The 72,089-nt window shown below is 36.7% G+C and overlaps 1 protein-coding gene across 1 annotated transcript; it reads left to right on the top strand.

The window, feature by feature from the left end:
* The first annotated feature begins 47,270 nt into the window (after positions 1-47,270).
* NPFFR2 (neuropeptide FF receptor 2) lies at positions 47,271-65,560 on the top strand. The gene is made up of 3 exons (XM_055297375.2): positions 47,271-47,598; positions 55,611-55,710; positions 64,810-65,560. The coding sequence occupies exons 1-3, from the start codon at positions 47,271-47,273 to the stop codon at positions 65,558-65,560; spliced, it is 1,179 nt and encodes a 392-aa protein (XP_055153350.1).
* The last annotated feature ends 6,529 nt before the right edge of the window (positions 65,561-72,089 follow it).

The following is a 72,089-nucleotide window of genomic DNA, read 5'->3' as shown; positions in this document are numbered from 1 at the left end:
CCTCCAAATGAGAACATGTGCTACTCTCCTTATCAGTTAATGATTTGCTGAGGTACGTAGGATAAAATAGTCTTTAAGAAATCTTTTGTTTATGTTCATTGGTTTCCATTTTCTACCTCTATATTCATCCTCATATTCAGCCTACTTTAAAATGCTTCTTTCCTGAGTTCCATTCTTTCAGGTTTCTCTAATGTGACCGTGTACATTACACTGGATATATTGGGGTTTTTTGTTGGCTGGCATAAACTTACTACAAGAAAATTTTGTTTCTACATAATATTATATGAAAGTCCTAAAAGCTACCACTATCATCTCTTCCAGGGGCTGTGGTGGGCCAGGAAAATGACAAATTCACTGCCAAATCTAATGAAAGCTTGATTAAATATAAAGAGAAGAAAAATTCAACCATCCTCATACACTGACAACTGAGATTTCTTGCTTTTTTCTTTCCAAATGCCCTTCCAATGAGGGGAAGACAAAATTAATATCTCATCCACGGTTTCCGTCTGGCAGAAAATGAACCTCCTTTACAAACAGGTTGATTATTAGTTCGCATTCCTAAAAGGTCGTTCATTTTGCTAATCTTGAAATTGCTGCAGATCTTGACAGGCACGCACTGAAAGTCCTCCCTCCTTAAATAAGAGCTTCATCAGAAACTATCAAATCTTTTAGCACAGATTTGTCCCGATTTTTAAGGCATACTTTTCTTGGGGCTTTAATTTTCACTTGATTCTATTTTACTATTTTTTTGTATTAGTTCCCTCACACATTTTAGCTATTAGAAAGCCAGCATGAAGCGATGTGTTTTTGTAAAAAATAGATTTGCCTCAACAAATTTTTACTCAGATAAAGAAAGTGCAAATTAGATTTAGTTTGCAATTTTAAAGTAGAGATTTTAAAGGTCATTTATGTTGTGTGCATGTGTGTAGCGGTTGTGTGGTGGTGTCATTTCCTTTTTTTGTTTGCCAGAACCATTCTTAAATAAAAAATTAGTGCAATATATTAGAAATAAAAGGTATCTGCTCTCTCATAATCTATAATTGGTGTGCTATTTCTTAATGTTTGCTCCATAGTAGATGCCATGGGTTATCAGCCATAATTATGGATTAAGATTCATCTTTTGCATACAGGTACCCTATTGTCCCAGCAGTATTTGTTGAAAAGATTGGATTAGAAGTTTTAATGTAGCAACAAAATTGCTGCTGTGACATGATAAAGTAAATGAACTGAATGTATAAGAATGTCTTCTAAAATCAAGCTTTCAAAGATGGTGTCTTTGAAAGAAATCAAGAGAAAGGGTTGAGGAAAGAGAGTGACATATGTACTAAAGCTATCAATGAATGAGTGAGAGCAGATAGCAACAAAAAAAGATTAGCATGAAGCTTTGTCTTGTGGCATGAGTTTCAAAGATCTGGTGCTTTTTGAAAGAGGACAGAAGACTCCCCAAATTGATCTGTAGAATATTGTAATTTCTATCAAAATGCATACAAGGATTTTTGTGGACATAGGCAAGTTCCTCCTAAACTTTATGTAGAAAAGCAGAGGACTAGAATAGCTAAAACAACCTTGAAAAATAAGAATAAAGTAGAAGGAGTTACTCTACCTGCTATTAACACTTACTATATGGCTACACTGATAAAAAAGCAATGTGGTATTGGTGAAGAAATTGACACATAGATCAATGAAAGAGCATAGAAAAAGCAGAACTTGACCCCTAAAAACATACCCAAATTTTTGACAAAAATGTAAAAGCAATTCAGTGGAATTATGCTGAGTGGAAAAGGCCAATCCCAAATTTTCCATAATATATTATTCCATTTATATAACATTTTAAAATAACAAAATTATAGGATAAAGAATAGATTAGTGGTTGCCAGGTTTATGGAAGTTGGAGGGTGGGAGTTGGCTGTTGCTATAGAAGGGTAGCACAAGGAATACTTATGATAAAACTGTTATTTTGACCGTAGTCATAGTCAAAGAGTCTACATGTGTTATAAAATGCATAAAACTAAACACACACACACACACACACACACACACATATATCTGTTGAAATCTGAATAAGGTCAGCGGATTGTATCAATGTCAAACTCCTGCTTGTGGTATTGTACTGTAGTTATGCAGGATGTTACCTTTGAGTGAATGGCACAAAGGCTTTTCATTGTATGATTTCTTACAACTATGTGTGAGTCTACAGTTACTTCAAAATAAAATGTTAAAAAATCAGGAGATAAAATATAAATGTTTTGATCTTAGTCTTCTATTTTTTTTAGTTCCTGTTGAAAAAAACATTGTAAGGTTTCAAATACTACATTTGGATGACAGCCTTATGAAAGTTTTTGTGGTTTGATGCATGCAAATTATTGCTTTAAAAACATATGACCAGTTAGTCAACATAATCAACTTATGTTACCAATCAGCACTGTAATTAAGAAATAAGAACATGATACCAAAATAAACTCAAAATGGATCAGATACCTAAATGTAAAACTTTAAGCAATAAAATACCTAGAATAAAATAGGAGGAAATCTTTGTGACCTTGTTTAGGAAAAGATAAAATTCATAGATTAGACCTCATAAAAATTAAGAAATTCAAAAACCAGTTCTGAGAGAATGAAAAGACAAACCATAGATAGGGGGACAGTATTTTCAAACTACACATCTGATAAACAACTTATATTCAGAATGTACCAAAACATCTCAGAACTCAGTGTACAAACAACCCAGAAAAGTACTTACAGCCAGATTAGCTTTGCAGCATATGTCCCCTGGGCCCTGCAACCCTGTAGATTGATGCAGTGAGAGCCAAATGGAGAAATCTCTTACGTGATTGTCAGATTTTACTTGTTGAATGAGGAAAACAGAAAAAAAATAAAATTTTGTGCTTTTAAAGGGAAAAGAAACCAATTTCCCCTCTTCCCTTCTGAGAGAGGCTCCTTGGATATGTAATGGAAGGAATGCGCACTCTAGCTCTTTGATATATAAATAATTCTCTCTAGGAACCAAATAAGTTCAGTGTCTCCAGGTTTCACAACATAGAGATGTCTCTAAGGTTCTGGGACTAATTTCTTTTGAAATATAAATACCTGTTTTTTGTTTGCTGGTTTTGTTTTTGTTGTTGTTGTTGTTTTGTTTTGTTTTGTTTGAGACGGAGTCTTGCTCTGTCACCCAGGCTGGAGTGCAGTGGCACAATCTCGGCTCACTGCAACCTCCACATCCCGGGTTCAGGAAATTCTCCTGCCTCAGTCTCCTGAGTACCTGGGATTAGAGGTGCTCACCACTGCTCCTGGCTAATTTTTGTATTTTCAGTAGAGACAGGGTTTCACCATGTTGGCCAGGCTGGTCTCTAACTCCTGACCTCGTGATCTGCCTGCCTCGGCCTCCCAAAGTGCTGGATTACAGGTGTGAGCCACCGCGCCTGGCCTAATGTAAATATTTCTAAGAGAAGTAAAACAAACATTCTCTATCTTTATATTATACATATTTCCATGTTTCATGGACCTACGGCTTTGAAACATGGGAATAAATCCAGGTTTATTTTCTCACAGTTACATTATGCTAAAATGAGAATATTTGTTCCTCAATTTCAGCTGAGATCCAAAGATAGAACACACCAATTTGTTCTAGTGTCAACTGTATTGAACTAGGAGCTATGTTCCCCATAATCTCCTTAATCTGTATACTTCCATCTTAGAGTTGGATAAAAGAGGAAATCCCATATTAGGAGGTTAAAGGGAATCAGTGGCCTTTACTTTCAGAAAGATCTAAGTTTGAGAGGCAATGACAGCTACAGAGGCGCTCAGCTTTTCCTCACTTTCCTATATTCCACCAGCTCTTCTTCCCAACTGTTGACCTTAGGGACCAACAGTGCTTCCAAACCTGCCCCCAGATGCGGATAACAGAGGCCACACTGAAACATCTTCCCCATAGATCCCTCCACAACCTCCCTTATACAGTCCCTCAAAGGAAGCTCAACTTGCTTGTCTACTCAGACGTCACTGCCAACTCCTAGTGGTCCTCTGCACCAATGCTTCAAGATGACTGTTTAGTGACTTTATCTGCAATACTCCAAAACGTCCTTCTGAAAATTCACCTCCCCAGCAATTCCTACTCCTGTCTAAAACAGAGACGGGCAAAGTATCTACAGTCCCATTGCTTACTTTTTAAATAAAATTTTATTAAAACAGTTATTCCCATTTGTTTCTGTATCATCTGTGGCTGCTTTCTGCTATATAGCAGAGTTGAGTAGTTGTGACAGAAGCCTTTGGACCTGCAAACCCAAAATATTTACTGCTGGCTCTTTACAGAAAAGGTGTTGATGTCTGCTGTAATGTATAATTCCTAGAAAAATTCCATATTCCATTATGTTTCTCCCTTCCTGACTGAACCTTCACTGATGTTCTCACTTAAATAGGACATGTAAAGGAGATGGCTAATAATTGATTTAAGAATTCTTTTTTTTTTTTTTTTTTTTGAGACTGAGGTCTTGCTCTGTCACCCAGGTTGGAATGCAGTGGCATGGTCAAGCTCACTTGCAGCCTCAATTGCCTAGGCTTAAGCAATTCTCCCACCTCAGCCTCCTAAGTAGCTAGGACTACAGGTGCATGCCACCACGCCTGGCCAATTTTTTCTATTTTTTGTAGAGATGGGGGTCTTGCTATGTTGCCGAAGCTTGTCTTGAGCCTCTGGGCTCAAGCAATCCTCCTGCCTTGGCCTCCAACAGTGCTAGGATTACAAGCATGAGCCACCACACTCAGCCTGATTTAATAATTGTTAGTTCATCTCCAAAAAGGCACCCCTAAAATGTTTTACAGAGGTTTAGAGTCCAGTGAACAATTGGAGAGGGAATTTCCTTTAAAAACATTTTATTGAACAGCTGTGGCATTCTCCCTTGCCCACTGTTTTTCCATCCCACTACCATATTCTCACACGTTTTATAGGTAGGACACAGGGATATTCTCCTAAGATCAAGCCTTGTCAGGGAGTGAGATGAGGGTTGGAGTAGCTTTAAGTAGTCCACATAAGTTTGATACTAGAGACTTGTAACTGCAGACTTAATTGGAAAGAGACTGGCTATGGTGCCTATGGCAGCAAAGTACATAATTGTGTTTGGAAAGTAACTGTATTCCCATCACAGCTTCAAAAAGGATGCATGTTTCCCAGATAATACATATGGAACCTGATGTAGAGACATCAGCATAAGACTAATTTAGAAAGAACCACTTTCAAGACAACTTCCTTCAAGGAAAAGGAGGAGCTCAGCAAAAAGACTGGAATTGTTCCATTGAATGAAGAAGCCAAGGGACTAGGTATCTCCTCTCTGAGTCTCTCTTTAATTCATTCCAATCAGGCTCTCTGCCTACCCGCTCTAGAAAAGATAATCTTTTCTAGTTTATCTGGAATATCTATTTTGCCAAATTCAATGACTACTCTTTGGTCCTCATTTTACTCAACTTGTTTTTCTTAAACTGACATTTTGTTTTATTTATACACGACCTAATTTGTTATAGATTTTTATTGTATATATTTATGGTGTACATTGATGGTTTGATATGTATGTATTGCAGAATAATTACATCAGGCTGATTAATATATCTATCACCTCACATAAATATGCATCTTTTTTTGTGATGAGAACATTTAGAATCTACTATCTTAGCAATTCTTAAGTATATGCTACATTATTAATTGTAGTTACCTCGATGTACAATAGATATCCAGGCTTAATCTCCTAACTAACTGAAATCTTGTATCCTTTGATCAACATCTCCCCATTCCACCTGCCCAACCCAGCCCCCACTCCCTGGTGGCCCCTATTTTCCCATCTACCTCTCTAAGTTTGGCTTCTTTATATTCCACATATAATTGCTATCATGCAGCACATTTATTTCTGTACCCAGCTTATTTAACTTAACATAATGTCCTTTAGGTTCATCTGTGTTGTTGCAAATAACAGGATTTTCTTTAAAAAAAAAAACCTGAATAGTATTCCACTGTTTGTATGTGTATACATTCGTATGTATACGTGTGTGTGTATAAACAACAGATAAATTTATAAAGAAAAGTGGCATATATATCACACTTGAATAATGGCTACTGTGAATAATGCTCCAATGAACATGGAAGTCTAGTTATCTCTTCGAGATCCTGATTTCATTTCCTTTGACTCTATACCCATAAGTGGAATTGCTGAATCATATGGTAGTTCTATTTCTCACTTTTTGAGAACTCTCCATACAGTTTTCTATAATGGTTGTATTGATTTATAGCTCTAACAACAGCATACAAGGGTTCTCTTTTGTCCACATCCTTGTCAACACTTGTTATCTTTTGTCTTTTTGATAATAGCTCTTCTGTTAGATGTGAGGTAGTATTTCATTGTGGTTTTAATTTGAATTTCCCTCATGGTTATCAGTGTTGGGCAGTTTTCAGTACCTTAGCAGCATTGGAGTATTTGCCATCAGTGACAACTCTCTCCTTTTTGAAATACTTCATTGGCTTCAGGAACACCACGTTCTCCTGGTTTTGTTGTACCTCACTTTCTGTTCTCAATTTCTTTTGCTGGACTCACTTCCTCTGCCTAAACTCTAAACACTGCAGGACTCTGAGCTTGACTCTGGGCCCCTCTCTTCTCATCTACTTTCTTTTCAGACGTGATGTTTTCTGATTCCACAGTTTAAAATACCATCAATATGCTAATAATTCCCAAATTGATCTCATTATCTTCTATCCCTCCTCTAAGCTTCGGCTCATAAAACCAAGCACTTTAAGTCTCCACAAGGCTGTCTAAAAGGCATCTTATATTTAGTACGGCCAAAACATAACAGGCTTTCCAACATATGTAAATGTTACTGCATTCTATTCAGTTCTCAAGTCAAAGCTAGAGCGTGTTTGCTTGCTCTCTTCCTTTCTACTCAAGTCAAATCCAATACATTGTCAAAGTCAACACTACCACCACCAAAGATCACCCATCCATCCTTTTCTCTATATTTGTACTGCTATCGCCTAACCTAAGACACCAGCATCTTCCACGTAAACTACTAGAATCACTTCTTAATGACTTTCCTGCTTCTATTCTTGCTCCTCTCCTCTGCCCAAACCATTCTATATAACAATCAGAAACATCTTTTTAAAATGTAAAGCAGGTAATTTTCTCCCCAGTTTGAAACACTTCATATTAGGAAAAAAAATTCATTTCCTTTACCATGGCTTGTAAAAATTTACTTACAACCGATTTGATATTTGCAATCTCTTATCTCAACTCCACAAAAGAATAGAAAACAGCATGTTGTAGCTGGGAAACTGCAAAACATTAATATGGCCGAGGATAAAGGTAGATATGTGAAACTTTGGAAGGTGATGAGACTGAAAATATAGAAAGGATGAAATTGAAAAAGACTTAGGAACTTAGAAGTTGAGACATTCCTCAAGGAATTTGAGCAATAAAATGACTACATCAAAAATTACACATTTTTAAGACCAACTGGCAATAAACTAACTTTGGTTTATCAATGAGAACAGTGCCTTAGATTAATCATTTTAGCAGATGTTTTAGGTGACCCACTCATTCTTTCAGCCCAAGTCTGATTTCAGCAACAGCGGTGGTGAACAGTTTCCACAAACAATGTCAACTTTTCATCTCAAAAGTGGCCCACTCTCAGCGTTTGTGCTTCAGTGCTTTCCTGGAAGCAGCAGGTCTCTCAACCTGGAATGAGGGACACTGAATGCCTTGAGGGTGTCTGGAGTCAGTAGATAAATGCCCTGGCCACAGGTCATGATTTCCACACATTTACTCAGAGAGCTCTTTTTGCCCACAGCACTGAGCAGCTGGAAAACTGGCCTTTATTGAGTTTTCTTTCACTTTCGCATTCATCCTGTTCACTCACTCTTGCTTCCTGTAATTGCCTCCCAAATACGGCATCCAAGTCCTTGTTTTAGACTCTGCGTTAGGTGGAATCCAAAAATTACAAACAATCGTGCTGTTCTTTATTCAAGAACTATTAGTTGAGAATAATGAGCTTAAAAAAATAGTTATTAAGACATTTCATAAAATAGTGGTAAATCTTCTAAGAGTAAAACTAGAAATGTATGGGATGAAAAACAAGACAGATACCAACAAATGTTAATACTAGTTAGTACTATTTTCCACATTCTTCAGCCCATATTAGTTTTTTTGGTAGCTATTTCAACTGGCATGAGGTGGCTTTCAGCTGAACATGGAGTTACTGTTTGCTCTCAGTTTCGTATCTTATATAATAGCAGTGTCAAAATCCTATGAAATCTAAGCAATCTTCAGCAATGAAGGACAAGAGAAGAAAGTCTATTGAGACAAAGGGCTCATAACTTGGATTCTTGTTTTTTATATGTATATTTTGCATTTCAAGCTTCAGCCACAAACTTTTTTTCCCTGGTATATATTTTACGTTTTTTTCTCTTTCTCTTACATGCCTTAATCTACTTTTTCTTCTGTTCAACTAAATGTATGCCATGTCGATATCCTCATAGCTTAAAACCTTTCATTTCAGAGTTGTTTTTGCATAATTGCCTAGGCAAATGGTATTCTACCATTAAATTGTTTCACTTTTTTTTTTTTTATACTTTAGGTTTTTTGGGTACATGTGCACAATGTGCAGGTTTGTTACATATGTATCCATGTGCCATGTTGTTTTGCTGTACCCATTAATTCGTCATTTAGCATTAGGTATAACTCCTAATGCTGTCCCTCCCCCCTCCCCCCACCCCACAACAGTCCCCCGAGTGTGATGTTCCCCTTCCTGTGTCCATGAGTTCTCATTGTTCAATTCCCACCTATGAGTGAGAACATGCAGTGTTTGGTTTTTTGTCCTTGTGATAGTTTACTGAGAATGATGCTTTCCAGTTTCATCCATGTCCCTACAAAAGACATGAACTCATCATTTTTTATGGCTGCATAGTATTCCATGGTGTATATGTGCCACATTTTCTTAATCCAGTGTATCGTTGTTGGACATTTGGGTTGGTTCCAAGTCTTTGCTATTGTGAATAGTGCCACAATAAACATACGTGTGCATGTGTCTTTATAGTAGCATGATTTATAGTCCTTTGGGTATATACCCAGTAATGGGATGGCTGGGTCAAATGGTATCTCTAGTTCTAGATCCCTGAGGAATCGCCACACTGACTTCAACAATGGTTGAACTAGTTTACAGTCCCACCAACAGTGTAAAAGTGTTCCTATTTCTCCACATCCTCTCCGGCACCTGTTGTTTCCTGACTTTTTAATGATGGCCATTCTAACTGGTGTGAGATGGTATCTCACTGTGGTTTTGATTTGCATTTCTCTGATGGCCAGTGATGATGAGCATTTTTCCATGTGTTTTTTGGCTGCATAAATGTCTTCTTTTGAGAAATGTCTATTCATGTCCTTCGCCCAATTTTGATGGGGTTGTTTGTTTTTTTCTTGTAAATTTGTTGGAGTTCATTGTAGATTCTGGATATTAGCCCTTTGTCAGATGAGTAGGTTGAGAAAATTTTCTCCCATTTTGTAGGTTGCCTGTTCACTCTGATGGTAGTTTCTTTTGCTGTGCAGAAGCTCTTTAGTTCAATTAGATCCCATTTGTCAATTTTGGCTTTTGTTGACATTGCTTTTGGTGTTTTAGACATGAAGTCCTTGCCCACGCCTGTGTCCTGAATGGTATTGCCTAGGTTTTCTTGTAGGATTTTAATGGTTTTAGGTCTAACGTTTAAGTCTTTAATCCATCTTGAATTAATTTTTGTATAAGGTGTAAGGAAGGGATCCAGTTTCAGCTTTCTACATATGGCTAGCCAGTTTTCCCAGCACCATTTATTAAATAGGGAATCCTTTCCCCATTTCTTATTTTTGACAGGTTTGTCAAAGATCAGATAGTTGTAGATATGCGGCATCATTTCTGAGGACTCTATTCTGTTCCATTGATCTATGTCTCTGTTGTGGTACCAGTACCATGCTGTTTTGGTTACTGTAGCCTTGTAGTATAGTTTGAAGTCAGGTATCGTGATGCCTCCAGCTTTGTTCTTTTGGCTTAGGATTGACTTGGCGATGCGGGCTCTTTTTTGGTTCCATATGAATTTTAAAGTAGTTTTTTCCAATTCTGTGAAGAAAGTCATTGGTAGCTTGATGGGGATGGCATTGAATCTATAAATTACCTTGGGCAGTATGGCCATTTTCACGATATTGATTCTTCCAACCCATGAGCATGGAATGTTCTTCCATTTGTTTGTATCCTCTTTTATTTCATTGAGCAGTGGTTTGTAGTTCTCCTTGAAGAGGTCCTTCACATCCCTTGTAAGTTGGATTCCTAGGTATTTTATTCCCTTTGAAGCAATTGCGAATGGGAGTTCACTCATGATTTGGCTGTTTGTCTGTGATTGGTGTACAGGAATGCTTGTGATTTTTGTACATTGATTTTGTATCCTGAGACTTTGCTGAAGTTGCTAATCAGCTTAAGGAGATTTTGGGCTTTACCATTCCTTCTGAAACTATTCCAATCGATAGAAAAAGAGAGAATCCTCCCTAACACATTTTATGAGGCCAGCATCGTCCTGATACCAAAACCTGGCAGAGACATAACCAAAAAAAAGAATTTCAGACCAATATCCTTGATGAACATTGATGCAAAAATCCTCAATAAAATACTGGCAAACCGAATCCAGCAGCACATCAAAAAGCTTATACACCATGATCAAGTGGGCTTCATCCCTGGGATGCAAGGCTGGTTCAACATACGCAAATCAATAAATGTAATCCAGCATATAAACAGAACCAAAGACAAAAACCACATGATTATATCTCAATAGATGCAGAAAAGGCCTTTGACAAAATTCAACAACCCTTCATGGTAAAAACTCTCAATAAATTAGGTATTGATGGGATGTATCTCAAAATAATAAGAGCTATCTATGACAAACCCACAGCCAATATCATACTGAATGGGCAAAACTGGAAGCATTCACTTTGAAAACTGGCACAAGACAGGGATGCCCTCTCTTACCACTCCTATTCAACATAGTGCTGGAAGTTCTGGCCAGAGCAATCAGGCAGGAGAAGGAAATAAAGGGTATTCAATTAGGAAAAGAGAAAGTCAAATTGTCCCTGTTTGCAGATGACATGATTGTATATCTAGAAAACCCCATCATCTCAGCCTAAATTGTTTCACTTTTTATTGACATCATTACTGATTAAGGAAGACAACTAAATTATGTTAGGTTCAATTAAGTAGGCTGATGGGACAATCCAGATGTAAAGAAGTGCTACTTATCTAATTTTTTAAAAACTCTGAACCCTCCTACACTGACTACATTTCCATCCCACTCTTCAGCACATGATTTTTTTAGAGCAAACTAAAGTTTTTTTGTTGTTGTTGTTTTTAAATGAAACTAATGGTTAAAAATTAAATTATCTTTTTGGTAAGTCCTAAAAGTAGAAGTTTAGATGTATATCCATATTGTCACAGCAAGCCAAAATTTAAGAAGAAACAATGGAGGGAAAACATGGATTTCTTTGTCTTATAAACTGGAAGAGAGCAGGTGCTTTGTCTGATTTGCTTGATACATACCAAGAAGATGCTCAATAATGATCACTCGTTATCATTGTGCCATTGGTTATCACATTGCAAAGTTATTATGAGCATTCTTTATATTAAATAATGGATAGGAGATTACTAAATACCAAGCACATTGTAAGTGTAAAATAAATGTATTTTTCTTGGTATGCCCTATTCTCATTTGTTGATTAATGCAACAATCATTGCTTTATATCGAAGGTTGAAAATAAATCTAAATAAATAGTCCGTGAACTAACAAAGTCCATTAAAAAAGGTTTAGATCCCTGTTGTTTTGCAGCGTGGTAATGGCTTCAGCTTTCTTAAGCTCTCCTAAGTAGGTAGCAGTCATCTTACTTAGATAGCAGCCTGATGGACCAGAACATGGATATCACTAATAACTCTGTATTTCTGTCTCACTGTAAGTAGGCTACATTATTTTCAGCTATTTTTGCCGCCTATAGTGCTCTATTTAGAACCTCTTAGAATGTAAGCTAACAAACTGACAATTAAAAATTAGGTCTTAATTAAGTAAGGGTCTTGTGAAAATTTAGATATTAAAACATAATTTATATGTTTCTTCTGATTTTCTTGATGATTATAAGGAAATAGCTATATGTCTATTCACTTCAATATTTTAAACTAGTTAACAGAAAAAAAGTTGAAATTGATGGTTTACATTAGTTAGTTCTGTTTAGTATCCAGAATACTTTAAAATCTCATTGACCATATTGTATGCTATTCTTCAATAATGGATCCCCTTAAATAAAAAATATTTTGGAACAGTTTATTGATAATGCAGAATAAATAGTAAAACAATTGTTGGTAGAGATTGAGCTGCATATAAACAATATAAGATGACACCATGTTTAATAAAGAGTTATGCATCTCATGGGAACACAAAAATATATTTCCTGGATTACTGAACTGTTGATAAACTATGATATGCACATTTAATAATAATAAAATTAGTAAATATTTTGTCAAGTCTGTAATTTCTGCATAAACATTCTGACAGAGAAATTGGGAGAGAAAAAGAAAATAAAGCATTTATTTTCACATTTAGCATTAGAAGGTTGGTAGACCCCACCAGAAATACCTACTTGGGTTGAAAGAGAGACCAGTTTGCGCTAAGCTTACATTGATGATGTACGTATTTTGGTGTGAGGATTTTGCTTTGAAGGTACATGCCAGCTTGTAGGAGTTCGATTTAACATTCACCTCTAACCACTGAAAAATCTGGGTTATGGTCAACACAGCAGCTTGCTAGAAATAAAATTAAGACTCACCTGAGATTCTATGAATTGCTTTACTAAAAGCCTGGTTGTTTAACACTGTTGCTAACATGCTGGGAAGAAAATCCAAACACAACATATAAAAAGAAATTTCCATGGCTCCTACTGTTTCCTTTGGAAAGGCAGATAATATAATTCTTTATTATTATTATTATTATTATTATACTTCAAGTTCTAGGGTACATGTGCACAACGTGCAGGTTAGTTACATGTGTATACATGTGCCATGTTGGTGTGCTGCACCCAGTAACTCGTCATTTAACATTAGGTATATCTCCAAATGCTATCCCTCCCCCTCCCCCCACCCCACAACAGGCCCTGGTGTGAGATGTTCCCGTTCCTGTGTCCATGTGTTCTCATTGTTCAATTCCCACCTACGAGTGAGAACATGCGATGTTTGGTTTTTTATCCTTGCAATAGTTCGCTGAGAATGATGGTTTCCAGCTTCATCCATGTCCCTACAAAGGACATGAACTCATCATTTTTATGGCTGCATAGTATTCCATGGTGTATATGTAATAATCCAGTCTATCAATGTTGGACATTTGGGTTGGTTCCAAGTCTTTGCTATTGTGAATAGTGCCACAATAAACATATGTGTGCATGTGTCTTTATAGCAGCATGATTTATAATCCTTTGGGTATATACCCAGTAATGGGATGGCTGGGTCAAATGGTATTTCTAGTTCTAGATCCCTGAGGAATCGCCACACTGACTTCCACAATGGTTGAACTAGTTTACAGTCCCACCAACAGTGTACAAGTGTTCCTATTTCTCCACATCCTCTCCAGCACCTGTTGTTTCCTGACTTTTGAATGATCGCCATTCTAACTGGTGTGAGATGGTATCTCATTGTGGCTTTGATTTGCATGGCCAGTGATTATGAGCATTTTTTCATGTGTTTTTTGGCTGCATAAATGTCTTCTTTTGAGAAGTGTCTGTTCATATCCTTCACCCACTTTTTTATGGGGTTGTTTGTTTTTTTCTTGTAAATTTGTTTGTGTTCATTATAGATTCTGGATATTAGCCCTTTGTCAGATAAGTAGGTTGCAAAAAATTTCTCCTATTCTGTAGGTTGCCTGTTCACTCTGATGATAGTTTCTTTTGCTGTGCAGAAGCTCTTTAGTTTAATTAGATCCCATTTGTCAATTTTGGCTTTTGTTGCCACTGCTTTTGGTGTTTTAGTCATTTAGTCCTTGCCCATGCCTATGTCCTGAATGGTATTGCCTAGGTTTTCTTCTAGGGTTTTGATGGTTTTATGTCTAACATTTAAGTCTTTAATCCATCTTGAATTAATTTTTGTATAAGGTGTAAGGAAGGGATGCAGTTTCAGCTTTCTACATATGGCTAGCCAGTTTTCCCAGCACCATTTGTTAAATAGAGAATCCTTTCCCCATTGCTTGTTTTTGTCAGGTTTGTTGAAGATCAGATAGTTGTAGATATGCCACATTATTTCTGAGGGCTCTGTTCTGTTCCATTGGTCCATATCTCTGTTTTGGTACCAGTACCATGCTGTTTTGGTTACTGTAGCCTTGTAGTATAGTTTGAAGTCAGGTATCGTGATGCCTCCGGCTTTGTTCTTTTGGCTTAGGATTGACTTGGCAATGTGGGCTCTTTTTTGATTCCATATGAACTTTAAAGTAGTTTTTTCCAATTCTGTGAAGAAAGTCATTGGTAGCTTGATGGGGATGGAATTGAATCTATAAATTACTTTCTCAGTATGGCCATTTTCACGATATTGATTCTTCCTACCCATGAGCATGGAATGTTCTTCCATTTGTTTGTATCCTCTTTTATTTCATTGAACAGTGGTTTGTAGTTCTCTGTGAAGAGATCCTTCACATCCCTTGTAAGTTGGATTCCTAGGTATTTCATTCTCTTTGAAGCAATTGTGAATGGAAATAAACACTGTTAACGCTTGATGAACATAGTTACAGATACGTCTACTGGTGTGCTGGAACTGGCTTGTACTGGCTTCTCAGAACTAATTGTATGCATCTTGTCCCAGCTCTGTACCCGGGGACATTATGTTGATAGACTGAAATCAGTCATGATGGGAGTATTAACACCATGGAAATAGACTACACTGAAGGGCTTTTTTTGTGTTGCTGTTTTTTGTTGTTGTTTTGAAAGCCAGTTATTAAACATTTGCGAGCCCACACACCACTGAATATATCACTATGAGCAGATATAGAAATACAGCTAAACATTTTCTATAAGGAGACAGACAAAAATTACCTCATGGTCTACATTATAATATTTAATTAAATGTATTCAATTTAAAAATATTTTTAAATTTTAGAAGACACAGAAATTGAAGTGAAATTAAAGGAATTGCTAAAGTCTGACTGGTGGGGTGAGGCAATATTATGGGCCCTATATAAGCCCCAGCACTGCTCCCTCTTATCATTTAAGGAGGGAGAGGACAGTTCACTTTCTGTGCAGCTCTCACCTTTCCAGGAGTCTGTCTTGAAGATTCTAGTTGCCTTGGGGTTCTTGGACTTTCAACTGTCTCTTTAACTCAGAAAGTTCACAGGGCTTAGCTCATTCTCTGCTCTGTAGCCTCAAAACTCTCTCAAGGCAGTAAGCTAGGCAGGCAGTGATAGAGCTCTCCTTATTTGTTTTCCAACTCTCAGTGATAATTGTCCTTTCTACCTGATGTCTAGTGTTTTTGAAATAATTGTTTCAATATATTTTGTTCATGATTTGTTTGTTTCAGATGAGTGAGTGAATCCAGTTTCAGATATCCCATTTGGATATAAGTTCTAAGGATATTTATGCAAATATAAGGTCTTTTTCAAATTGTGTTGATACTGTGGATAGTTTAACATTCCTTCCAATAGTTCTCTACCTTTACAAAGGTCTGATAAATGCCAGAAAATTATTAGATGGTGAAACCTTGATAAAATGAAAGGTACCAGGTAAATATTGGTAATTTTTAAAAAGATGAATAGGCCATGACATCTGTTTTGAACCTAAAGCTGAGTATCAGAATGAATCTTCTGCTTTTGTATTAGCATCCATGGACTGTCAAGCCTTTACATTTTATTAGGGTAACAATAATCCAAGCTCTATTTATAATATGCAATGATCAAACATCATATTTAATAAATACTGTTGAATTAATGTGCAGTTTTGTTTAGAAATGCAGCCTGAATAAAGTATTACAAGACAAACATAAAATTACATTCTTTAATGTGCAGTTTTGATAACTGTATATCGTTAAATATATATATATAATTTTGAGGAGAACACCTATCTCAACTAAAATTCTTCTTGAGCATCTACTTTTAATATTGTATGAAGAGAGCTACATCAATATCAAACAAGCCTCTTTTCTTTATAAATATATGATTTTAATGAAATTTACCAACCTGGGGATTGTGACAACTAATTAACATCTTACTCATATACACTAGATATTTCTGTTCACTCAGTTGTATATTCATGTGTTCAACAAATTGTTTTATACAGATGCTCCTTGACTTACAATGGCATTACATCCCAGTGAAATCATCAAAAGTCTAAAATATCATAAGTCAAAAATGCATTTAATACCCTGATAAGCCCATTGTAAAATAAAAAAATTTAAGTAAAACTATCATAAATGGGGACTTTCTGTGTAATACAAATATTTTGCCATAAATAAAATATTGTTAAAGGTTTAAGTTGTTCTATAGAAAATTTATAAAGTAAAATAAGGCTTATAATAATAATAAATGTTCTATCAGGTATTATAGAATATTAGATGTTCCTACATTTTTTTCTAGATAATTGAAGTTTTCCCTAAATAGAATCAATAATTTCCAAAAGGATTACTTATTTACCACATATTTTTCTAAAGTACATTCCATGTATTTTGTTCCTCCTACATAGGGCAAACATAAAATTTATAGTTTCACTAATAATTCAGTGTCAACACTTGCATTATCAAATACTGTTTTTGTGGCTGTAATATATTATTGTCTTTAGAAAATGTGTGAAATTGATGTTCCCTACATGAAATTTTCCAAGACTTTGTGCCTTTTTAAATATGTCAGTGTTTTATAGTTTTCCTCTCCCTTCCTTTACTCAGGCTTTTATATGGCCCTTTTCTAGTTCTGCAGTGATTCTGTCTACATCAGGTTTTCCTCTCTCAATTCTAATCTATTGTGACCAGCTCATAAGGTAACCAAGCTAATTAGAATAATGAGTTTAATAAAATTGGTCTGTGAGTAATGCCTTAAAATATGGACTTTATAGTAAAAGCTTCACTGTAGTCTTTTAACTACTGGAGACTTTTCCTTGTTTTCCTCCTGCTTCTGGATTCTCGAATTGAAATTGTTCTTTGAAGTTTTACATTTAAACTGCACTTTCACATCTAGAAGAAAAATCACATCTGTAAACTACACCCAAGTCCAGGGTGATAAAGCCTTAATCTGAAAGAGACCACCATACTTCTGAGATGTATCTAATAAATGTTTAGCCTTTCAGAAGATTGTGCAGAATATACAACCCCCAAAATATACAAGTGGGAAATGTGTTTTCAAATTACCTCACTTGTTGGTTGTTGATGTCATTTAATGAACTACACTATACACTTCAGGTTAGGTTCAAATAACTTACATTCTTGGAAGCAATTTCTGACCTTTCAGATAGAGCTGACAGATTCTTCCTTTATATTCTTCCTACATCACGAATTTTTCTGTATCTTAATCCCATTATATACATATTTGTTTACATACATATCTTGCTTTTTAGATTGAAAGTTTCCAGATGGCAAGCAGAGTAACTTAAAGAATCTCTAAGCCAAGCACAGCGCCAACATAAAGTAAGAGCTCAATGAATGTGCACTGAATAGATGGATATTCCCTTTAGCAATTACGGAAACAACATGATATTTTATGAAATCTATGGGATTAAACAAATAGCATATAATGTACTGTGTTATGTGATCAAAGTCACAAAAGTGAGTAAGATATAAGCCCTTATTGTCAAAAACTAGACATATGTAAAAAGAGATAAAATGGTACACAAATAACTGTGGAGCTGTATTAGTTGGGATAGGCCAAGATATGGTCTAGTTCAAATTGGTCCAACTTGTGGCCCATGGGCTGCATGTGGCCCAGGATAGCTTTGAATATGACCCAACACAAATTTGTAAACTTTCCCAAAATATTATGAGATTTTTTTGTGATTATTGTTCCTTTTTAGCTCATTAGCTATCATTAGCGTTAGTGTAGTTTATGTGTGGCCTAAGACAATTATTCTTCTTCCAGTGTGGCCCAGGGAAGCCAAAGATTGGACACCTCTGCTCTAGTGAGTAATGAGTAAACCCTCAAATCTTAGTGGCTTACAACAATAGAATTTTCTTTCTGCTTCATCCAAGTTGGAGGTGGGCTAGAAACTTATACTCACTCCTCTCCGAACCATGACACAGGGATCTGGGCTTCTTCTGTCATGTATCTGGGCCAACTCTGAGTCTTCGCCCCCAAGAAATGGATGGGAGAGACAGACAGAGGGAAATGGGCAATTACACAATGCCTTTCCATGAGGATCCAGTTTGAAATAGACATGTGTCACTTCTTGTCACATTTGTTTGGCCAGAACTTGCCCTATTACTCTGTATTGTTTCAAGGGGCTCAGAAATATATTCTTCCTGTCTGCCTAGGAGGAGAAAAACAGATGTTCTGATTAGCACTGTGGTATGTAGCATAGAGTATTGCCTCTAGCTCAGTTGCCAAATATAAGTATGAAGTCAATATGTACAGGCAACTTATAAAGGAACAATTTACTTATCTAGTACTTCAACTTATTTCTTATCACTATACCCCAAGATGTTTTCCTGATGTGTCATTAAATTACAAGTATAAAAACCTCTCTTCAGACAAGAAAGCATAACAATCACATGCATCTTAGCACAGCTGAGCTTTTATTTCATTCACCTCCTGATAAATTGCTGTTTGTAAATATTGTGTTAATGTCTGTTGAGACCAGCACAATGGATTGGGTAAAAATTGATTCAACTAAGAGATAAAGAATGGAGTTTACAATTTCATTATTTTACCTTTTTGGTGACACCAATAGAACCATGTATTAGGTCATTCTTGCATTGCTATAAAGGAATACTTGACACTGGGTAAGTTATAAAGAAAAGAAGTTTAATTGGCTCAGGGTTTTGCAGGCTGTACAAGCATTGCACTGGCATCTGCTTGGCTTCCAGGGAGGCCTTGGGGAGCTTTTACTCATGGTGGAAGGCAAAGCTAGAGCAGGCATATCACATGGTGAGACCAGGAGCAAGAGAGAGGGGGAGGAGGTGCCACAAGCTTTTAAACAGCTCGATCTCATGTGAACTCACTATTGTGAGGAAAGCACCAAGCCATGAAGAATCTACCCTGATGACCCCAACACCACCCATCAGTCTCCACCTCCAACACCGGGAATTACATTTCAACATGATATTTCGAAGGAACATCCAAAGTATATCAAACCATTTCTTAAAGATTACTTGGCATTTTATTAATTTACTGTGGTTTAGTGGTATAATTCTTTATGCTACTATCTCTAGAGAACAGACATATGTGCTGTGTATGCATAACACACACACAGAAACATAGAAACACACAAGGGGCCCATGCCCACACATATACATAGATATCAGTGGTCTTAGCATTGACCTAATGTCTGAATTTGTACCTTCAGGCATATGGGAATATTTTCATCTCTAAAAATCAATTTGCACATTATTGTTTAAATTATAGCTTCATATTGATAAAAAATTCTGACATCTAACTTAATATGTGGTTATTATACTGCTGCTCAGTGAATGTATTTTCAACATTCAAACATTTTGTCCTTCAAATTATTAATCATTTTTCATTCTAAAGATAACTATAAGAAGTACAAGGAAAACATTATAGAATAAAAGTACATATGATTCAGTCTCCATATTTTACAAATGAAGAAATGGCTTACTACTGGCTAAGACAAGAACTCAAGAATTGTAAAGAAAACTGTATAGGTTTTGAATTCAGACACACCTGGATTCAAATTTTGGCTCTGTTGCTTAATTTCTATGTGAATATGCATAAGCTACTTAATCTTCCTAACTTTCAGTCTTTTTATTTATAAAATAGGTATTATAGTACATGAATTTCAGAGCTGCTGTGATAATTAGATGAAATTAGATAATTAGATGAAAGAAATTAGATAATTAGATGAAAGAAGAAGAAGGAATGTAGCTGTATAAAATTCTTGTTATCAGCAACAAATTTCTGACTCTCTGAAAATAATAATTGGATATTCTTATACTATTACTACTAGTACTATTATCAGTTTCATTCTAAATTCCTTAAGGACTTATCAGAGCATCTTCAAACTAAAATAGAATTTAAAAGTGTACTTCTTTTCTTCTTCATTTGAATACTATTATTAACAGGTTGAGTTTTGGCAAATAGTTTCCCTGTTAATATAATTTCTTGAATTTGACAAGTATAACAAAATATGTTATCTGAACACAGTGGTAATAACATAATAATTGAACACATCACAGAGCAGAGAATTAAAATGATGTAGACTTCAGAAATTTCTTGTGTTGTTAGAAAAACGAATAAATTGCAAGAAAAAGATGATTTATTGTATGGCTGTTATCTTTTTAAATCATCTTGGTAGAAGGTATAGGAAGTATCTTTCTATGCATTTTCCATCCTCATGGGTTCATATTGAGAGAAATCATTCTATTTTTTTTGTCAATGATAGTGTCTCATTGCTAAAACAACTGCTTGAAAACAGTTTTCAAAAACTAGATTTCACTTTAAAGAAAAAATAAAAATCTACACTATTTCCACTTATTTACATTTTAAATAATAAAATTATCTTAAGAAACAAACAAAATAAACACATTTGCCAAAATCTATCTGTCTTTGTTCTTCACATCACTTCATTTTATTTTAACAGATTTACTGAGGTAATTCACAGGCCATACAATTCTCCTATTTATGCACATTACTTCTTGAATAAGATATACCTATGCCTATTCAATCTAAGAATCCAAAGAAAAATCAAAATAAACATATTGATATTGAATATCAACTCTGTAAAAATGATCAGAATAGACTAGAACAGGTGCTGGGGTGAGATAATTATTTATATGTTTTTTCCCTCAAGATATTAACTTTCAAATTAGAATTGAACACAGGTACATTAATAAAATATTTAAATAAAATATTAAAATATGTTATATATAACAGAAGAGATACTATAACATACTCAACGACCAATAATAAAATAGACGTCATAAAATAAAAGTGATTTAGGAATTTCAAGGAAGAATACATATTTTACACGATATTAGTTGATAAAAATTTCTTAGATGAGATAAAATTTAAGTTAGGAGTTCAGAGAAGGCCAGAAGAGAAGGGGAATTTTCCTGGGTAAAGGGGAAGGAAGGGGTCAAAACATCAACAAAAGCAAAGGAGTAGAAAACCATAAGACTCCCTCAAGGAACAATTTGTGAAAAATAATCAGCTGGAGCAGAGTGTTGCCCTTGAGAAGAATTACAATGTATTCTCCAGCTGGGACTCATAGGCAAGGTTGTTAGCCAGAAGATATACCTAAGCCCATCCAATCTAAGAATCCAAAGAAAAATGAAAATAAACATATCAATATCGAATATCAACTCTGTAAAAAAGGTTAGAGTAGACTAGAATATGTGCTCCAAAAAGCCACAGGATATGCAGCATAGCTTATCATATGGAAATATCATATTTCTGTGGGACTAATTAATTGAAGATGTGATTTTTGTTTTTGAAAACTCATGTAAATTGGAATTTTATGTCTTTTTCAAGTGTTTCAGCTGCTCTCTTTAAAAATCATGTGTATGGATTTATTCCCCTTAATCATTTCAGTTTTTTAGTGGAAAAAACTGACTATCAAGAATTGAAAAAGACAAGAATCATGAGATCAATTGGGTTCTGTTGGTGGAAGAACTTAAATGTCAGATTAAAGAGCTTGGACTTTGTGTTAGAAGTAAGGAGCCTTAGAATAATGCTAAACTGTGGGAAAATATATAAAAAAATCTTTCAAGAAATTAATATGGCAACAATATACAGGATGTATGAATGAGGAAATATTATAGGCTGAAACCAGCTTAGAATGTGCAAACACAAATGATTTATTAAGGCAGTTGCATCATTTTAAGAGCCAATTCTATTATTTCATTTATAAAAATTGTTTAAAGTCTGCTGCAGTTTGAATGTATCCCACAGAATTTATATGTTGGAAACTTAACCCCCAGTGTGACAGCGTTGGCAGGAGGAGCCAAATGGGAAGTGTTTAGGTCTTGAGGACAGGATATAAAGGGCTCTCAAAAGAGGATTTGCCATGTGCCAGTTTGACCTCCTGCCGTGTGATGATGCAGGAAGAAGGCCCTTACCAATTGCCAATGCCTTCATCTTGGACTTTCAGCCTCCAGAACTCTGAGGGAATAAATTTCTATTTTTTTATAAATTACTTGGTTTCAGGCAGTTTGTTATAGCAGCACGAACGAATTAAGCCAAGGCCCGTTGTCCTTGACTAATTCTTGCAGATTAGAGGGCTCACTTCATTGGAGCCCACGATTGCTAATTTAAAATCTAATAATTGTATACCATCAAAGAAAAATCTGTGAAGGCAATAACCTTTTCTTTATGGAAATAAAAAAGACACTAAGTTAGTTATTATGGCATATCATTTCAAAGCTGAACTAATAGAAAATATTACCCGTTAATGATTTGTGTTGTCTTTATCAGAAAAAAAATGCCTTCCAAATACATTTTATCAAAAATCATTTAAGAAATACATCTCATTTTATATAAGAAATCAAAGTGGGTCTAATTCCAAGCTATTATAAATAGCAAGTATTGATCTCCTCCTCTGTCCTCCAAGAAACAGAAATGGCAAATTTCTGAAATTGTTCTAAAAAAATCAGTGATTATTTCAAAAGGTGGTAACAGTGTTTGAATATTAGCATTCTTGGTGGAATATTTAATGAGCAGTTTAGCTGTAGTTCCCTAGCAGAATGAAGAAGTCCAGAAATTGTGAAAAACATATGGAGGCAAATGGCAAATTTCACATCCCCTGCCCAGTTGGATCTCAGCTACATCCATGTGATCCCTCAGCCATATTTAGGTCTTTCGATTTCTGCAGACGAAAGACCATTCTTTCACAAGAAATAGAGAAGCTACCATGATAATAAAAGCTCTTTGGGTGCCCCATCAGATGTAAGCTGTCCTTGATGATGATGTCAATTATCATCCTGTTATTTTTGGCATTTATTCATTTTTCTCTCAGGCATGGGACTTTGCCCCATAATAAGTAGGAGGGCCTCAATTTCTTGAAGCTGCCAGAACAACCATATTCCAACTATCAATTTTTTCACAAATGCTTACAAGATAATGTGTGGTGAACTTCCTGGTTGGGAACGTGAAATGTTTTTGTACATTTCTGAAGAATGGCAAACTATCTAGCTTAAATACCCTGTGCCTAATTTCCACTAACATTGTTCAAGAGTCAAACCTCATAAATCCCAAAGCATATATAGCTAAGGGCAGAATAAAGGTGGGCTCAGAAAGCTTAGAGCCAGTTATGTCCCATGTTATAAAGGACGCAGAACTAACTTCTCCCCCTGGTACTTTCCTTTTGCTTCTCTTAATGAGGTCTTTCCAGAAGATATAGGTGTCATTAACTCCTGGAAATCAATTCTTCCTGCAAAATGTTTGCAGGCATTAAACCAGAAGTGACTATTAATGTCAAAGGAATATTTAAGTTACAGAAGAATTAATATGAAATATACATTAATATACATTAACAAGAAGTATATACTCATAGGATATTGTTAGGTGCCATAGGAAATTGAGAAACCTGTTATCTTTCCACAGTCCAAATATTTAAGAATTAGCTATAGAAACATATGTACATAAAGAATTGTAAACAACTGTATGACAAATTTTCTATCAGATTTTAAAAATGTAGGAAGTAACGACAATCTAAGTGGTGTAATGTATATTTAATATTTTCTAGGGATGTATGTATGCTTGATATATTTACAAACTTCGATTTGATTTTCAGTGTAATATATACACTTTGAGACGTAAATTTAGGTGTTCATAAAGTAAGGAAAAAGTAGCCAATAAAAATGAAGTGTCAGTTTCATTTGAATAGGGATTTTTAAACGAATAATTTACAATATATAGAGAGAGTTATAAAACATGAAAAATATTTCAAATAGTATAAAATATATGTGAATATTTATATGGTGCCAGAAAGAATATCTTAGAAGAAATACAAAGGAAAGAACATATTTTACTACAAAAATATGAACATTTTAAAATCCAAAACATGGTACAAATTAATGGCATATTGCTAGCTGGAAATTTCTATGCACTCTGGAATAACTATGAAGCAAGACCAACACTCTAGGAGAAAATTATCAATATTTGTTAAGAGCAGAAAGATGGTCATTTTTAAAATCTATTAATTCTCAATCTAAGAGTATTCTAGAGACTACTAATGAATGTAAGGAAAGATAAAACATCAAAATATTACCTTAATACAAAAAGGAGTGGAAATTTTATAATTGCTAACACCAGGTTATAGGTTAAATTAATTGTGCTACATCTTATAACAGATCGAGTCACCATTGAAAAATCATTCTTGAAAAGAGCATATCTTGCTGTGAACTTTGAAGAGACTATTTATTTATATGAACAAATACAATATAACCTTAAATTACATCAAGAAAAAAAACTATTTTTCAGTACAATTCCAATTTCAAAACCTTAAATATAATGAGTGTCACATGCTAGACTATTCCTAGATACTCTTACCTTTGAGGTTTATCCTCCTAATAATTATGTGACAGGATGTTATAACACTATGGAACTATTCTGGTTTTAGTTTCAGCTAAAGCCCCAATACTATTATTGAGACCACCATGCAGAAATTGTAAAGGGGAGTTATTAACCCTTATTAGGAACACTTATCCTCAGCCTGGGAAGATAAAAAGACCCAGGATGAGAGAGAATAGTTTGTTGATGTGTAGTGAGTCCTACACAAGTAGTGAGTCCTACTTGTAAGATGGAGCGGTCAGTGTGCTTGCCCTTCAAATCATGCTTTAGGAAAGGGGATTAAAGGAGATGTGCAAAGAGTTTAATATACAAGCTGAATACTTTGGAGAACACAGTGGACTTGGGTCTGCCTCACAGACACACCTGAGACATCTAAAGTGGAAGGACCTGGTTGGCTGGTTTCTGACACCAGAGGGAAGGAGAGTTGGCGTCACTCACCAGCTGACACTCCTAGAGTCATTCTGGACATGGCACATGGATACATATGTAACAAACCTGCACATTGTGCACATGTACCCTAAAACCCTAAAGTATAATTAAAAAAAAAAAAAATACATCTTAAAAAAAAAAAAAAAAGATACATTACTGTTAATGGCGAAGCTAGGGGTGAGTGACACATGTGAGTGAGAGTTAACTTTGGTAGTCTACAGTGAGGTGAATTGTCAGATTTCTCACAGCCAAGGAAAGAGCCAGCAGCAGCCAGAGATGAATTGCCCCGCATGAAGAGAACGCTTGTTAAGAAATTCACAGCAATAAGTTGATATCTCCAAAGAGCCCATAATAACACTCAGAAAAGTAAGAGTCAGCTTAAAACTCTGTCCATTCCAAGGAACACCTCATGACAACCCGAAAAAGAGAAGTAGGACTTTCCCTGCCTCTTTCTGCCACTCTAAACTTGCTCACCCACAATCCTGGTGAGGATGGCAGCTGAGAATGACAAGCTGGAGATGAAGATACTGCAGAGTGAGTCAGGAAAGAGAAAAGAAGCCAACGAGGCATCCTTGTTGGAAATTTTGCATTTTATTTATTATTAGGCTGAACAAATTAATTACTATACCATTTTTATTATTAGAAATCAATTAGAAAAGTAGTACAGTGTATTCCGTCCAAATTTCACCCAAAGGAAAGGGAGAAATTTAGCTTCAAATATTAGACTTAAAAGGATAGCGGCATTACAAGTATAGTTGCTTTCACATTTAATATCACAAATCATGCTTGATCAATGCAGCTGCTATACACAGATAAAGTTGTCCCCATTTCTTGTATTTTAGAGAATCCAGTATCCACCTATCTCCCCCACCACAGTGTGCCCAGGATTTTCCTGGATATAGATGATTGTTTTCCTGTTTCTGCCTCATCACTTACAGATGCTTATTTCTCTCTGCCCAGCACTAATTCAGACATTGCAATACAAGTCCTCTACCTTGATATTTGAAAAATATCTCTCACAAAGGGAGTTATATTTAATAGACTCCTGCTCACAATTTGGGGTTATAGGCAGGGTGGGGGAGTACTTTTTTGTACAGTATAAAAGTTAGCATAAAATTAAGTATAAGGCACACTAGATTTTAGAAATTCCTTGGCCATATTCACCTCACTGAACTTCATTCTGGTTAGTTTTCAACCCTCAAGTTGCCCATTTCCCAGCTATGTTGCTGACCTTCACAATCCTGGGAGATCATCCTATGTGTTTTCCCAGCTTTTCCAGTATTAGTCGTGGGGCCTGGGTCAGGTTACTTAGCATCTTCCTATCTTTCTTTCATTTTCCCTTAAATTGGGATACTATGAGTAGCTACCTCACAGGATTACTGGGAAAATTAAATGGACTGAAATGTATAAAGCAATTAGCCTAGTGCCTGGTACAGAGTTTATGTTTCATAAGGTACTCAGCTTGCATTTTGTTTCTTCTACTCATCATAAGTATGTCCTAGAGGATAAGGTAGAATGGGAGTGGTTTCCTTCTTACACGAAAAGAACTCCTCAAAATGTTTTCCTAAGTGAAACAGTTCTCACTCCCAATACAATGAGTTACCTCCTTGAAAATAATATTATTTTCCTCTCTGGGACTTGAATGTCAAAAAATAAAGTCAAAAGAATTATATGAAATAGACTAAAATATTATATATGTGTATTTCTGGATATAAAGTTATGAAAGTTATTTTTATGCATATTGTATTTTATAGATCAAATCTGAATTTCTTTTGTAAAAACAGAGATCTTACTTATTATCACCATGCTTTACTAACAATTTCATGAATATAGGCGATCAATGAACTTAATCAAAGAAGGTCTGAGACATTGACAGTGGTGCCTTAGGACCCTCCTTCCTACGTTGGATGCTCACTTCTGGCCCAGAGCAAGTGATGAGGCCTCCAAGGAGGGTTTTGCAGTGTTATATACCACAGCAGAGTGACGGTTCATTTTATAAAATATCTCCATTTCATACAGTTTGTATGACAGTTTCCAGGGAGTCATGCCTCATAAATTCATATATTCTGTATTTATTTATAAGCAATACTTACTCAGGGATACCCTATTAAAGAATTACATAAAGAAGGCTTATCCTAGTAAATATCATTAGTCTACATTGTGGTTCAATTATTATGTTCATGAGAACATTCATTTCAATTATCAGTCTTCTTTTTATTTCCCCTGGGGGCAATCTCCTGGTATTGGGGGAGAAATAGATTTCTGGCCAGTTGCTTTAACAGCTTCTACCAATTCACTGTCTGAACTCAGTTAATATCTTCTTGCCACACATTTCTCTAGTTATTATTATTTGTTTTACTATATTTTAACAAAGAATTAAGGCATCTAATACCTTAAAAAATCTCAAAAGAATTGTAGGAAATAGACTAAAATATTATACATATGTATTTCTGGATATAAGGTTATGAAAGTTTAGTTTTATGCATATTATATTTTATAGATTCTTGTTCAAAACAACAAGATTTGAACTACCTAATAGGGACTATGAATAAAATATATTCATAGTGAAAATATTTATTTAAAATAATTTTGATACATTTATTTCACTTAATTAGTGTTTATCTTCAATTGCTCATTTTATATGATTTGATGGAGACATTTAATTGAACAATGCAATATTTATAAGGTCAAATTGACTTTCTTCTCTGGACAATCCATTTTAACATGTTTTTAATCAGTGGGAGGATTCAATCCAACCTCTCAAAGCATTTCCTTATCCTGGGAAGTATCATTTGCATAAGTCTAGTTTTCACTTACTTCTATTAATAAATTACAAACCCTCTAATACACCTTGTAGCTATGATAGAGAGATTGATGTAGTGTTTGACACACTATATATTAGTAAAACTTACAGTATCAATCAGGGCAATGTGTCTCTTCTTTTCTTTAGATTACAGATTACTAAGAACCCAATATTCCTTTTTCAGAGAAAAGAAGTCCAAGGATTTTCTTTCAATATTGGCCATTAGTCAGCACCCAGATCTGAGAGAGATGTCCAACAGTGTTATTCTTGAGTTTATTTATTTTGCATAACTGAAACTTTATTCCAATTGAAGAACTCCCATTTTTCCCTCCTTTTAACTTTTGGTAACCACCATTCTATTTTCTGCTTCTAAGAGTTTCTCATACCTCATATGAGTGGTATCATGTAGTATTTGTTCTTCTGTTACTGGTTTATTTCACTTAACGGTAATGTCTTGCACATTGATCCATGTCGTCAGAAATAGTAGGATTTCCACAGACATTTTTAAATGATTTTCTCTGTTGACTGACTGTGGGGTGCAGTTTCTTATCTCATTAGCCCTTCAGTGCATGGCCTGAGAACCCAGTGCCTTCTCACTTCAAGAAGCAGATAATAATCCTGGAAATCTGACTAAAGCATCTGCCTTATTCCAAATCTCTTCTGAGTCAACAAATAGTTATTTCTGGTAGTTATGTACATGGCACACTTGAATTCTTCCCTAAATTCCCACAGAAATTTTTTGTTGTTGTTGTTTTGTTTTGTTTTGTTTTGTGTTTTTAATGAATGCCCATTCCCTTGACAACAACAACAAGGCCATTGGCTATAAGTGAAGAGTCTTTGAACTGCTTTCATCTCTGTCCAATGTGCAGGTGCGCCCTTGTCTTCTTCCATTAAGCTTTCCCCATCTGCAGGGTGTATTGTTGTTGTTTTCCAAACAAGTGACATAATCCAGAAACTCTCATCAGTGAACCAAAGAACTTACTTTGCTTCAATGGGGAGCAATTCGCGAGACTCAGAACATGCAGCAATTAAGCTGGAAAAGTCTGCTGAGGGCTTTATTTGATTGGCTCTATAGTCAATGAGGCAACCAGCTTGATATGGTTTGACTGTGTCCTCACCCAAATCTCATCTTGAGTTGTAGTTTCTATAGTCCCCACGAGTCATGGGAGGTGCCCAGTGGGAGATACTTGAATCATAGGGGTGGTTAACCCCATGCTGCTGCTCTCATGATAGGGAGTTCTCATGAGACCTGATGGTTTTATAAGGGGCTTTTCCCTTTTTGCTCAGCACTTCTCTTGCTGCTGCCATGTGAAGAAAGACATGTTTGCTTCCCCTTTTGCCATGATTTTAAGTTTCCTGAGGCCTTCTCAGCCATTCTGAACTGTCAGTCAATTAAATCTCTTTCCTTTATAAATTACCCAGTCTCAAATATGTCTTTATTAGCAGTGTGAGAACAGACTAATACACTGCTCCTGTATGCAGTGATTCCCTTCTGTGAACTTGCCCACTTCCCAAAGTATGCCTTTTAACATCCCATTTCTAATTTCTGAGTGAACTTTGGCTGTGCTGTTTGATCCCTATATGAATGTTTCTGACATCATCCAAGACAAAGTTGGTTTCCCTAGCTTTGGAGTTATCTGATGCCCTTCTGTGGTGGGCACAGTTTTGATGACCACCACTCAGTAACAAGCAATCAATTGTCTTTTAAGTGGTTTGTTAGGAATAGCTATTTTGCCTAACATTTGTTCTCAAAAAAATAAGAGGTCTTAACCGATCTCTTTCATTTCTGCAGATAGCTCTAGTCTGTGTACGTTCTAGTTTCAGGTGCATCTAATATTATCTGTGCAGTCAAATCACACAATCCTAATAGACCTTCCTGCATCACCACCCTCCAAAAATCATTTAGTAATTTCTTCTGCTGAGAGCCTCCACTCAAATTCATTTATCTTTCCGGTGACTTCATGAACAGAGGTCAATAGCATTCTTAGATTGAAGAAAACAAAAACAAAGAATTTCTGCAAAAGCCAAAGTAAGTTCTATTTATCTCTAGGTCTCTTATTCATTTGCAGATTCTGTAAGTGATAATTTTTTATGGTTTCAAAAAATGTCTCTAGTTGTTCCAGTCAATGTAATTCCAAGGTCTATGAATTTTATCTGGGCTCATCAGCCTGGCTCTATTTGTCCTGTGAGTCACCACAGTCCTTCACTCCTCTTTAATTCTTACTAGAGGAGAAGCTTTTATAATATAATCAATTTAATAACTTGCTTTGAATATTTGTTAAGTCCAAGTCCCACTTCGTGAAATTATACAGTTGTGCAGGCAAATTCAAACATACTTCTGGCACTTTATGGTAAATGTGTACTGAGTCCTATTCTGTGAGAATGCATATCGTACCTGGCTGTTCCTGGAAATTGAGATGGAGAAGAAGGCACTAGGCAAGTTTCTAATGACATAGCCATCCTCCTTGGCTTGTTGTGCATCTTATACAGTGTTTACCACATCAGGTACAGTTGAAGCAATTAGGAGAACTACTTATTGAATGCTTGATAATCTATAGTTAACCTTCAGGGACTGGCCAGACAGCTCTGTTAACGGGAAAGCCAATGGGAACCAATAATCATACCTCAAGTATTCCCTTAATCAGGGCAATAATCTCTTGTACATTCCTGGAATTCTATATTGTTTACAATTTTTTGTAGGACAACACAGGAAATTCCAAAAGTCACCATTCAGCATGGCCAGTTAAAACTCCAGGAAGTGTGATTAGGCAATATACCTCCCCACCAAAAATGGAAAAAGGGAACATTGTCTATTAGCACATAATATCTATTCCAATTATGCATTCAGCTAAAGGCCATTAACCAGTGAAAAGTCTCCCCAGTCATATTCTTCACTCCTAATCTTATTTTGATGCTAGTCCCCACAATATGGCATCTCCAAATCCTGCTAGTTTCAGCTTTGCGTCTTTCATAGCACTGCCTTGATTTATCATAAGTACTACTGAACATTGAAAACCTCTATCTAGTCATTTTAGAGGCTTTGCCTACCAGTTCCTGGCTTTTTTACCCAAATATTTGCAAAAGGCCTGTGATTGCTTGTTTGGGGTAGGATAAGAATATCTCAGCCTCTCAGCCAACCTTTTTCAGACTCAATGACTTTATCTATGGAAATACATTCAGGCTGCTGTTTAAGTACTTTCCATTTTGAATCTTGATTCTCATCAGTTGATTTGATTTTTTCTGGACTACAATAATTTGGGTGAGCTTGCAGTGACACTTTAAGAAGTGGCAGGGAGGATCAGAGCAGCTCCCCACCTTCCAAATGTGGATACTGTTGTTCTAACTTCTTAGTAGAAACTGTAAGATTCTTTCTCTCTCTTCTTACACTGCTTTTTATAAACCATCTAAAGAGCTCCACTAAGTTGAGGGGATTCTAATTTCCTTTTTCTTTTTTCATCATCCTTTCTTTTGTGTGCATAGATCTTTTTATCATCATGCAGCCCCCTCTGCATTAACTGAACTGGCAGGTTCATCATCATCTCCTAAATATTCCCTTGGTTTCCCATTATATAAGGAGAACAGGAGACAGAAGCTCTCCAAAGTAGCACTTCTTTCATTATCTGTGCCAGAAATGTTAAATTGATTGTGTCTTTCTGATCATCAAATAGACAACTTTGGATTGGTCACTCACACCATGACTGAAGCATGAAGAGACATATGTAAGTCATATGTCTCATATGTCTCACAATGAGTCACATTGTGAGATAGGAAATTACCTATCTCACAGGGGCGGGGATAGGGAATTTACCCCTCTCAGGAGAGGGTTGCTATGTTTCTACTTTTACCGGTTATATAGATTAATTATTATACAACATGAAAATACCTGCTTACAGAAGTTTTCAGCCACCGGGGATTGGGCTTCAACTTACATAGCTCTAAAATTAGTGAGATTTCCTAGACAGGTTAAGAAACCCTGCAAGTAATGATTTACCTGGCTTCTGCTGGTATTTTTATGTAAAACATTTGAAAATTTGCACAGAATATCCTTGGGATTTAGTAGTCACCTGATCTTATCCTCCAGTTATTTGTGTATTTTTTGAGTAATCAATGGCCTTGTTTATGCTACTTCGTGAAGAAGTGGGACATCATTCCAAGTAGTCCATAGAAGTACAAGTATGTCTTCCATGACAGGAAAGTCTCACAGCAAAGAATGGTAGGATTTGGAAATTTTTTTCTTAGGATTTGGTAATTATAAGCAATACATAGATTTTATTGTTCTTTGCTTGAAGGGAACTTATAGGTCTTACTTTATCAGCACCACTAGCACTAGCCAAGGGATAGAAATTGTTCTATCTTCCCCTCTTCCAGCCACCCTTCATCAATCCATTTAGCCGTTTCCCTCATATCTAAGTGTACTTGTCCACATTCCATTGCATCAAAGATTTGCTGTGTCCTATCATCAATGGGTAGGACTCAACTTGTAATTATATCTTCACTATATTTTTTATATACTTTTTATTGCTAAAAATGACCCAACCCATTAAGATTTATGAGATTAAAACGTAGTTCTGCTTGCACTGCCAATCTGTGCTAACACAAAGTCTCAGACTGGCAAAGAAACATGGTTCAAAAGCTTTACTGGTTCTGAAATGTATTAATAATTTCAAGAATACAGGCAACCAAGAGGCTCAGGCAACCCTTGGGGTTGTCCACAAGTAGACCAGTTCCCTGGCACTTTCTATGTTTGAGATGTAGTCTCCGGTTAGAACAGAAGATGAGGTCTCTTGGTGGAGTTTTGCTTGGTTGCCTCACACAGCAGAGGAATATTTAGTCAATAAAATATTGCCACCTTATACCTCAGTTTAAGGGACATTTTCTAGGGAGCCCAGTATTGTAAATCCTTAGGTTCTTAATTTATTAATGTTTTCTACAGGCGATCCTTTACCAAGGACATTCTGTTAAGAACTTTTCATAGATAAGGACTTTTCTAGAAATATGAATAGACTATTTGCCCAGAGGTTCAGTTATCTTGTTGACAAGGAGATTATACTGGGTCCCTTGCCCTCTTATTTTCTCCCAGGGTCAGAAATGAATAGCCAGTCAGCAGCTTTAACTCCTTCCTGTTCAAAAAAGCATGCATAAATATAAAATTCATTGAATTTTTAAAAACTGAATATATTCTTGTAACCAGCACACAGATCAAGAAATATCCCTATTCCAGCTGCCCAGAAACCTCCCCTCATGCTTGTTTCCTGTCACTACTTCCATCCAGGGGCAAGTAATCACCATGATATAATTTTATAATTAAAAATGTGTTATTTGAAATTGTTGATTGGTACCCCTATAAGAATTCATATGTAGATAATCACATATACACATGTGTAGATAGTAATCTCTTAAATTATAGAATGGGGTCTATCTTCTGTCTGTTTTGTGAAAATATGAAGCTTTCTAAGCATGTGGCTTTCAAAAGTTTTCTTAGGATATGGCAAGTGTAAATAATGCATAGATCCTGTCATTCTTTGTTTATATTAATTATTTGAGTACAATATGAATATATTTATGCTGTAAAAAGATTCAAGCAATAAAAAGTAGTAAAATGTAAAAGCTTTTTGAACCTTACAACACAATCTACTCCTGACCCCAGAAGTCACCCCTACTAATAGATGTTTTTCTATTAGAGTTTTGCTTTTGACATGAACAACATGTTATAGAACATTATATGTCAGAATAATTAGACTCTTCCTATTGATTATAATGGCTTTATTTTATTATAGCACAGAGGTTACCGTAAAGTCTCTGAATTCAGACTATTTGACTTTAAATCTTGACCTTGCTACTTCCCTGCTGAAGAACTTGTGCCAGTTACTTGCTTTTTCCCCAGTTTCTTCACCTAAAAATGGGAATAGTGATAATCATAGTATTTTCTTAGAGGATTAAGTGAATTAATAGAGATAAAATTTATTACAGAACCTGGCAGAGGTCAAGCATTAGATATATTATGCCATTATTAAGATGTTATCATGTTGCACATTTGATTATTAATATTGCTATAATTCACTTAAATTTTTGTCTGTTTATGGCCAAATATGTTGTTTCTAAACTTTTCCTATAACAAAGTTAGAATGAATATAATGCTTTCATGGCTTTTTACTCAAGGATGAATACAGTTTTCAAAACTGGATTTCACTAGTTATTTGTTAAGTCCAAGTCCCACTTCATGAAATTATATTTGTAGAAATGAAAAGGTCAAGTGGAACATAATGCACATTTTAATTTGACTGGCATTCCCAAATTCACTTTCAATAAGCCTTATCATTGTATCTCTAACACTGTATGAAAATATTTGTTTCCCTGCATCTGTTGTCAGCCAACATCAGATATCATTCATCTTTTAAATTTTTGCCAGTGTGATGGATGTGAGTTTTGATTATTAGAAACATGTTTGCCGTGACTGGGAGAGCATGGGAATAACTGCGTCTAAACAAGGTCTTAGGACCAAATCTTCTGAGCATGTGCGGCCTTGGTCTTATATAGGCAAAGGCGTAGTGGGTACTGCCGGGTTCAGCTGATCCAAAATCAGCTCCCCAGTTTACCTCAAATAACTCCCCTGGGTTGTCTCCTATTTCTGTATATTGTAACTCTGATCTTGGAGCCATCTCTAAACCCTCCATTTTCATGAAAGTTCTTTCTTGTATGTGTTTTAACCTAGAATTTCCCGCAGTCTTGTTTCTCTTTATCCAATCTTAACAGCCTTCTGTGTTCTGGGCCTGTAAGAACATTCTTCTTTTGTTTTCCAATGTATCTATAGATTGTTTTTTAATAGTCTTCACTACTTTCTTTAGAACTTTTAATTTAGACTTCACAAAAGGTATTGTTGCATTAAAGTGGTTCTCACTTTCAAACAAGTCATTAAAATTGATCATTCTAGTTTGGGACAATATTAATATCGCTTGGTTTGTATGGGCAATGAAACTATAGTATTCTAATGCACACATAATTAATCATTTTTACACATTGATTTATACATTTATTAAAATAAGAATGAAAGGATGCCAGAGTAGGATATCCCTAGCAATATGTTTTTTCCACTGCATATGTTTATTGTTTTGAAATTATTGCATAGATTGCATGAAAATATCAAACTTAAATTTTTGTACTAAATAAATTTTTTTCTGTAACAAACTGTGTGAATATGCTTGTTTATATATTTTTATTTATAGATATGTTTCACTACATTATATTTGAAATTTATTATTATACTATTAAGTAGAATTCTATTCTTAAGGTGATTATTTAATTATAATCTGCTTTCTTTCATAATTTTATCATAGTAATAAAGCTAGTGAACTTAAATTTGACCATACATGGATATAAAGATGGGGACAATGGACAACGGGGACTACCAGAAGGGGAGGGAAGGCAGGGGATAAAGACTGAAAAACTACCTGTTGTGTACTATGCTCACTACCTGGGTGATGGGATCATTCATACCCCGAACCTCACCATCACACAATATACCCATGCAACAAATCTGCACACGTACCCCCGAACCTAAAATAAAAGTTGAAGCTAAAAAAGAAAAAAATAGTACTTTTGAAATAAAAAAAAGAAGAAAAATACTTCACTGACACTACAAAATTAAGAGGGAAACCTATAAACAGTTCACTTGAGTTGTAAAAGTATAACAGTTATTTAATTAATGGGCTTATTTCTTTTATGGGCATTAGTTTGATTAAATCTTTTGTTCAGGCATATTTATAATTTTATATTATACTGTCACTCTGATCTTCTACATTGCCTCATTTACTGTACCTCTTTTGCTTGTGTTGTATCTTCTTTTCAGTTTAGTTGTAGTTGTTAGGGTCCACCCAACTGGACTGTTTCCCCCTCCTGTAGACCTAAGCCCCAAAGGCCAAAAGTAAAACCCCCTACCCCAAACCCGCCTGTAGCTGTCTGACCAGAGGCCAGCTGTTCCAGGATGCGGTCGAGACGTCTACCTTACACAACAGAACTGGCAAGAAAAACATCTCCAGGAAGTGGTCAGACACCTGGCACAAAGGACACCCCCAGCCCACCCGCCGCCTTTTCTTTTTCCTTCACCCTGACGCAGTTCTATGCCCTATAAAACCTTGCTATAGCCTGTAAGCGGGGCTGCCTCCTCTGCTTTTGTCAGGAGGCAGCCCGGCAGGACTGACAATAAATCAGCTTGCCTGAACTTGGGTCTATTGGCCTCATTCGTTTCTTGGCTGTCCTTCCAATTATCCCTTACAGTAGTCACTTAATTCCTTTTCTATTTAACCTTCCTAATTATCCTCATTTTTACGTTCATCTTCTGCTTTTGATGCTTTGGTTTAATCTGTTGGCATATGAATACATGTTTAATAATTAATTTTTAAAAATAAAGAGGTTTCATCTTTAGAGTTTGCCAGTTCTCATGGTGTAAATATATCAATCACAGTCAACTTCAAGCAGCAACCATAGCATTACTGAATGTGCCTTTGGGCAGAGATGTACACAATTGGCTCTCACTGTAAGCTCGCTCCAGAATACCAGTATCTGTATTCCTCATTACCATGAAAGCTGTGACATGGTCTGCTTCATTGTTATATTCCCTAGTTCTTAGAACAGTACCTAGCACATTGTCAACACAGTCAATATTTGTTAAATCAGTAAATGAATGAATGAACAAAAGATTTTCCCCTCACTTCCAAGAAAGAGTACAGTGAACTATTTCCCTGATGGAATGTCCATGTGATTCTGGCCCTTTACCACCTGCTTCAGGAATCCAATAACGAAAGAAAATGTAAACAATTTCGGTACCCAGTCCTTGAGATAACTTTCTGAAGGAATGATGTTAACATTAATGAATAAAAAAGGAACAAATAAAAAGCACACCATACATAATACTTTGTGTTCTGGTAGCACTAGCCCTAAACACAATATGAGTAAGGTAACAAAAAAAGTAACCTGAGATATATTAAAAATCGTTTTAAAACCAAAAGGGAGGAAGAAAGGAATAAAAGGAGGAAGTGGGAAGGGCAAAAGTGAAAAACATATGGAGGAAGGAAAGGAAAATAATATCAAATGTTCACGGAGTGCTTACTTTGAATTATGTACCCTTTTATGTGCTTTATATAAATTATATTGTAAGGTTGAAAATATGTGCTCTGGAGCAGAGCTGCACAGAATAAAATTCCACTTCTGCTTTTTACTGATGTTGTGACCTTTAGCAGATTAGTTAATTTGGCCATTGCTTCAGTTTCCTATTTGACTGTCCTACCATAAGACTATAATAAACCAATGCATATAAAAATGCTTAGCACTGAATCTGACATATGATAAGCATACAGTAAATTTTAACTACAATTATTTGATGAAAACCTAACGACACTATGAAGTTTGTATAATTATTATTTTTACTTTTTTGATAAGGAGTCTGAAACACAAAGAGATTAAATAATTTACTTAAAGTCACGCAGTTATTAATCATGCATCTATCTTCCAGGAAATATCAATAGAAAACAAGATGTGGGATTTGAGTGCAGGCAATTAGACTCCAGAGCCTAATGTTTCAAACCCTATGTTATTACAAGAAGACATGCACATACCTTTAATAGAAGAAAATTTGAGACGGCAAATGCTTAACAACCAAGAAATTACAAAAGAAAAAAACTACAATCTATGAAACAAAAATTATATGATGAGATTAATTAATGCATTTAACAAATACTTTTTGAGCACCAATTATTGGTTCAACCATGATTTTAGGTACTGAGAATTCACCTGTGAAGTGGTCTCTACTCTCACAGAATACACTTTATAATACAGTATAAAATGGCATAACAAAATGGAAATGTGGTTGGTAAAGGCAGCAAAAATCTTCAACAGAAAAATAAATATTTTTATAAACCAATAATTTTTGAAAGATAGGATATAGCATATCAACATATGGAAAATAGGTATCCATGATAGAGAATATAACAGTGGGACAGTTAATGACTTCTGACCTGAAGGAAGTACTGAGATGAGAATTGGACAGGATTTGTTTTCTTTCAGAAAAAAAAATCAATAGAAAAAATATATGCTAATATAGCTAAAAAATTTGAGGATTAAAAAATCTCTTCTATACAATATATAAAAATGCATAGCACCTATAAGAAAATAAAAATATTGGGTTGGATTCAAATTTTTTTGTAGCAAAATTTCCAATAGATAATGGAGCAAGTCTGCAAGGATATGGGCAAAAACTAGTGGGATCTAAATATGTTGTACAAAGATTGTTATTCCTGTCAAAGGGATAAGGAGTTGGTCTCATATATGTACTAACTCAGCAGATACAATAATTTGGAAACATCTTGAGAAGCTTTGTAGTTACATACACACTGTAATTATTTATAATACTATTAAATGCAATATAACAATTTAATACATGGAGAAGCTGCCTTATTAAAATATTGAAATAAGCACTGAAAAATCTAAATGTAGCTGGCAAGATGGCCGAATAGGAACAGCTCTGGTCTGCAGCTCCCAGCGAGATCAACACAGAAGGCAGGTGATTCTGCATTTCCAACTGAGTTACCTGGTTCATCTCACTGAGACTAGTTAGACAGTGGGTGCAGCCCACAGAGGATAAGCCGAAGCAGGGTGGGGCATCACCCCAGCAGGGAAGCACAAGAGGTTTGGGAAATCCCTCCCCTAGCCAAGGGAAGCCCTGAGAGATTGTGCCTTAAGGAACAGTGCATTCTGGCCCAGATACTATGATTTTCCCATGGTCTTTGCAACCTGCAAACCAGGAGATTCCCTCAGGTGCCTTTGCCACTAGGGCCCTGGGTTTCAAGCACAAAACTGGGGGATCATTTGGGCAGACACCCAGCTAGCTGCAGTTTTTCTTTTTTTCATACCCCAGTGGCACCAGGAACCCCAGTGAGACAGAACCCTTCACTCCCCTGGAGAGAGGGCTGAAGTCAGGAAACCAAGTGGTCTGGCTCAGTGGGTCCCATCCCCACGGAGCCCAGCAAGCTAAGATCCACTGGCTTGAAATTCTCACTGCCAGTACAGCAATCTGAAGTAGACCTGGGAGGCTCGAGCTTAGTTGGGGGAGGGATGTCCGCCATTACTGAGGCTTGAGTAGGCAGTTTTCCTCTCACAGTGTAAACAAAGCCTCCAGGAAGTTCAACAGGGCAGAGCCAACTGAGGCAGCACAAAGCCACAGTAGCCAGACTGCATTTCTAGATTCCTCCTTTCTGGGCAGGGCATCTCTGAAAGAAAGGCAGCAGCCCAACCAGGGGCTTATAGATAAAATCTCCCTGGGACAGAGCACCTGGGGGAAGAGCAGCTGTGGGTGCAGCTTCAGCAAACTTAAGCATTCCTGCCTGCTGGCTCTGAAGAGAGCAGCAGATCTCCCAGCACAGTGCTCCAGCTCTGCTAAGGGACAGACTGCCTCCTCAAGTGGGTCCCTGACCCCTGTGCCCCCTGACTGGGAGACACCTCCCAGCAAGGGTTGACAGACATCTCAAACAGGAGAGCTCCGGCTGGCATCTGGCAGGTGCCTCTCTGGGATGAAGCTTCCAGAGGAAGGAATAGGCAGTAATCTTTGCTGTTCTGCAGCCTCTGCTGGTCATACCCAGGCAAACAGGGTCTGGAGTGAACCTCCAGCAAACTCTAGTAGACCTGCAGCAGAGGGCCCTGAGTTTTAGAAGGAAAACTAACAAACAGAAAGGAATAGCATCAACATCAACAAAAAGGAAGTCCACACCAAAACCCCATCCATAGATCACCAACATCAAAGACCAAAGGTAGATAAATACATGAAAATGAGGAGAAACCAGCATAAAAATTCCAAAAACCAGAATGCCTCTTCTCTTCTAAAGGATCACAACTCCTTGCCAGCAAAGGAACAAAACTGGATGGAGAGTAAGTTTGACAAATTGACAGAAGTAGGCTTCAGAAGGTGGGTAATAACAAACTCTTCCAAGCTAAAGGAGCATGTTCTAACCCAATGCAAGGAAGCTAAGAACCTTGAAAAAAGGTTAGAGGAATGCTAACTAGAATAACCAGTTTGGAGAAGAACATAAATGACCTGATGGAGCTGAAAAACACAGCATGAGAACTTCATGAAGCATAAACAAGTATCAATAGCCAAATCGATCAAGCGGAAGAAAGGATATCAGAGATTGATGATCAACTTAATGAAATAAGGCATGAAGAAAAGTTTAGAGAAAAAAGAATGAAAAGGAACAAACAAAACCTCCAAGAAATATAGGACTATGTGAAAAAACCAAACCTATGTTTGACTGGTGTACCTGAAAGTGACAGGGAGAAAAGAACCAAGTGGGAAAACGCTTTTCAGGATATTATCCAGGAGAACTTTCCCAACCTAGCAAGAAAGGCTGACATTCAAATTCAGGAAGTACAGAGAACACCACAAAGATACTCCTTGAGAAGAGAAACCCCGAGACACATAATCATCAGATTCATTAAGGTTGAAATGAAGGAAAAAATGTTAAGGGCAGCCAGAAAGAAAGGTTGCATTACCCACAAAGGGAAGCCAATCAGACTAACAGCCAATCTCTCTGCAGAAACCCTACAAGCCAGAAGAGAGTAGGGGCCAATACTCAACATTCTTAAAGAAAGGAATTTTCAAACCAGAATTTCATATCCAGCCAAACTAAGCTTCATAAGTGAAGGAGAAATAAAATCCTTTACAGACAAGCAAATGCTGAGAGATTTTGTTGCCACCAGGCCTGCCTTACAAGAGCTCCTGAAGGAAGCACTAAACATGGAAAGGAAAAACCAGTACCAGCCATGGCAAAAACATACCAAACTGTAAAGACCATCAACACTATGAAGAAACTGCATCAACTAACAGGCACAATAACCAGCTAGCATCATAATAAGAGGATAAAATTCACACATAACAATATTAACCTTAAATATAAATGGGCTAAATGCCCGAAGTAAAAGACACACACTGGCAAATTGGATAAAGAGTCAAAACCCATTGGCGTGCTGTATTCAGGAGACCCATCTCACTTGCAAAGAAACATATAGCCTCAAAATAAAGGGATGGAGGAATATTTACCAAGCGAATGGAAAGCAAAAAAAAAAAAAAAAAAAAAAAAAAAAGGGGGATTGCAATCCTAGTGTCTGATAAAACAGACTTTAAACCAACAAAGATCAAAAAAGATAAGGAAAAGCATTACATAATGGTAAAGGGATCAATGCAACAAGAAGAGCTAACTATCTTAAATTTATATGCACCCAATACAGGAGCACCCAGATTCATAAAACAAATTCTTAGACACCTACGAAGAGACTTAGACTCCCACACAATAGTAGTGGGAGACTTTAACACCCCACTGTCAATATTAGACAGATCGATGAGACAGAAAATTAACAAGAATATTCAGGACTTGAACTCAGCTCTGGACCAAGCAGACCTAATAGACATCTACATAACTCTCCACCCCAAATAAATCGACTATACATTTTTCTCAGCACCATGTCACACTTATTCTAAAATTGACCACATAATTGGAAGTAAAACACTCCTCAGCAAATGCAAAAGAACAAAAATCATAACAAACAGCCTCTCAGACCACAGAGCAGTCAAATTGAGAAAATCACTCAAAACTGCACAACTACATAGAAACTGAACAATCTGCTCCTGAATGACTACTGGGTAAATATTGAAATTAAGGCAGAAATAAGTAAGTTCTTTGAAACCAATGAGAACAAAGACACCACATACCAGAATCTCTAGGACACAATTAATAGATCTTCCTGCTTTCTCCTGTGTGCATTTAGTGCCCACAAGAGAAAGAAGGAAAGATCTGAAATCGACACCCTAACATCACAATTAAAAGAACTAGAGAAGCAAGAGCAAACAAATTCGAAAGCTAGCAGAAGACAAGAGATAACTAAGATCTGAGCAGAACTGACGGAGATAGAGACATGAAAAACTCTTGAAAATATCAATGAATCCAAGAGCTGATTTTTTGAAAAGATTAACAAAACAGATAGACCACTAGGCACACTAATAAAGAAGAAAAGAGAGAAGAATCAAATAGACACAATAAAAAATGATAAAGGGGATATCATCACTGATCCCATGGAAATATAAACTACCATCAGAGAATACTATAAACATCTCTATGCAAATAAACTAGAAAATCTAGAAGAAATAGGTACATTCCTGGACACATACACCCTCCCAAGACTAAACCAGGAAGAAGTTGAATCCCTGAACAGACCAATAACAAGTTCTGAAATTGAGGCGATAATTAACAGACTAACAACCAAAAAATGCCCAGAACCAGATGGATTCACAGCCGAATTCTACCAGAGGTACAAAGAGGAGCTGGTACCATTACTTCTGAAACTATTCCAAACAATAGAAAAAGAGGGACTCCTCTCTAACTCATGGAATGAGGCCAGCATCATCAGGATACCAAAACCTGGCAGAGACACAACAAAAAAGAAAATTTCAGGCCAATATCTCTGAAGAACATTGATGCAAAAATCCTCGATAAAATACTTGCAGACCAAATCCAGCAGCACATCAAAAAGCTTACCCACCATGATCAAGTTGACTTCATCCCGGGGATGCAAGGCTGGTTCAAAATATGTAAATCAATCAACGTAATCCATCACATAAACAGAACCAATGACAAAAACCACATGATTATCTCAATAGATGCAGAAAAGGCCTTTGACAAAATTCAACAGCGCTTCCTGCTAACTACTCTCAATAAACTAGGTATTGATGGAATGTATCTCAAAATAATAAGAGCTATTTATGACAAATCCACAGCCAATATTACACTGAATGGGCAAAAATTAGAAGCACTGCCTTTGAAAACTGGCACAAGTCGGGGATGCCCTCTCTCACCACTCCTATTCAACATAGTGTTGGAAGTTCTGGCCAAGGAAATCAGGCAAGAGAAAGCAATAAAGCATATTCAATTAGGAAGAGAGGAAGTCAAATTATCTCTGTTTGCAGATGATATGATTGTGTATTTAGAAAACCCCATTGCCTCAGCCAAAAATCTCCTTAAGCTGATAAGCAACTTCAGCAAAGTCTCAGGATACCAAATCAATGTGCAAAAATCACAAGCATTCCTATACACCAGTAATAGACAAATAGAGCCAAATCATGAGTGAACTCCCATTCACAGTAGCTACAAACAGAATAAAATACCTAGGAATCCAACTTACAAGGTATGTGAAGGACCTCTTCAAGGAGAACTACAAACCACTGCTCAAAGAAATAAGAGAGGACACAAGCAATGCTCATGGATAGGAAGAATCAATATCATGAAAAATGGCCTTCCTGACCAAAGTAACATAGATTCAATGCTATCCCTATCAAGCTATGATTGACTTTCTTCAGAGAATTAGAAAAACCACTTTAAATTTCATATGGAACCAAAAAAGAGCCCGTATAGCCAAGACAATTCTAAGCAAAAAGAATAAAGCTGGAGGTATCATGCTACCTGACTTCAAACTACACTACAAGGCTACTGTAATTGTACAGTTACAGTATAGTTTGGTACCAGTAAACAACATGGTACTGGCACCAAAACAGATATATAGACCAATGGAACAGAATAGAGGCCTTAGAAATAATACCACACATCTACAACCATCTGATCTTTGACAAACCTGACAAAAACGAGCAATGGGGAAAGGATTCCTTATTTAATAAATGGTGCTGGGAAAACTGGCTAGCTATATGTAGAAAGCTAAAACTGGACCTCTTCCTTACATCTTATACAAAAATTAACTCAAGACAGATTAAAGACTTCAATGTAAGAGCTAAAACCATAAAAACCCTAGAAGAAAACCTAGGCAATACCATTCAGGACATAGGCACGGGCAAAGACTTCATGACTAAAACACCAAAAACAATGGCACCAAAAGCCAAAATTGACAAATGGGATCTAATTAAACTAAAGAGCTTCTGCACAGCAAAAGAAACTACCATCAGAGGGAACAGGCAACCTACAGAATGGGAGAAAATTTTTGCAATCTATCCATCTATCCATCTGACAAAGGGCTAATATCCAGAATCTACAAGGAATTTAAACAAATTTACCAGAAAAAACAACCCCATCCAAAAGTGGGTGAAGGATATGAACAGACACTTCTCAAAAGAAGACATTTATGAGGCCAAAAAACATATGGAAAAAAAGCTCATCATCACCGGTCATTAGAGAAATGCAAATCAAAACCACAATGAGATAGCATCTCATGCCACTTAGAATTGCAGTCATTAAAAAGTCAGGAAACAACAGATGCTGGAGAGCATGTGGAGAAAAGGGAACGCTTTTACACTGTTGGTGGAAGTGTAAATTAGTTCAACCATTGTGGAAAAGAAAACCTCCAACCTCTCAACTATGTATATAGAAAGTTCAAGGAAAAGATCTCAGGTAATACTACAAAAATTGGGGAAGGATAGGTGGTCTATTGGTTTCCTATTAGTGCGGTACCAAGTTGTCACACTTAGTGTCTAAAATAGCACACATTTGTTATCTTGTAGTTCTGAAGGCCAGAAGTCTGGAATGGTTTCCACTAGGCTAAAATCAAGATGTTGGCAAGGCTGCTTTTTTTTCTTAAGGCTCTACAGAATAATCTGTCTTCTTGCTTTTCTTTTCCAGCTTCTAGAGGTTGTCTGCATTCCTTGGCTCATGGTCCTTTTCAATCTTTAAAGCCAGCAATGGCCCATCAAGTTGGTGTCACCTAGAATAGCTCTGATACTGATGCTTCTGTGTCTCTTCCACTTTTTAGGACTCACGATTACATTAAGCCCACCTATATAACCAGGATATCCTATTTTAATATAAGCTAATTAGCAACCTTAATTCCCCTCCGCCACGTAACCTAACCTATTCAGAAGTTCCGGAAATTTGGACAGAGGCACTTGGGAAGCCATTATGCTGCTGACCATAGGTGGTAGGAAGTTTAAATTTTATAGCTAAGGACAATAAACATTCATTCATTTCTGAGGTAGATTAATATTGAAATATTTTACATTTATAGAATTTTTCTAATTTAGAAATTTTGTGATATTTCCTCAGGATAAGATTATGCATTTTTGACAAAAATATTGCTAAACTGATATTGAATTCTCATGCATTACATCAAGGAGCATATGATATATTTGCATCTCATTATCCAAAATGTTATCTTGGATCATTTAACTAAGGTAGAATTTGCCCAGTTTTTTCACTGAAAAATTACAATTTTAACTTTGAAATTAATAAAGTATTTTGTGGGTAGATAATTTCAGACTATGTAACTATCCTGTTTCAAACTTTTGTCCACTGCTTCAAGCAGTCATTTATAATTCTTTGCTGGAACACACCAACAGTGTGGGGAGGTCAATTTTATAAGCCCACTGTCAAATTCATTTTCATTTATGGGCAGATATAACCTTCTGTTCAATTAATTAACAAGGTGTGTAGAAAAGAGATAACAAGCAGGCCTGAGGCTGCTACCCTTAGAAAAGCCTGCTTGCTAAGTTGGCCCTTGGTTGGGGTCTGGGAACTTAAGTAATAAACACTTCCTGTACTGATACACAGGTTTACTTAAATGATGAGTGGCTCACTATGCCTAGACTGTTTGTACAAACAACATGGTTTATGCTGAATATCTACTTTCTATCTGGGAGTCTGGAATTTTGATATATGCTAGGAAGTAGATCCCCACTTGATCATTCTCCAAGAAAAACCCTGGGTGTTGAGTCTCTAGTGAGCTTCTCTGGTTGACAACACTTTACATGTGTTTTCACAGTTTGTTACTGGAGGAATTAGGCATGTTCTGTGTGACTCCACTGAGATTAGGTGCATGAGGCTTATGCCTAATTTCCTGCAGTCTTCACCCCATGTACCTTTTCCATTCCTGATTTTGCTTTGCATCCTTCACTTTAATATATATTAGCTGTGAATACATTATGCTGAGTCCTGTGAGTCATTCTAGTGAATCACCATACCTAGGGGTAGTTGTGGGGACCTCTGACATACAGGATTGATTAAGCTGTCTACATTAAGACATACAGGCCGGGCACGGTGGCTCAAGCCTGTAATCCCAGCACTTTGGGAGGCTGAGGCGGGCGGATCACAACGTCAGGAGGTCGAGACCATGCTGGCTAACACGGTCAAAGTGAAACCCCGTCTCTACGAAAAATACAAAAAAATTAGCCAGGCATGGTGGCGGGCACCTGTAGTCCCAGCTACTCAGAAGACTGAGTCAGGAGAATGGCGTAAACTGGGAGGCGGAGCTTGTAGTGAGCCGCGATCGCGCCACTGCACTCCAGCCAGGGCGTCAGAGCAAGACTCTATCTCAAAAAAAAAAAAAGGACATACAGATTCTAAATAATTTCTTGATACATTGTATATGAATAGAAATACTCTAAATGAAACCAAGACAAGAAACCTGGCCCTATATTAAGAGACTCACAATATGGTGGCTGTGTCTGCATAGAAAAGTATCTAAAAATAATATTCAGGCCAGGCGCGGCGGCTCATGCCTGTAATCCTGGCATTTTGGGAAGCTGAGGTGGGTGGATCACTTGAACTCAAGAGTTCAAGACCAGACTGGGCAAAATGGCAAAACTCCATCTCTACTAGAAATACAAAAATCAGCTGGCCATGATGGCATGCACCTGTGGTCTCAGCTACTTGTGGGGCTGAGGCAGGAGGATCACTTAAACCTTGGAGATCAAGGCTACAGTGAGCTGAGATGGTGCCACTGCACTCCCGTCCATGTGACAGAGTGAAACCCCTGCAAAAAAAATAATAATATTAAATTAATTGAGTCAGAACAGAATATGGCAAATACAAGAAGCTTATTTCTTTAGAAGTTTCAAAGATGTAGACATTGTATCTTGTTCAGATTATCAGGAAAGCTAGAGTCATGTGAGTTAGCTTTAAATTAATAAGTAGGTCTTGACAGAATATGATACCTGGAGGTAGAGGGAAGATATGATACCTGGAGTAGAGTTTTGGAAGGCAAGGGAAATGGATAGAGTGCATGCCGAAAGAAGTGAAATATAGAGTGTATTAGAAATAAAATATAATAATAATCATTACTTATGGCACAAATTGGAATTTTCAAATGCTCTTGGTTAAAATCCTAATAATTTGAGTGCCTTATTTATAATTCACTTTTATGTAAAACTTATAGATTATTATAGAAAGACCATAAAACTTCCATGGCATTTTACAAGTGTTCCTCTTAAACTCAGGCACAGAATTTATGCTTTACTGGTTCCTAATTATGTTTTTCTTTTCTGTCTCTTCTTTGTTAAGGTTCATCATGAATGAGAAATGGGACACAAACTCTTCAGAAAACTGGCATCCCATCTGGAGTGTCAATGACACAAAGCATCATCTGTACTCAGATATTAATATTACCTACGTGAACTACTATCTTCACCAGCCTCAAGTGGCAGCAATCTTCATTATTTCCTACTTTCTGATATTCTTTTTGTGCATGGTGGGAAATACTGTGGTTTGCTTTATTGTAATGAGGAACAAACATATGCACACAGTCACTAATCTCTTCATCTTAAACCTGGCCATAAGTGATTTACTAGTTGGCATATTCTGCATGCCTATAACACTGCTGGACAATATTATAGCAGGTATGTTGGCTTTTGTGCAGCTCGAAGATAATATGAAATATTTGTCCCATATTTCGACAGCGATTGGCAGGGCTGTTCATTCATTCATTTATTCACAGATATTTACGGAATTCCAGGAACTGATCCAGGCACCTGCCCTCATTGGATCTACATTCTGAAGGAGTAGACGGACAATAAACAAATAGTTATATAATTAGAGAAATGAGAATGATTCTGGAAGAAAGTAAAAGTGATATAATAGAAAGAGAAAGTGGAGGCTGCTATTTTTATAGAGTATTCACTGGAGGTCATGAGAAAATAGGATTTAGTATGTCTTACCTGAAGCCTTTGAATTTTCTTAATAAAGTTCAGGGCACATATAAGATGATAGAAATATCACTAAGAACTGTAAGCTCCAAAAAACTGACACATCTGATTTGAGTTAATGCAATGTCTTCAATCTAACATAAGTAGAAATTTAGGCTCTCATTTGGTTAGCTAGAGTTTTTGAGAGAAGATGCAACAATCTTAATGATTCTTCAAAAATTGGTAGTTTATGTGTGCAACATAAGTAAGTTTACATTGTAAAGCTTAGGGTAGCACCCTATAGTACTTCTGGGCCCAGAGAAGTACTTTACCTTACTGCATAGATCTGAGTTTTTGTGATGTTTATTATTTAAAAAAATTTTATCGAGGACGTGATGAAAGGACTGTTCCCTTCACCCTTTCGAGGGACTGGTGAAGGTGTGGCTCCCTTACTCGTAGTTTAGCACTACCTTACATGCTCCTGAAGTGCAGGAAAGATGTATCTCCAGCTTCTAATACACTTTTTGTACACAATACCAGCTTAATAAGTATTTGTTGTATTAATTAAAGAGCAGTGCTAACATTATTGACATTCCAAATCTGTGTAATAAAAAAGAAAATCAAAAGAATATCAAATATATTTAGAACAGCATGAGCCATAACAAAGCTCATATACTTTTATAGCATTCAGCATCCATTTACTGAAAGATAGGAAAAGAGATTTCTCTTAGGAGTTTTCCTGTTTCCTTCCTTTCTCTGGAGTGGGACTCAGGGAGAGTTCAGAGCACCAGTTCTGTCAGTCACATACTGCATAGATCTGACTTTTTGTGATGTTTATCGTTAAAAAAAAATTTATTGAGGATATGATAAAATCCGTTCCCTTGACCCCTTTTCGGGACTGGTGAAGGGGCGGCTCCCTTACTCCACCTGCAACTCTCAAGCCCCTTGTGGGAGGGGTAGCTTGCAGGTGAGCAGGTGCAGGAGCTAGGGCAAGCGCTTTTGGGTGCCAGCAGGAACTAATCCTGTACCAGCCCCACGGTTGTGTCTAGAAGTTGGCTGCGATCCCTGGAGCCCCAGAGAGCAGACAGCTGAATGTTAACCAGCTCAGTGGAGGGTCAGGGTGACAGTATTTTGCACCTGCCCTCTTGGTACCTGAGTTCCTGTCTGGCATTCGGGAAGAATCAGGTCGCATGAACAAATTGAAGGGCGGTGAATGTGGAGGATTTTATTGAGCGGTGGAAGTGGCTCTCAGCAGGATAGAGAGCTGGAACCGGGATGGAGTGGGAAGATGATTGATGGTCCCCGGCTGAACTCCTCTCCAACCATAGTCTCCAATGCCCAGCTGTTTTTTTTCTCGATGTTCAGACGCTTCTTGTCTTCTCTCCTTCTCTGCCGCACCACTCTGCTGCTGTGCCATTGGAACCTGGGGTTTTTATAGGTATAGGATGGGGGGCGTGGCAGGGCAGGGTGATTTTGAAAAAGGCAACGTTCAGGTGGGAAAACAGGATTGCATGTTCTCACTTAGAGTCACAAGGTCCAAGCTTGAGGGTGGAGTCCCTGCAAGGGACTCCGTCCTTTTCTAACTAGCATTTCCTTGCCTCACATCCGTATCAGTTACATTATCAAGATACTGTGCTAAACAAAAAGAGGGTGTACAAATTGATAAAAATTATTGTTATCGCTCTCAGACAAGTTTTTTTTTTAACTTCTATTTTTAATTCGACTTCTATTTTTAATTCAGGGATACATGTACAAGTTTATTACACAAGTAAACTTGTGTCATGGGGGTTTGTTGTACAGATTATTTTGTCACCCAGGTATAAAGCCTATTACCCATTGGTTTTTTTTTCCTGAGTCTCTTCGTCCTTACTCCCTCTACCCTCTGATAGGCCCCAGTATGTGTCATTCCCCTCTATCTCATCATTAGCTCCCACGTATAAGTAGTAACATGTAGTATTTGGTTTCCTGTTCCCGCATTAGTTTGCTGATGATAATGGCCTCCAGCTCCATCCATGTTCCTTCAGAGGACATGAGCTCATTCTTTCTTATGGCTACATAGTATTCCATGGTGTATATGTACCACATTTTCTTTATTCATCTACCATTGATGGGTATTTAGATTGATTCCATGTCTTTGCTATCGTGAATAGTGCTGCAATGAACATACACATACATGTGTCTTTATAATAGAACAATTTATATTCCTCTGGGTATATACCTAGTATTGGGATTGCTGGGTTGAATGGTAGTTCTGTCTTTAGGTCTTTGAGGCATTGTCACATTGTCCTCCAGAATGGTTGAACTCATTTACATTTCCCACCAACAGTGTGAAAGTGTTCATTTTTCTCCACAATTTTGCCAGCATCTGTTATTTTTTGACTTTTTAATAGTAGCCACTCTGACTGGTGTGGGATGATATCCCATTGTGGTTTTTATTTGCATTTCTCTAATATTCAGTGATGTTGAGCTTTTTTTCATATGTTTGTTGGCCACATGTATGTCTTCTTTTGAAAAATATCTGTTCATGTCCTTTGCCCACTTTTTAATGGGGTTGTTTATTTTTTGTAAATTTGTTTAAGTTCCTTTTAGATGCTGGATATTAAACCTTAGCCAAATGCAAAGTTTGCAAAAATTTTCTCTCAGTATGTAGGTTGTCTGTTTACTCTGTTGATATTTTCTTTTGTCATGTGGAAGCTCTTTAGTTTAATTATTAATAGATTCCATTTGTAAATTTTTGCATTTGTTGTGATTGCTTTTGGTGTCTTCCTCGTGAAATTTTTGCCTGTTCCTATGTCCAGAATGGTATTGCCTAGTTGTCTTCCAGAGTTTTCATAGTTTTGGGTTTTACCTTTAAGTCCTTAATCCATCTTGAGTTAATTTTTGTACATGGTAAAAGGAAGGGGTCTGGTTTCAATCTTCTGCACATGGCTAGCCAGTTATCCCAGCACCATTTATTAAATAGGGAGTCCTTTCCCCATTACCTGCCCATTGTTTTTGTCAGCTTTGTTGAAGGTTAGATATTTGTAGGTGCATGGACTTGTTTCTGGGTTCTCTATTCTGTTCCATTGGTCTATGTGTCTATTTTTGTACTAGTACCATGCTGTTTTTTTTACCATAGCCTTGTGGTATAGTTTGAAGTTGGGTAGCATAATGCCTCCAGCTTTGTTCTTTTTACTTAGTATTGCTTTGGCTATTCAGGCTCTTTTTTGGTTCCACATGAATTTTAAAATAATTTTTCTAGCTCTGTAAAGAATGTCATTGGTAATTTAATAGGGATAGCATGGAATCTATAAATTGCTTTGGGCAGTGTGGCCATTTTCATGATACTGATTCTTCCTATCCGTGGGCATGGAGTGTTTTTCTATTTGTTTGTGTCATCATGGATTTCTTTGAACAATGTTTTGTAGTTCTCCTTGTAGAAATCTTTCACCTCCCTAGTTGGCTGTATTCCTAGATATTTTATTCTGTTTGTGGAAATTTTGAATGAGATCGAGTTCCTGATTTGACTCTCAGCTTGACTGTTGTGGATCTATAGGAATGCTAGTGATTTTTGTACATTGATTTTTTTTATCCTGAGACTTTTAGGGAAGTTATTTTGCCAACAAAAAGTGCTCTCAGTATTTTTTCCCATACATATTTTAAATTACATTAATTATTTTAAAGTTCTTGCATACAAATTACCCATCCTTGGCCAGGCAGAGTGGCTCACACCTGTAATCCCAGCATTTTGGGAGGCCAAGACAGATCACTTGAGGCCAGGAATTCAAGACCAGCCTGGCCAACATGGTGAAATTCCATGTCTACGAAAAATACAAAAATTAGCCTGGTATGGTGGCATGCACCTGTAATTCCAGCCACTCAGGAAGCTGAAGCATGATAATCGCTTGAACCCTGGAGGCGGAGGTTGCAGTGAGCCGAGATTGTGCCACTGCACTCCAGCCTGGGTGACAGAGCGAGACTCTGTCTACAAAAATAAAAAATAAAAATTACCCATCTTTAGCTCTTAGTTTGCATTCTCAGGAGGCAGCCACCTTCGGCAATTTTTGCTTTTTTTTTTTGTAATTACTACTATATTTCTAAATAACATGTTTTCAATATTTTTTCTTCAAACTCTCATAGACGTAAATTGAGTTGTCATCAACTTTCACCACATCAGCACAAACATGCATTCATACACTTCGCCTTCTCACATTCTCCTGGTATAATTATATCATAATTTTTGTTTGAATCAACCTACAGAATATACATTCTTATTTTACATATATCTTATCCCTGCTGAGCCTTGGAAAGTGTTGTATCAATTTCTCTCTTATAAAATGTTTTTCATTTTCCTAGATTTATTAAGGGTATATTTTGATTTGCTTAGTTTGGGTGTGTACCCATTAGTAATGTATCCTCAAATTCGCTTCCAGAGGTGTTACTCTCTTGTCAATACCTTTAAACATATCAGGTATCTATAAATATACCTTTCCTGGTGTTTTCTGTTCTCTTGTCTTTATAGGAACACATTACTCTCAGGGCAGAGCAGCTTCTGCTCTGGGATACCCCTTCACTGATACCCTAACAACTCTCTTCACCTCTCTTTGTGTACAATCCCATTTTCTGGATGCCATGCCCACTGCTTTTTTGGTTTATTCCTTTCTGAGAAATGGTTTATTGAGATGAAACGTTTGAGCTCTTATTTGTCTGCAAGTATCTTTATTCTGCCCTCACACTTAATTAGTTAGCTGTATGAAGCAGTCTAGGTTGGAAATTTCTTCTGTCAGAATTTCAAAGGATTTACTCTATTGCTACTGCTGTAAAATATGCTATTACAGCTGAAAAAATATGATATTTAATTCTTTCTTCTTTTGCCCATGATTTGTATTTTGTTTTCTTATGGAAAGCTTTTAGAACTTCCCTTTATCCCTAATGTTCTCAATTCCATGAAACTATGCTTTGAAGTAAGCCTTTTTATTTTGTATTTATTGTGCTGGACATAAATTCTGGCTTTTCTATCTGAAAATGAGTGGCCTTTAATCTTAGGGAATTTTCTTGTGGAGTTCTTTTCTGTTTTTCTTTCTTCTACTCATCTCAATCAGATATTAGAGATTCTGGATTGCTCTTTTAATTTTTTTCATCTTTTTACTTTAAGTTTTTGCGTCTCATTCTTCTATTTTCAAAGATTTTCTCAACTTTCTCTTTTAAACTTTATGTTGAACTCCTCAATACTGTTACCATATCTGAAATATTTTGAGCTATTTTTATTTTCTGCATATTTCTGTAGTTACCATCACGATACAACAGTATCATGACACAAACAGTATCATGCACATGTTTCACAGACAAAGTGCATTATATCTCTGGGGTTATTAGTAATTTTTTTTCTGTTTTCTATTTTTCAGATGTCTGACTCAATTTGGTTTTCCTATAAGTATTTTTCTTCCTATGTGTATTAGTCTTTTTCTTTTATGTTTGAGGTTTCCCTAGTGTTAACTGCTTATTTTTCATTGCATTTAAAAATTGTTTTAATTTGTTTTTTTTAGTTAATATGGGTACATATGTGTATATTTATGGATACATATGATGTTTTGATATAGGCATACAATGTGTAATAATCATATTATGGTAATAATCATATTAGGGCATTTGGGATATCCATCACCTCAAGCATTTATCATTTCTTTGTGTTAAGGACATTTCAATTCTACTCTTAGTTATTGCTAAATATACAATAAATTATTCTTTACTATAATCACTCTGTTGTGCTATCATATACTAGCTCTGAGGCTGGGTGCAGTGGCTCATGCCTGTAATTTCAACACTTTGGGAGGCCAAGGTGAGAGGATTACTTGAGCCTAGGAGTTCAAAACCAGCCTGGGCAACATAGTGAGACCCCATCTCTACTAAAAATTTTTTAAAAAACAACTGGTGTGGTGGACTGCACCTGTATTCCCAGCTACTCAGGAGCTGGAGGTAGGAGGATGGCTTGAGCCTGGGGACCGGGCGGTGGTGTGAGCACAGGGGTTAAGGCTACAGTGAGCCATGATCACAACACTGCACTCCACCCTGTCTCAAAACAAAGAAACAAACAAACCAAACCAAAACAAAACAACACCAGAAAAAAAAAGACTAGATTTAGTTAACTGCTTCTTAGCTTTTGTGTTTCAGAGTGAGGCATAGCATGGCTGCCTGGAAGTTCTGCATGCCTGGAGGATAAGGTTAGGACCACTGTCCACTTCATTAGTCTGGACTACTCATTGGGAAATTTACAACTGTGAAAATCTGCATATCAGTGTTATTGAACAGGTCACTTTTTCCAGAAGGAGATTTTCTAACGTACTGCCGTAGGAATGTAGGGCTGGCTGTTACATTCCACATTGCCATGCAGTGCAGCGATATACCTTTGCTTAATCCTTCTGCCTCACAGTGGCACTCATTACCCCTGCACCTGGTGACTCGGGGTTTAGAGTACTTATGGTTCTGCCTCCTCAGAGAGTAAATTTCCATTCTTCTATCGACATGGGGGAAAAGCCAGTGGCATCTAATTGGATTTATACATAATTTCCACCAATCATGTTGTTTTCTCAACCCACATTTAGTAGTATCTGGCACTTTAATTTCTAAGGATTTATGCTTTATCCTACACCTATCATTTCAGTGGAATTGTGTGAGGGAGATAAGGTAAAATATATGCTTAATATTCCATGTTCAATCAACGGCTACACACACTTTTTTGCATTTTTGTTGACAAATAATACTATCATAAGCTAACACATTTTAGAACTGAAAAAGACATATTCTCTTTTGGTTTCCACTCACTAGAGTCACTCAAGCATTTATTTTAATATGATCTGGATAGGTGACTTTTAAAAGATATACTTGAATTATTTAGGTTATTTAAAGATACTTTATGGGTAAGAATATTTTGTTTCAGAAAATAAATTGCAGAAAAATTAATAAAATAAATTTCAAAACTCTGAGAAATGCATAATATTCATCTTTTGAGAAATGAGAATATTTGCTAGGAGAAGAATATTGTTCCTTTTCTGTAATAGCAGATGGGTGTTTGGAATATCAAACTACTACAATAATTTTATTATTTTCTTTTATAAACTTTAGCTAAGGTTTAGTAGGAAAGTAATATTTTTGTTTATGCAAAGTGCTCTTTATTCTGGATGTGTCTCTGGGGTAAAGTGTCTCATTTCATTCTATATTAATAAATACATTTTATTCTGTATGTAACTCCTGATTCCTCATAATTTTGGGGTGCCTTTCCAAACTAGAAAACCGACATTTTGACTGTTTATTCATTTAAAGGGCATTATTGTATCAGAGTCAATGGTTTAGACTCTGGAGTCTTACTGCCCAGGTTCAAATTCTTAAAATGCTCCTAACTAGCTGTGGCAAAGTATGTAATATTTGTTTATTTGTTACCTCGTCTATATTGTGAGGAAAATAACAAAGCCTTCAAAAGCTTGTTGTGAGGATTAGATATGTTAATAGACAGAGACCACTTATAGTGCCTGGAATGTGATAACTACTATGTAAGTTTTGACGTTATTTTTAGTGTACTGAAAAACAGAGCTCTGGAGATATTAGGGGAAATACTGAGAAACATTGATTGTTCTCTGCCTATCATGTGGAAAACAGTTACATTAGTCTTTGTTTCCACAACTTTCTATTTTCATTTTCAGTGAGATTTTGAAAATATGATCTTTTGAAAGACTGTTTCATTTTCCTTTCAGGATGGCCATTTGGAAACACGATGTGCAAGATCAGTGGATTGGTTCAGGGAATATCTGTCGCAGCTTCAGTCTTTACGTTAGTTGCAATTGCTGTAGATAGGTAAGTCTGCACCAAACTCTGAAACCAGAAAAATGGGCATGTCTGCAACTAGTATAGCAGAAAAATATATAACCTACTAAATTTGGACATATCTTTTCAAATTGTATTCACAATATCTACCCCTTTTTTTAAATTATTATACTTTAAGTTCTAGGGTACATGTGCACAACGTGCAGGTTTCTTCCATATGTGTACATGTGCCATGTTGGTGTGCTGCACCCATCAACTCGTCATTTACATTAGGTATTTCTCCTAATGTTATCTCTGCCCCTGCCCCCCACCCAATGGCAGGCCCCAATGTGTGATATTCCCCATCCTGTGTCCAAGTGTTCTCATTGTTCTATTCCCATCTATGAGTGAGAACATGTGGTGTTTGGTTTTCTGTCCTTTGATAGTTTGCTCAGAATGATGGTTTCCAGCTGCATCCATGTCCCTGTAAAGGACGTAAACTCATCTTTTTTATGGCTGCATAGTATTCCATGGTGTATATGTGCCACAATTTTCTTAATCCAGTATATCATTGAAGGATATTTTGGTTGGTTCCAAGTCTTTGCTATTGTGAATAGTGCCACAATAAACATACGTGTGCATGTGTCTTTAGAGTAGCATGCTTTATAATCCTTTGGGTATATACCCAGTAATGGGATTGCCAGGTCAAATGGTATTTCTAGTTCTAGGTCCTTGAGGAATCGCCACACTGTCTTCCCCAGTGACTGAACTAGTTTACACTCCCACCAACAGTGTAAAAGTGTTCCAATTTCTGCACACCCTCTCCAGCATCTGTTGTTTCCTGACTTTTTAATGATGGCCTTTCTAACTGCTGTGAGATGGTATCTCATTGTGGTTGTGATTTGCATTTCTCTGATGACCAGTGATGATGATCATTTTTTCATATGTCTGTTGGTTGCACAAATGTCTTCTTTTGAGAAGTATCTGTTCATATACTTTGCCCACTTTTTGATGTGGTTGTTTGTTTTTTTCTTGTAAATTTGTTTAAGTTCTTTGTAGATTCTGTATATTAGCACTTTGTCAGATGGGTAGATTGCAAAAATTTTCTCCCATTCTGTAGGTTGCCTGTTCACTCTGATGGTAGTTTCTTTTGCTGTGCAGAAGTTCTTTAGTTTAATTAGATCCCATTTGTCAATTTTGGTTTTTGTTGCCATTGCTTTTTTGTTTTAGTCATGAAGACTTTGCCCATGCCTATGTCCTGAATGGTATTGCTTAGGTTTTCTTCTAGGGTTTTTATGGTTTCAGGTCTAACATTTAAGTCTTTAATCCATCTTGAATTAATTTTTGTGTAAGGTGTAAGGAAGGGATCCAGTTTCAGCTTTCTACATATGGCTAGCCAGTTTTCCCAGCACCATTTATTAAATAGGGATCCTTTCCTCATTGCTTGTTTTTGTCAGCTTTGTCAAAAATCAGATGGATGTAGATGTGTGGTGTTATTTCTCAGACCTCTGTTCTGTTCCATTGGTCTATATGTCTGTTTTGGTGCCAGTACCATGCTGTTTTGGTTACTGTAGCCTTGTAGTATAGTTTGAAGTTGGGTAGCATGACGCCTCCAGCTTGGTTCTTTTGGCTTAGGATTGTCTTGGCCATGCAAGCTCTTTTTTTGGTTCCATATGAACTTTAAAGTAGATTTTTCCAATTCTGTGAAGAAAGTCAATGGTAGCTTGATGGGGATGGCACTGAGTCTATAAATTACCTTGGGCAGTATGGTCATTTTCACAATATTGATTCTTTCTATCCATGAGCATGAATGTTCTTCCATTTGTGTGTATCCTCTTTTATTTCGTTGAGCAGTGGTTTGTAGTTCTACTTGAAGAGGTCCTTCACATCCCTTGTAAGTTGGATTCCTAGGTATTTTATTCTCTTTGCAGCAATTGTGAATGGGAGTCCACTCATGATTTGGCTCTCTGTTTGTCTGTTATTGGTGTATAGGAATGCTTGTGATTTTTGCACATTGATTTTGTATCCTGAGACTGTGTTGAAGTTGCTTATCAGCTTAAGGAGATTTTGGGCTGAGATGATGGGGTTTCCTAAATATGCAGTCATGTCATCTGCAAACAGGGACAGTTTGACTTCCTCTTTTCCTAATTGAATACCCTTTATTTCTTTCTCTTGCCTGATTGACTTGGCCAGAACTTCCAAAACTATGTTGAATAGGAGTGGTGAGAGAGGTCATCCCTGACTTGTGCCAGTTTTCAAAGGGAATGCTTCCAGTTTTTGCCCATTCAGTATGATACTGGCTGTGGGTTTGTCATAAATAGCTCTTATTATTTTGAGATACGTCCCATCAATACCTAGTTTATTGAGAGTTTTTAGCATGAAGGGCTGTTGAATTTTGTCGCAGGCCTTTTCTGCATCTATTGAGATAATCATGTCGTTTTGTCTTTGGTTCTGTTTATGTGATTGATTACATGTATTGATTTGTGTACCTTGAACCAACCTTGCATCCCAGGGATGACGCCAACTTGATCTTGGTGGATAAGCTTTATGATGTGTGGCTGGATTCAGTTTGCCAGTATTTTATTGAGGATTTTTGCATTGATATTCATCAGGGATATTGCTCCAAAGTTCTGTTTTTTGGTTGCGTCTCTGCCAGGCTTTGGTATCAGGATGATGCTGGCCTCATAAAATGAGTTAGGGAGAATTCCCTCTTTTTCTATTGATTGGAATAGTTTCAGAAGGAATGGTACAAGCTCCTTTTTGTACCACTGGTAGAATTCAGCTGTGAGTCCATCTGTCCCTGGACTTTTTTTGGTTGGTAGGCTATTAATTATTGCCTCGATTTCAGAGCCTGTTATTGATGTATTCAGCGATTCAACTTCTTCCTGGTTTAGTCTTGGGAGGGTGTATGTGTTGAGGAATTTATCTATTTCTTCTAGATTTTTTAGTTTGAGCAGAGGTGTTGATAGTATTCTCTGATGGTAGTTTGTATTTCTGTGGGATTGGTGGTGATATCCACTTTATCATTTTTCATTGCATCTATTTGATTCTTCTCTCTTTTCTTCTTTACTAGTCTTGCTAGCAGTCTATCAATTTTGTTGATCTTTTCAAACAACCTGCTCCTGGATTCATTGATTTTTTGAAGAGTTTTTTGTATCTCTATCTCCTGCAGTTCTACTCTGATCTTAGTTATTTCTTGCCTTCTGCTGGCTTTTGAATTAGTTTCCTCCTGCTTCTCTAGTTCTTTTAATTATGATGTTAGGGTGTTGATTTTAGATCTTTCCTGCTTCTCTTGTGGGCATTTAGTGCTATAAATTTCCCTCTACACACTGTTTTAAATGTGTCCCAGAGATTCTGGTATGTTGTATCTTTGTTCTCATTGGTATCAAAGAACATCTTTATTTCTGCCTTCATTTCATTATGTACCCAGTAGTCATGCAGGAGCAGGTTGTTCAGTTTCCATACAGTTGTGCTGTTTTGAGTGAGTGAGTTTCTTAATCCTGAGTTCTAATTTGATTGTGGTCTGAAAGACAGTTTGTTGTGATTTCTGTTCTTTTACATTTGCTGAGGAGTGCTTTACTTCCAACTATGTGGTCAATTTTGTAATAAGTGTGATATCATGCTTAGAAGAATGTGTATTCTGTTGATTTTGGATGGAGAGTTCTGTAGATGTCTATTAGGTCCGCTTGGTGCAAAGCTGAGTTCAAGTCCTGGATATCATTGTTAACCTTCTATCTCATTGATCTGTCTAATATTGACAGTGGGGTGTTAAAGCCTCCCATTATTATTGTGTGGGAGTCTAAGTCACTTTGTAGGTCTCTAAGGACTTGCTTTATGCATCTGGGTGCTCCTGTATTGGGTGCATATATGTTTAGGATCGTTATTTCTTCTTGCTGAATTGATCCCTTTACCATTATGTAATGGCCTTCTTTGTCTCTTTTGATCTTTGTTGGTTTAACGTCTGTTTTATCAGAGACTAGGGTTGCAACCCCTGCCTTTTTTTGCTTTCCATTTTCTTGGTAGATCTTCCTCCATCCCTTTCTTTTGATTCTATGTGTGTCTCTGCATGTGAGATGCGTCTCCTGAATACGGCACAGTGATGGATATTGACTCTATCCAATTTGCCAGTCTGTGTCTTTTAATTGGGGCATTTATCCCATTTACATTTAAAGTTAATAGTGTTATATTTGAATTTGATCCTGTCATTGGGCAAGAGTGTCCCGATTTTCCAGGTACAGTCTGTCATGGCTTCCCTTGTCTAGGAAAGGGAAATCCCCCAACCCCTTGCACTTCCCAGCTGAGGCAATGCCCCGCCCTGCTTTGGCTCACCCTCAGTGGGCTGCACCCACTGTCCAACCAGTCCCAGTGAGATGAACCAGGAACCTCAGGTGGAAATGCAGAAATAATCCATCTTCTGTGCCTATCACGCTGGGAGTTGCAGACCAGAGCTGTTCCTATCCTGCCATTTTGGAAAGGAACTGAGAATATCTACCTCTTTAAGAGCAACATACTTACTAAAGTTTCAGTAATAAGAAAATGAAACTATTGAATTTTCCATACTTTAAAAATAAATAATTGGAGATGGTAAAATTTCCCTATTTTTCACACTACAATATAGACGTTTCTAACATCAGAAATGCAAATGAGCTAAAATAAATCTGAAATTTTATCTAGATTTTAAGATTGAAAATCATTCATCCATTCATTCATTGACACATGTTGTTGAGCATTTATGATGTGCCAGATACTGGGCTGGATTGGTAACATCTAAAACAAATTAGAAGTCCTGCCTCAGGAAGGCTACAATCTAGCAGAGCAGGCAAAGTCATTAACAAATATTTACAAATAATGCTTTCTAATAGGGGACCAGTGTTTGGCAGCTATGCAAAAGAGATAATAATCAATTCTACCTAAGAGGACAGGGAGTGGTGGATTCACAAAAGAAGTGAGACCTTCTGATTCCTTGAGGAGTCAGAAATTCACCCTTAGAAGAAACTGGGAAAAGGGCATCCCTTAAGACAAATATATACTTATGGCATTGAAATAGAAGGCACTTGTTCAGAGAAGTGCAGAGAGGTAGTTCAGCTGGAACAAGGAAGGTGAAGTGGTACATTTGTCCACAAAGAGAGAGATTTATTATGAGAAATTGGCTCACGTAATTATGAAAACTGAGAAATCTCAGAATATGCTGCCTGTAAATTGGAGACCTCAGAAAGCCAGTGATATTATTCAGTCCAAGTTCCAAAGCCTGAGAACTAGGGATAGCCAATTGTGCAATTGGCCATTTGTGTAAATTGCATCCTGTGGGCAGGAGAAGATGATATGAGATGTCCTAGCTCAAGCACTGAAGCAGGGAAAAAAGGAGGCAAATTCCTCCTTCCTCAACTTCTTGTTCTATTCAGGCCCTCAAAGGACTGGATGATGCCTCCCTACGCTGGGAGGGCAATCCACTTTACCGAATCCATTGATTAAGATGCTAATCTTATCTAGAAACACTTTTATAGGTGCATCCAGAAATAAGATTCAATCTCGGCACCCCTTGGCCCAGTCAAGTCGATAGATTCGCCATCACACTTTCATAGCAGAGACTCTCAGTGCTCTGCCAGATCTCTTAAACTTTCAGTGGGTTCTGTCTTACATCCAACTGCCAGTATCTTCATCTCTGTATCTCAAATCCAAATTGTGCAAAATCTCAGTTCCTAAGCAGAACAGACAAGAAATGCCAGACGGCCAGGCACGGTGGCTCAAGCTTGTAATCCCAGCACTTTGGGAGGCCGAGGCGGGCGGATCATGAGGTCAGGAGATCAAGACCACGGTGAAACCCCGTCTCTACTAAAAATACAAAAAAAAAAATTAGCCGGGCGTGGTGGCGGGCGCCTGTAGTCCCAGCTACTCGGAGAGGCTGAGGCAGGAAAATGGCGTGAACCCAGGAGGCGGAGCTTGCAGTGAGCCGAGATTGTGCCACTGCACTCCAGCCTGGGCGACAGAGAGAGACTCCGTCTCAAAAAAAAAAAAAAGAAAAAGAAATGCCAGACAATTAATACCCCTAGCAATAGCCCTCAACTAAAATCTCATGAGAGTTGATGTACTCACCATTTTCTCCCCTTGGGTTGCATAATTCTGCAACAAATAGTTTGATTCACATCCCTCACTACCTACTTTCTCATTAATGAATGACTTCTCTATACTTTCAGTTATCTATTGATATATAATGAACCACCCCCAAATCAAACCATGTAGTGAGTTAAAATGACAGCAATATTTATTATGTCATAATCTGTGATATGTACAGATTTAGAAAGTACAGCTTGTCTCTGTTCTACTTGATGTCAGGTGGAGCAGCTTCAAGGTTAGGGCTGAACCTTCTTTCACTCTCATGTTGGTACCTAGTCCAGGGAGACTTGAATATGTGGGGGCTAAGAGAGCTTTGTCTCTATTGGTCTCTCCAAATGGTCTCTCCAGCAAGGCTACTTTAAGGTACCTGGACTTCTTATATGTCAGTTCAGGGCTCTGACAGTCTGTGTCTCAGAAGAGAATGCCAGCAAAAATCATGATGTGGTATCATTTTTGTTGCATTCTATTCATGAGATTGAGTCACCAATCTTTAGCCAAGGAAAAGGGAATAGAATTTGGAAGCAATGTCAAAGAACTTGGAAATGTTTTAAAACTACCACATCTTTATTTCCTGCACTTGCACTCAAATGCTTTCTTTTCAGGGCTAGCTTTTGCAGGAAACCAAACTAAAAAAACTTCCAAGCTGATTTCTCCTGACTAAATCCTTTGCCTGAATTTTACAGTTACATTCCAAAGCACCTACTGTACAACTTCAACTGCACATTCAACAAAAGGCACCTTAAATTAAACATGCCCAGAGCTGAACTCATTATTCCAAGCCCCACACCATACACAAACAAAATAAAAGGCAGCTTTTTTTCTCATGCTCCCCAAATCAATGAATGGCAGGACCACTCACTCAATTCAAACAAAAAACCTGAGCTTTATCCTTGAATCTCCTTTCTGTCAACTTTGCTGTCACTCTCCAAATTCTATTATTTCTGAGTGCTAACTAGTTCTAAACCAGGCCACTGTCCTTTTGTCACTTGGAATACTGAGATTGTTTTCTAACTGGCCTTAGGGCTTCAGGAATCCAACCTCCAATTTATTTTTTTCTCATAGCAGCCCAAATAAGCTTCTTAAATTGTAAAAATGATCCTGCCTTTTACCATGTAAATCCTTCAATGAATCCCCATTGCTCTTTAAATGAAGTCCAAACTTTTTAGCAGAATTTTAGTAATTATTATATAGTTTTTAATATTTTTATATTTCCATTGTCTATTTCTCAGCAGGGACTATTCTCTGTCTTATTCATCTTTGCCTTCCTGAAAATATACACACAAACACATATATATGTATGTGTACAAATATATAAGTATATATACTCATATATGTACATTTATTAAACAAATATGTAAGTACATATATTTGTTATAAATACAAATATATAAGTATATATATGTACAGATATACATATGTACTTTTATATTTGCTCATTATTACTTTTATTGTTAACAGTGTTTGCTATACTCCATTTATTCAAATTTTGAGTTAAAATTTATCTCATATGTCAATATATGTACTTATATATTTGTTTAATAAGTAAATGAAACAATAATATCCAAAACCATATTAGTTGGTATTCGAAAAGAGCATAAGTTTGTGTCTTTGAAATTACCCATAATTTCAGGGCAGGTGAATGGGAGGATTCTGGGATTAGAAGACTGGAAGAACACTTGAAGGTGAAGAGAGAAGATCTTACACATGAAGGAGTTATAATGAATGACAGCAGAGCAGTCAAAGCCCAAGCTAACTAGTCATTCTATGAAGATAAGTTAGATGAGTTAATTTGGAGTTGCTGCTCAGCCACTTAAAGCTCTACATTTTCTTGTCTACAGATCTGGAATGTAACAATTTTCATAACATTTCGGTTTTATGGAGTCATAAAAATCAAAGATTAAATAGGTAATAGTTACTTTGAAAAAATATAAAATGTTACACAGTTGCATAATAGTATGATTATCTTATGACTAACATAATGAAATTCAATAATAATAACAAGACCCACAATATCAAAATCATAGTAAAATGAATCAGGCTTACTCTACATACTGATGCTGAATTTTTGTACTCACCACAGGACATAGAATGTTAGGAAGTCTCATAATCAGAACTCAATGAATACTCTCAGATTTTTACAGCTGTAAAGCAAATCAGCAAAACACTTCGTGGCTTCAAACAATATTGGTTTATTACATCTCACGATTTTGTGGGTTAACTGGGCACATCTTTGTTCACCCTCCTGCTCCATGTGTTATAACTGGAATCACTCCTGTTGCAGCATTATTCTGGGAGCTAAACTGGGGCTGGAACATCCAAAATGGCTAAGCTCTTATCTCCCAGAATCTTTCTCTACATGCTTTTCATCTAATTCAAGTTTCTTGGAAATTGAAGGCTGGATTTTAAGAGGAAGCATTCCAGAAGGACCTGCCCCATATGCAAGCGTATAAAAAGCTTCTGCTTGCATCATGTTTGCTAATATCCTATTGGTCAAAGCAAGTTACACATAATGCGTAGGGGACCACACAAGAGCCTGAGGGATAAAAGGTTCATTGATTGCTACAGATTAGCAGTCTACCACAGCCTAACAGAGCTACCTATCTAAAGAGGACATTGTAGAGGTTGAGTTTGAGCTCTGAAGCCAAACTACTTGTGTTAAAATCCTGTGTAATTATTGGTAGGATTTTTACATTTTCCAAGTGTGTTTTCCTATCTTTTAAGCAAGGAGGCTTAAAGAGATGGTCCATGCAAATTAATGGAACAGAGTCTGAAAGAGTTTTAGGCATTCATGTTCATTATTACTTTTAATTATTACTAGTGTCTGCTATACTCCATTTGTTCAAATTTTGAATTAAAATTTATCTCGTATCAATTGCAGAAAATGACAATGCATGGCTTTCTACTACAAATGGTAACTTTCTATATTTTTGAGGGGACTGTGGGGTGAGAGGCCTGTAACTACATAAATAAATTTGGTGTATGACTTGGTCAGAAGTGATGAAGCAGTGCCTCATTTATATTTGTCTTTAATTGCAGGTTCCGGTGTGTGGTCTACCCTTTTAAGCCAAAGCTCACTATCAAGACAGCATTTGTCATTATTATGATCATCTGGGTCCTAGCTGTCACCATTATGTCTCCATCTGCAGTAATGTTACATGTGCAAGAAGAAAAATATTACCGAGTGAGACTCAACTCGCAGAATAAAACCAGTCCAGTCTACTGGTGCCGGGAAGACTGGCCAAATCAGGAAATGAGGAAGATCTACGCTACTGTACTGTTTGCCAACATCTACCTGGCTCCCCTCTCCATCACTGTCATCATGTATGGAAGGATTGGAATTTCACTCTTCAGGGCTGCAGTTCCTCACACAGGCAGGCAAAACCAGGAGCAGTGGCACGTGGTGTCCAAGAAGAAGCAGAAGGTCATTAAGATGCTCCTGATTGTGGCCCTGCTTTTTATTCTCTCATGGCTGCCCCTGTGGACTCTAATGATGCTCTCAGACTATGCTGACCTTTCTCCAAATGAACTGCAGATCATCAATATCTACATCTACCCTTTCGCACACTGGCTGGCATTCGGCAACAGCAGTGTCAATCCCATCATTTACGGTTTCTTCAATGAGAATTTCCGCCGTGGTTTCCAAGAAGCTTTCCAGCTCCAGCTCTGCCAAAAAGGAGCAAAGCCTATGGAAGCTTATGCCCTAAAAGCTAAAAGCCACGTGCTCATAAACACATCTAATCAGCTTGTCCAGGAATCTACATTTCAAAACCCTCATGGGGAAAACTAGCTTTATAGGAAAAGTGCTGAAAAACCCCAACAGGAATTAGTGATGGAAGATTAAAAGAAGCTACTAACAGCAGTGAGATTTAAAAAGAGCTAGTGTGATAGTCCTAACTCTACTATGCATTATATATTTAAATACCATTGCTTTTTGTGGCTCTGCACTTAAATTTTTCAAAGAATATTCTACATAAAACATTTACTGAAAGCCCTCTCTGGCAAAAAAATAAAAATAAACAAAAATGGTCATAAGATCATAAACAATCTTATGTTGTATAAAAATACGTAGAGTGACTCAGACATGTTTTCATGAATAAATACATTTCTAGAGAACACTTTACAAAGCCTCATCTTTCCCAACTTAACCATTTGTGTATGCGTCAAATCAAGCCTGCGCGTGTGCACGCATGTGTGTGTGTGTTTTCCCCAAATGGTGATGATGAGCAGTGCTTTGCATGAACCTAGATTTCATAAATTTCTCCTTTGATTTTGGATTTAACATTTTAGACTACGAGACTACTACTCTGCTTATGTTTTTAAACTGTACTTGGTTTTCTAAGAAATACATTCCATCACATGAAATTCTCTGCTGTTGTTTTTCTCATTTCCATTACTTCATTTGGGTTAATCTACAAAGGCAAGATATTATAGGTCCATGGGTAATTATATCACAGAGGCCCTCACTTTCTGTAGTAGCAAATAAAGGGACACATGTTTCTTTATATTTAAAAGTTGATTTTCTAAAAAGAGTTACAAAGGAGTTTTTGTTGGCGTTTTCATATTTTCATAAGTGAAGTTTATGCCCTAGTTGAACACACATTTGTTACAGAGCTGATTGAGGACCCCAGCTTGATCCCTTTTTCTAACAGAATCTCTGATGTAAAGAAGCAAACCCTTTAATAATGCAGCAGTTAGCAGAAAAACAGCACCTTTCTCTGAAGTGTTTAATCATAGATATTTAACAATTATCCTAAAACTCTCACATAGAGAACAGGAACAATTATTTCAAATCTTCTACTGAGCACATTCAAATGCAGCACCCTGGGCTTAGTAAATTAGTATTATTGTTTAAAAAAGAATTGACAACAGCTGGATTCAGCTATGTTAGAATTATCTAATGATAATGGTTGTCAATGTTAGCTTTTATTCTAGGATGAGGTAAATCTCTAGAAAATTGGAAATTATAACAAAATAAACAGTTTGGCAAATAAAAATAAATTTCTAGAAGTGAAGCTATTTTACTTTTTTCAGTCATTTTTGTGGTTCAAACTAAAAGCATTTGCTATGGTTTGGATGTGGTTTGTCTCCATCAAAACTCATGGTAAAATTTGATTCCCAGCGTGGCAGTGTGGGAAGCTGGAACCTAGAGGGAGGTGATCAGATCATGGAGGCGCCACCCTTATTAATAGATTAATGTCATTTCACAGGAGTGAGTTCTCACTCTTCTGAAACTGGATTCATTATGGCAAAAGTGGGTTGTTGTAAAGCAAGATTCTTCTCATGTTTTGTCTCTTTGGACAAGCCTGCTCACTTTTCTGCTTCTCTGCCACGTTGTAACACAGGACATGGCCCTCACCAGAAGCCAAGCTGATGCCAGTGCCATGCGCTTAAACTTTCCAGTCACCACAATTGTGAGCCAAATATACCTCTTTTCTTTGTAAATTACAAAGCCTCAGAATTCCGTTATAGCAACACTAAATGGAATAAAACTTTTCCACATTCTAGTCTTTTGAGAAATAATTGTAGAGTTTTTTGTTTATTTGTTTGTTTTAGTTTTTTGGGGTTTTTTTAATGAAGTCTGTCTCTGTTGCCCAGGCTGGAGTGCAGTGGTATGATCTCGGCTGAATGCAACCTCCACCTCCCAGGTTTAAGGAATTCTCCTGCCTCAGCCTCCCCAGTAGCTGGGATTACAGGTTCTCACCACTGCGCCTGGCTAATTTTTGCATTTTTTTTTTTTTTTTTTTTTTTTGAGAGGGAGTCTCGCTCTGTCGCCCAAGCTGGAGTGCAGTGGCGCGATCTCGGCTCACTGCAAGCTCTACCTCCCAGGTTCATGCCATTCTCCTGCCTCAGCCTCCCAAGTAGCTGGGACTACAGGTGCCTGCCACCACGCCTGGCTAATTTTTTGTATTTTTAGTAGAGACGGGGTTTCACCATGTTAGCCAAGATGGTCTCGATCTCCTGACTGCGTGATCAGCCCGCCTGGGCCTCCCAAAGTGCTGGGATTACAGGCGTGAGCCACAGCACCTGGCCTAATTTTTGCATATTTTTAGTAGAGACAGGGTTTCACCATGTTGGCCAGGCTGGTCTTGAACTCCTGATTTCGGGTGATCCACCCACCTTGGCCTCCCAAAGTGCTGGGATTATAGGTGTGAGCCACCACTCCCAGCCAACTGTTGAGTTTTTATTTGAATTGAGCTATGTGTTATTTGAATATACGAGTGTTATTTCCTGCAATTATGAAGGGCAACTCTTAAAAGTTGTAGGTATAGAATTTAACCATATATTCTTTTATCTTGATTTACTGAAATACTATTTACAGTCAGTGCACTCAGGCATAGAAGATTATTTTGATATAGACTATCGCTTTCTTATGGGCCTCCTCACACAGATACATATTCTATCAGCACTTGAAACTCATTATCACTAAATTGCATGTCCTCCCATTCATCTGCCTGCTTTTATCACCTTCTATTCGCTGTTTCATCTTCCCTAATGGTTACAAAACTCTCCTTACTGCATCTTATCCTGACGTTCAGTCTTGCATCTTTTAATTGTTTCTATTGTTGGCAAAGGCATCTTCCTGAACTGGAGGACTAATTTGCTTTCTTTCATTAATAAATAGTTTGACAAATATAAGTAAGTCTCTGGGAGTCTATTATATTTTTTTATAATAGCTGTCTCTTTTTTTATAATAGGCTCTCTGCCTCTTAAAAGATGTGCATTTTAAAAGCCCACCATGGACTGGCCCTCATCTCCTGGTTATATCTCTCACACAAATTGTTTTCCAAACTCAAGTCAGAAATGGTCAACCTAGATTGTTGTGTTTTTTTCTCATTTATTACTTATTCACTGCTTTACTCCCTTATTTGACTGTCTATGTTTTGTCCAAGTTCTGTTAAAAAGCCACTTCTCTCAGAAGTCTGCATTCTTACAGCAGAGATTGTTACTCTTTTCTAAGTACTATGTACCTCTTATATATGACAACCTAACTTGTAATTGCTTTGTCTTGTGCTTGCAACTAGAATATAAATTTCTTAAGGGCATGATGAATTAGGCCTTTCCCATCTTTAGATCCCCTACAGTGTGGATCACAGTAATAGGCAGTAGATACATATATGCTAGATAATTGCCACAGGCAAAAACCATCTGTCATGTTGCTTAAGAGGAATGTCTAATTCTGAACAAGTAGAATTTTGCATGCAGATTCTAGTACACCTGTTACAGAAAAAGGAGAGCTTTTCTACAAATTGAAACAACAAAATAACAGATAAAGAAAGCTAAAATGTCTTGAACATGCATAGTCACTAAGATTTAGGTTATATAGTCATACATGATTTGCTACCTAATAACTTAGTGCTTTGTACAAACAAATTTCCTATGCCTGAATTTTCTCATCTGTAATATGGGAATAACAATAGCTCCTTCCTCCTGGTCTGCTGTGAGTATTAAATGATAGGGGGAAGTCTGTATAATAAAAAGCAGAGAAACTATAACTTAGCAAAGGCTAAATGATTGTTGCTGTCTGAATGATAGTGAAAAGTATTAATAGGAGTAGTAGTTATAAGAGTCTCAAGCCCATGATAGGTTATATTTTACGTTTGATAACCCTCACTAGAGCACTCCAAGGTATGTATTATTCCCATTTTACAGATGAGAATACCAAGTCTAAGAGAAGCTGGTTTACCCAAAGTCATGAAGCTTGAAAGTGGTACAAACAAGTTTGTAACTCAGAAACATCTAATTCCAAAACGTTATTTTTTCCCTCTATATCATATCATCTGTGTGTTATGATGAACTTATTTTGCACTGCCTCTTAACCACTTCTTCAATCGCCATTTTTCTGATTGTAAAATAATACCTGGGCTACTTGTAGAATTTGTGAGAAACACAGAATAGTACAAAGAAGAGGATAAAATTACACATAATCCCTCTAGTAAGAAGAAAAAAAACACACTGAAAACATCTATTTCAACTAACACTTACTTCAGCACCCTGTATGAATATTTGCCAAGAATGATTATTTCCTAAAGTAGATTCCTAGCAGGAAAATTGCTAGGAAGAGCATTTTTTGTAATACTTTTGATATGTACCATAAGTTATTTTTAAAACTATTAATACAAAATTCCAGTTTTGTGGTTGATCATCTCACAGTATCCTTAACACGTAAGTTTGTCTTCAACTCTGCCACTTTAATATGTGAAAAATCAGTTAAATTTGTTGTTTTGATTACTAGTGTAGTTGAACATTGCTCTGTCTCTTACTAATTTATAGTCCTTCCTCTTCCTATTCTTTGGTCATTTTCCCTGTGCATTTTTTGTTTCTTTTTGTATTTTTATTCATTGCTATACATTTTTGTATTTAAGGCATAGCACCTTCAATAACAGGCAGAACAATCTTTTTTAAAAACAAGTTAGATGTCACTTTCTCATTTCAAAGCCATCAATAGTTTCCTTTCAAATTAGGAAAGAAACAAACTCCTAGGCTTACATACATTTACTTTTTCTGTCCTTGCCTACCTCTTAACCTCATCTTGAACTCAACACTCATCATTCACACAGACTGTCTGTCTCTTCCTCTGACGTCGGCCAAGCCCTTTGCTGCTTCTGTGTTGTGCACCTGTGTTCTTCCTGCCAGGAACGTCCTCCCCATTTACCTTCACATATCAGCTCCCCCTTAGCCTTCAGTGTTCAACTGAAACCCCACCTGAGCCTTGCCTATTTCCTGCATAGCGCTTCTAATAATCTGCAATAATCTTCAAAATTTATTGAATTACTGGTTTCATATCTATCCCCTACCAAGAAGCAAAATCCATAGAGGCAAGGATTTTTGTCTTGTTTATCATTGTATCATTCAGTGTCTAAGAGAGTGTGTGGCTCATAATGGACATATGATAAATATTTGAGCAAACTAACTGGTTGCAAATATAGCCAGTTTTTAATTTTCATTAAATTTATTTATGAATATGTGTTATTTTATTTTTAAATATTGAAATAATTCAGAACATAATAGAAACATTAAGTAATACACAAAAGCAGATGAAATAAAATAAAATAAAATAAAATAATTATTTATTCTGCTGTCACTGATTATCATTCTTGCTGTAATTTGGGGGCAAGGGTACATGCTTTCTTTCACTATGATTCTGAGGCATATACTTTATTACCTTTTTATGCACTTAGTGTATCAAGTTTAATAGTCATCAAAATATTTTGTTTATTTTCATTCCACTTCCATTATTTATTGAGCTTCTTCCTTGTACCTAGAAATGTAAATTATTTCTTACATTTTATAAAATGATACAGTTATTTACACCTTGTAAAATACTGGGCATATTTATAATCATTTTAGAACAGACTTCCAAGAAATTCAATTGCTTGGCCAAAAATGCATATACATTTCTTAATGTTTTAATGCAGATTGTCAAATATTTCTTTAAAAGATTTTTAACATTTAATACCTTACTTAGTGATGTAAAACTTTGTTGACTCGCTTACTCTCAAATACTACACATTCCATAAAACTGGTTGTTTTGCCAATTTGATAAGAAAGAAATTGTATCCCCATGTGTATTGTACACAATTGAACATTTAAAAATAATCTACATTTAACCTGATTCATTTGTATTCATTTGTCTTCACTTGTATTCATTTGCATTTCTGCCTTAGTAAATTCCCTCTTTCGTGGTTTTTGCCCACATTTCCATTTATTTTTCTTAGCAACTTGTAAACACATTCCCTAATTCGAGATATTAATCTTTGACTAGCAGGCAGATAGCCACATTTTCCTTTATTCAACATGAACCTGTGTGCACATGTATGTATATAGGTATGAGGGTAAAGACCTCAGCCTTGAAAGATTTTTTTTTAAGTGGCTTAAAGAAGATAGATAATTATATCTCTCTCATAAAATTATACCTGATGGGAGTGGTCTAGTTTAGCATAGACTTTATTTAGAAACCCAGATTCCTTCCTTCTGATGGCTAAAGAGTAGGAATCAGCAAACTACCCTCAAATCTGGCCCTCCACCGCATTTTGGCAAGTACAATCTTATTAGAACCCAACTCTGTCCATTTTATTTATAGATTGTCTATAGCTGCTTTTGTGCTACAATAGAAGATCTGAGTAGTTGACACAGAGATCATCCAGTTGACAGAGCCTAAAATATTTACTATCTGAATAATTATGGAACATTAGTTAATTTCTCCACAGAGTTTTGTTCTTGTCTCTATGGTCACAACTGACCAATAGGCACATCCATGTATAAGAACATGGAGAAGGAAAGGAAGAGCTCTAGGGCAGGTAGTGGGTCTTCACATT

Source organism: Symphalangus syndactylus, chromosome 10 (genome assembly GCF_028878055.3).
Source record: "Symphalangus syndactylus isolate Jambi chromosome 10, NHGRI_mSymSyn1-v2.1_pri, whole genome shotgun sequence".
NCBI lineage: Eukaryota > Metazoa > Chordata > Mammalia > Primates > Hylobatidae > Symphalangus > Symphalangus syndactylus.
This window is presented reverse-complemented; position numbering and strand designations above follow the sequence as displayed.

Bases quoted from the DNA above. Each gene is read 5' to 3' on its own strand.
- NPFFR2 (XM_055297375.2), top strand. From the start codon at position 47,271: ATGAATGAGAAATGGGACACAAACTCTTCAGAAAACTGGCATCCCATC. The intron at 47,599-55,610 runs GTATGTTGGCTT...TTTTCCTTTCAG, and splicing joins GCTGGACAATATTATAGCAG to GATGGCCATTTGGAAACACG. The intron at 55,711-64,809 runs GTAAGTCTGCAC...CTTTAATTGCAG, and splicing joins GTTGCAATTGCTGTAGATAG to GTTCCGGTGTGTGGTCTACC.